Genomic DNA, 65,487 nt, shown 5'->3' with positions numbered 1-65,487 from the left:
TCGTTGCCAAATCTAATGGACTCTATCTGAATATTTCCCAACCACTTAGATGTCATTGATCAATCCATCAATCAATCATACTTATTGGGCGCTTACTGTGTGCAGAGCACTGAACTAAGCGCTTGGGAAGTACAAGTTGGCAACATATAGAGACAGTACAGGGCTCTGCACACAGTAAGTGCTCAATAAATACGATTGATTGATTGATTGACCTTCTGACTCCCAAGCCAATACTTTATTCACTAGGCCATGAGTTCGTTGACACATTCCCTACTCAAAAAGAGCTTACAGTTTAGAGTGGACAATAGACATTCAAAAGGTACATAAGTGTTGTGGGGCTGAGGGTGGAGTGAATAGCAAGTGTTTGTAAGATAAAGATCCCAGTGTAGAGGTGTGGCAGAAGGGGGAAGGAGTAGGGGAAAAGGGGGCTTAATTGGGGAAGTCCTCTTGGAGGAGATGTAATTTGAATAGGGCTTTGAAGAGAGGAGATCTGCTGTAAATGAAAGGGGCAGGACTTTAAGGCCAAAGGAAATGACTCTGAGAGAATGGGAGGTAATTCCAGACACTGAAATGGAGGGTTTCATGGATTTGACCAAACAATCAAAGCTAAAGATTCATTCTGAAGAACAATGATTTGAGTTGGAGCCTTGAGGTTGAAGCAGACAATAGCGTTTTGTTGATCTCTCTCCTCAACTAAAGTCCCTCAATTCACTCCTGGGACTCCCATGGAAAATAAACATGAATTTAATTTGGTATCAGGTCAGAAATCAAGGTTTAAAAACAGTGCCTTGCATCCATGGGCTCTCTCCCCTCTAGACTGTAAGCTTGTTGTGGGCAAGCAATGTATCTGTCTGTTATACTGCTCCCTCTCAAGAGAAGCAGCATGGCACAGAGGAAAGAGCACGGGCTTTGGAGTCAGAGGTCATGGGTTCAAATCCCACCTCCGCCAACTGTCAGCTGGGTGACTTTGGGCAAGTCACTTAACTTCTCTGGGCCTCAGTTCTCTCATCTGTAAAATGGAGATTAAGACTGTGAGCCCCACGTGGGACAACCTGATCACCTTGTATCCCCCCAGCGCTTAGAACAGTACTTTGCACATAGTAAGTGCTTAACAAATGCCATCATCATCATCATCATCATCTCAAGCACTTGGTACAGTGCTCTGCATGCAGTAAGCCCTCAAGAAATAGGATTGACTGACTGGCTGACTCCCAGTGGTGTGACAGGATCCCAAGACTGGATACGTAGAGCACAAACCCTAGAATTAAACCAAGCCCTTTGAAATGAAGTGTACATCAGTGGACCTAAGTGAAGATAGTCTCCCATGTGAAGGAATTGATTATGAGTGTCCTCCTTCCGCAAATCCGCCAATCTAGCTCTCTTCCTCCCTTCAAAGCCCTACTGAGAGCTCGCCTCCTCTAGGATGCCTTCCCAGACTGAGCCCCGTCCTTCCTCTCCCCCTCCTCCCACTCCCCATCCCCCCACCCTACCTCCTTTCCCTCCCCACAGCACCTGTATATGTTTGTACATATTTATTACTCTATTTATTTTACTTGTACATATTTACTATTCTATTTATTTTATTTTGTTAATATGTTTTGTTTTGTTGTCTGTCTCCCTCTTCTAGACTGTGAGCCCGCTTTTGGGTAGGGACCATCTCTGTGTGTGGCCAACTTGTTTTTCCCAAACACTTAGTACAGTGCTCTCCACACAGTAAGTGCTCAATAAATGCAAATGATGGAATGAATGAATACTATTTGCCCTCTCTCATTCCTGCTAGGTCTGCTCCACTGGGGCACAGAGAGCATTGAGTAAGGTAGCAGGCACCATCACAAAGGAGATGCAAACGTTTTTCAAACACAGGGCCTTTTTAAGGCAAAACGGTGGGGAGTGTGTTGTGGAAGGGAGTGGGGGCAGGAGGAGGAAGAGGGATGGAGGAAACTGCGGTGGCAGTAGCCAACTCGGGGACAGGGATGTGCTGGCCTTCCTCCTTCCCTCTGAGCTTTGAATGTGCTAAGTCTCTGGCGATAGGGCAGCTAGGTTTTTCGCCACTCAGAGTTGACCTTCCCAGTAGGTGGGGTAGAGGCATCATCAGGGACGCCTCTGGGGCTACAGCTTCAGCGTCTGCCCACTCAGCCTCTTTGGGTTTCTTGAACTGTCCTGCAAAAACAGAGCTGGGAAGTGACCACATCTCATCTCCCGCTGGAGGCATGGAGTCAAGGCTGTGCAAGGAGAGAGTAGGGTGGTGATGGGCAGAGTGTGATGGACACCTATATTGTCCAGCCCCTCCCCACCACGGGAATAGCTTGCCAACCAGAGCAGGTCTTCTGGGCTTCCAGCCTACCTGCTCAGAACCGAGAGGTATTCAGAGTCTACCACAGGGCACAGATGAGATACAGTCTTATCAGAACAAATAACTCAGATAGAGGATTCCGAGATCTACAGCGCTGTGCTGGAACACATCTATTTAATTCAATTGTAAATGATTGATTTTCCGCAGCATGGCATCTAAAGATCTTCATTCATATCCCAGATGAACTTCAAAGGTAAATCTTTCATCTGCTCCTGAAAAACCTTGTCGAATCTCTCACTTTGAGACACAGTCAAGCAATTTTTCCAGTCCCCAATGATGCCTGGAAGGGAGGAGAAGAAATCTAGCATTTGTATGTAAGATAACCAAATGGGGAGAAGGGTGTTATATACTCATTTTTGGATAACGATAAAGAACCTGAGAAAGAAACTTTTAGTAGTGGATCAATTTTTTGGATTCCCAGTGGCTTTTAGGCTCAGTTTCCTTTATAATGATGGCATTTATTAATTGCTTACTATGTGCAGAGCACTGTTCTAAGTGCTTGGGAGGTTACAAGACGATCAGGTTGTCCCAAGTGGGGCTCACAGTCTTCATCCCCATTTTACAGATGAGGTAACTGAGGCTCAGAGAAGCTAAGTGACCTGTCCAGAGTCACATAGCCGACAAGTGGCGGAGCCTTGGATTTGAACCCATGACCTCTGACTCCAAAGCCCATGCTCTTTCCACTGACCCATGCGGCTTCTCTGCTTCCTTTAATAAATGGCCCACTAAATTTGAGGGTACACTAGTGGAGTATTTTGAAACCAGACATTTACAAATAAAAGACCACATTGTTGGTCTCCAGTGTCAAAGCAATTTTTCCTTCCAGTGGAATGGAAATCCCCTAGTTGGATGACCTATGCATTGTGATGAACCCATTTCTGAGTACTCCATCCTATTTTAATGTAAAAAGTGGTCAGTGTCCAAGTTTACCAAAGTCTTTCCCATCCTCATCACATATGCTCTTGGCTGAGCATCCCTTAAGCACTTAGATACTCAACTCAACCGCACACACTTATATACATAGCACTAGATTCTTACGATTTCCTCTACCTGTAGTTTATTTTAATGTTTGTCTCCCCCTGTAGCTTGTAAGGTCCTGGTGGGCAGGAATCATGTCTCCCAAACTCTATTGTATTGTACTCTCCCAGGTGCTTAGTTCAGCGCTCTGCTCACAGTAAGTGCCCAATAAATACCATGGACTGATTGACTGATGGAGAGAGCTGACTGCAGGGAATGTGTCTGATGTTGTATTGTAATAATAATAATAATAATAATATTTGTTAAGCTCTTACTGTGTGACAAGCACAGTTCTAAGAGCTGGGATAGATACAAGGTAATTAGCTTGTCCCATGTGCAGCTCACAGTCTTCATCCCCATTTTACAGATGAGGTAACTGAGGCACAGAGATGTCAAGTGATTTGCCAAAAGTCACACAGCTGACAAGTGACAGAGCCGGGATTAAAACTCACGACCTCGACTCCCAAGCCTTTGCTCTTTCCACTAAGCCATGCTGCTTCTCCCAGAGTTCTGAGTACGGTGCTTTGCACACAGTAAACGCTCAATAAATATAATCGAATGAATGAATGAACGAATTGAGGGTCTGAAAGCTAATGATCTGGAGTTTGTTTGATATGGAGAGGAATGAGTACCACAGGAGGTTTTTGAGGGGCGGGCAGACACATGCAGGATGGCGTTTTCGAAAAATGATCCAGGCAACAAAATGTAGTACAGACTGGAGAAGAGAGAGACTGCAGGCCAATAGATTGGCAAGGAGGCTGATACAATAGTCAAGTCAGTATATGACAAGTGCCTGAGCCAGAATGAAGACTGTTTGGATGGATTTATACTTCCCAAGCGCTTAGTCCGGTGCTCTGCACACAGGAAGCACTGAAGAAATACAATGGAATGAATGAATGAATAAGCACTGGAGGAGATACAAGACAATCCAAACTGTCCCAGTCCTTGTTCCATATGGGGTTCACAGTCTAAGAAGGAGAGAAAATAGGCATTTAATCCCCATTTTACAGATGAGAAAACTGAGGCACCAAGAAGTTAAGTGACCTGTCCAAGAGCACAGAGTAAGTGAAAATGGTTGAGCCGGGATTAGGACCCAAGCCTAGGACTCCCAGGCCTGTGCTCCTTCTATTAGGCTACACTGCCTCCCCTCTGAATCCAGCTAACCCAGGAACTTCCTTCTGGTGACAGCAACTTCGAACAAGCCCTGAAGTTATTGGTTTCCAGGCGGTGATACCTTTACGAAGAAAATCTTGTTCGTGCGTCCTTCCAAGTTCTCTAGCTATAGCGTCATAATTCGCTCTGGGATCGTTTTTCATGTTCTCGAAAGTTGCTTGTTTCACCACAGACTCCACATCTTCATCTGTCAGCTTCTTTCCCAGGAATTTGCTGATCTTTAGAACAGCATTTCTGAGGTCCTAAGAATTGAATTTACATGGACATCCATGAAGCACAAACAAGAGCTCACACAAATAAATACCCCCAACCCAGGAAATTTAAAGGGGGCCCCGTAGTGTAGGCTCAGAAGAGCTATGGGAACACAAAGTCTAGGTTTTAAGAGCTCTCCTAGACATGGCCCGAGGAATGAAATTCCTCTCCTTATCATCATTGCTATCATCATCATCATCCTGCTTTATGCTCTCTGGGAAATTACCAGAAGTGAGGAACACAGTCCTGGCTCTTGAGAATTTTACTATCTCTTGGAACAGGGTCATTTTTAGCTAGGTGAGGAGTAGGGCAAGGATTGACAATAAAACTCATGCTAGGATTAGAATTAGGGGGTTGGCTAAGGGTTGGGGCTATGGCATTGTTGAGGCTATTAGAGCTAGAGCAAATCAATCAATCAATCAACCGTATTTATTGAGCGCTTACTGTGTGCAGAGCACTGTACTAAGCGCTTGGGAAGTACAAGTTGGCAAATGATAGGGTTATGAGTTAGGAAGGAAAGGGGGTTGGATTGCTTGTCTACAGTAATCATCATTTTTGCCTCTATCAGTCCCTGAATGTATGACTTTTTAATGTTTTGAAATTATATCTCTATATCATAGATTATGTGTTTCTAGAAGGCAGAGTCTACATCATGCATTTTAGTACAGTGCTCTACGTGCAAAAGATTTTTTCATGGTATCTGTTAAGCACTTACTATGTGCCAGGCACTGTACTAAGTGCTGGAGTAGATGCGATTTATTCAGATTGGACACAGTCCATGTCCCACATGGGGCTCACAGTCTTACTGTTCAATTTACAGATAAGGTAATTGAGGCACAGAGAAGTTAAGTGACTCACCCAAGGGCACGCAGCAGACAAGTTGGGGAACAGGGATTACAACACAGGTTCTTCTGACCCCCAGGTCTCTATCCACTATCCTCTAGGCCACCTTGCTTCTCTAAATGCCATGGATGTAGATGCTCAATAAATACCATGGACACTTAAGTGTATTTAAGATTACTGAAGTCTATTTGAGGAAAATAGTGTAATGCAAATCTGTGAAAAATTAATTTAGATTATTTTAAATTCACGGCCATGGATTGCTATCTCAGGAACTAGCACATTGCATGAGCTCACATGTCTCTCTCACTTATCTTAGCATGCGCTTTGTCACCTCTCTCTTGTGAATCATGACCAGCGCTTGTAAAATTCTTGGTGATTTTAAAAGAAAAAGAATTGTGACTATGTAAAGAGAAATCATACACATTGAGGATGCCCTTCAATTGATCAATTAAAATCCAATTTATTGTGTGCAGGGCACTGTACTAAGCGCTTGGGCAGATACGTTATAACAGAGATAGTAGACATGTTACCTGCCCACAAGGAGCTTAGTCTAGAGGGAGTGGATTCCCTCCAATTCAAATTCAGCATCAATCTAGGGCATATTGGAGAGTGGGTCATGGAATTGGAATTAGAGTCCCTGCCCCATCATTTTACCTTCTTCATCTCCTCATAGGTCAAGAAGAGAATATTGAAGTTATTCTTGTGACTGTACCAGCCCTTGATATGGTCAAACCACAAATTGGCCAACACTGTTAAAAAGAGCAACACAATCCAGGGTTAGCTGATATTTTCCCAAATGTGTTTCTTCCTAGATGGCTTCTCAACCTAGAAAATGCATTATTTCCTTTCTCATGGATAAACTCAACTATATTACCATTGGTCTTATACACAGAAAGAGAAACAGCGTAGACATGAAGCACCACATACTTGTTGAATTCATGGGTCAGCTGATTTTGATTGGAAGAAATAGTTCCTGCTCCAACATCATGTAGTTGCTTTGTTCAAACACCCGCTGTCTTCGGATCTCAATTCCATGAGTTTGAGATCCTAGCTTCTATCTATCATATCCAGTCTTAATTACTCTATCAGCCTCCACCTTCAGACCTCCATGCCTCCTCTTCACTCTGTACTTCCCCATACTTCACTCTGCTGCCCCGATCATTATTCTCAAAAAGCATTCAGTCCACAATACCCATTTCTCTGCAAGACTCTCTTCGGGGTGCCCATTCACCTCTCCATCAAACAGAAACTCCTTACCATGGCTGTAAAGCACTCAATCAGCTCAGCCCCACTTACCTTCCCTGGCTGATTGCCTATCACAACCCAGGCCACACTCATCACTCCTCCAATGTCAACCGTCCCACTGCACCTCAAGTTCAACTACCTCGCTGCCGACCCCTTGCCCAAGTCCCACTTCTGACCTGGAACTCTTCCTCCCCTTCATATATGACAGAACGACACTCTCCCCACCTTCAGTGCCTTATTAAAATCACATCTGCTCCAGGAGGCCTTCCTCAACTGAGCCCTCATTTCCCCTACTCCCTGCTCCTCCTTCCTTGCCTATGCACTTAGGATCTGTACCATTTGAGTACTTGATATTCACCCCACCTTCAGCCCCACAGCACATATACACAACTGCGCAGCTCATTTTAATGTCTGTCTCCCCCTCTGAACTGTAAGCTCTTTGTCGGCAAGAAATGTGTCTACCAGAAAAGAGCCCAGTCCTGGGAGTCAGAGGACCTGGATTCTAATCCTAGCTCTGCCACATATCTGCTGTGAGACCCTGAGCAAGGACCATAATTATTGTAAGTACCATATTATTACATTAATTATTATTATAAACCAGGACAACAGTATTGATAGAAGGGATCCTGGCCTAGTGGGAAGTGTGCCTCAGTTTTCACATCTGCAATACGGGAATAAGACACCTACCCCTTCATTTCTCCTAGATTGTGAATCCTGTTTGGGATTATCTTCTATCTACACTAGTGCTTGGCAAATAGCATTTAATGAATACCACTATTGATTAATGGTCTAATAGGCCTAATGTAGGCCTGAGCCAACTACGTAGACTTGGTTTTAAAGTTTGTTGCACCTTTTGACTGCTATTCTCTCAAATTGGCTAATGCCTGGTCCCTACATGTATTTCTATCTGTGCAACTGTTCTCTCTTGGGCAAGACACTTCATTTCTCTGTGCTTCGGTTACCTCATCTGTAAAATGGGGATTAAGAATGTGAGCTCCATGTGCAACAGGGACTGTGTCCTGCCTAATTATCTTGTATTTACCCCGGTGTTTAGAACAGTGCCTGGCACATAGTAAGTGCTTGGGAGAGTACGATACAACACAGTGGGTAGACACAGTCCCCGTCCACAACGAGCTTACAGTCTAGGGTGGGAAGACAGTCACTAATATAAATAAATAAATGATGGATATGGACATTAGTGCTGTGAGGCTGAGAGAGGGGTGAAAAAGGGAGCAAATCCAAGGGAGGTTACCCTCTTTCAGTAGCCTCCTGTCTTTGTTAATGGTCTACAGGCCTCTTTCCACTCTTGAGAAAGGTGTTAATTTTTATACAGGAATTGGATCAATGACCTCCTCCACTGCGATTTCATCCATCCTAAGATGGAGACAATGAGTACTACACTCATTGTAGACAATGAGTACTACACCAGGTACATCAGGTCTGAAAGTAGAATGGTTAGGTTTTAATTGCAAACTTTTGTTTGTTTTATTTTGTTTGTGTTATTTATAGTCTTCCTGAGAAAGCACTATTGGCTCCTCACTATTAGCTTCAAATTTCTCCATCACCTTGCCCCTTCTTACCTCACCTCCCTTCTCTCCTTCTACACCTGAGCCCACACACTTCGCTCCTCTGGTGCTAACCTTCTCACCGGGCCTCGATCTCTCTTGTCTCACCACTGACCCCTGGCCCATGTCCTGCCTCTGGCCTGGAATGCCCACCCTCCTCGAATCTGCCAAACAATCATTCTTCCCCACTTCGAAGCCCTACTGAAACCACACCTCCTCCAAGAGGCCTTCCCAGACTAAGCTTCCTTTCCTCAGCTCTCCCTCCTCTGCATCACCTCAATTAGCTCCCTTTGCTCTTCACTCCCCTCCCTGCCCCACAGCACTTATGTATGTATCTATAAGTCTATTTATGTTGATGCCTGTTTACTTGTTTTCATGTTTGTCTCCCCTCCTCTAAGACTGTAAGCCCACTGTGGGCAGGGATTGTCTTTCTTTATTGCTATATTGTACTTTCCAAGTGCTTAGTACAGTGCTCAGTACACAGTACCACTCAATAAATACGATTGAATGAATGAATGAATGAAAAAGGAAACTACTTGGTGTTCAAGTTACAGTTCCATGCTTCAAAGGAATCCAATGTAAACCAAATGAAATGTCTGATTAGAGATGCAAACCAATATAAAGCCAACAGGGGCCCTCAGGATCACTGCTTTTGAACTAATATGAAGCCCAATTCACTCCCCTTGGATCCTGTGATCCCTACAGTTCTCTGCCTTATGGATTGGCTGCCAGTCAATCAGTGATACTTTTTGAGGGCTTCTTGTGTTCAGGCCACTGCACTAAGCAATTGGGAGAGAACAATACAACAGAGTTGGTAGACAAATTCCCTGTCCATGGGAAGTTTACAATCTAGAGGGGGTGATAGTAAAATAAATTGAGGTTCCATACGTAAGTGCTGTGGGACTGATGGTGGGGAGAACATCAAGTTCCTAAAAGGCTCAAATCTAAGTGCAAGGCCAATTCAGAAGGGAGAAGTAGTAAGGGAAATGAGGGCTTAATCGGGGAAGGCCTCTTGGAGGAGATGGCAGCATGGCTCAGTGGAAAGAGCGCAGGCTTTGGAGTCAGAGGTCATGGGTTCAAATCCCAGCTTCGTCAATTGTCAGCTGTGTGACTTTGGGCAAGTCACTTAACTTCCCTGGGCCTCAGTTACCTCATCTGAAAAATGGGGATTAAAACTGTGAGCCCCGCGTGGGACAATCTGATCACCTTGTAACCTCCCCAGTGCTTAGAACAGTGCTTTGCACATAGTAAGCGCTTAACAAAAACCATCATTACTATTATTTAGAGAAGCAGCGTGGTTCAGTGGAAAGAGCCCGGGCTTTGGAGTCAGGGGTCATACATATATATATATATATATATATATATATATACATATAGTGAATATAGTAAAATTGATGACTCTTCATTCTCAACATACATCCTCAAGTCAGATCATTTGCTCAGCTAGTCCTAATGACCAGGCCACATTGAAAGAGGACAGAATGGCTATTATTCAGCAAACTGCAACAGCAATTTGGCAAAAAGCCTTTGCTTGAGATCTCCAAGCACTTACCAGATCCTGCCTTGACTCCTGCATCAGCCTCTTCACTGACCTCTCTGCTGCCTGTCTTCCCCTCTCCAGTCCATAATTCACTCTGCTGCCCAGATCGTTTTCTTAAAAAAAAGCTCAGTCCACATCCCCCCTCTCCTAATAAACCTCCAGCGGCTGCTCATCCAGCCCTGCGTCAAACAGAAACTCATTACCGTAGGCTAGAATTCATTCAATTCATTCAGATTTGCTGAGTGCTTACTGTGTGCACAGCACTGTACTAAGCACTTGGGAAGTACAAATCGGCAACATAGAGAAACAGTCCCTAGGCAACAAAGGGCTCACAGTCTAGAAAGTATCCACTAGTTATAAGTCACTCAATCCGTTCTCCCACTCCTGCCTTGCTTCTCTGATCTTCTACTAAAACTCAACCTCCATTTCACTAGTATATCAACTTAATCACTGTACCCTGATCTCAGCTTTACTGCCATCAACACATTGCCCAAGTTTCTCCTTGGGCCTGGAAATCCCTCACCCCTTCATATCTGGCAGTCCACCACTCTCCCCAACTTCAATTTCTTGTTCAAATTGTATGTCCTCCAAGATGCCTTCCCAGACTAAGGCCTCATTTCCCCTATCCACCCTCTCCTATGTGTCGATTCTGAACTGTGTAACCCTTAAGCGCTTTTAGATTACCCCAACCTCACACCACTTAATGCAAATATTTTTAGACTCTACTGATTCCCTTATTCCTAATCTATTTTAATGTCTTCCTCCCCCTGTAGACTTTAAGCTCCTTGTATCTAACTATTCTATTATACTGTACTTTTCCAAGCTCTTAGTAAGGTGCCCCACAAATTTCACTCACTGATGGATGCAGCCTAGGCAATTATATGATGAAAACAAAGAGGTCTCTTGTCAAAACATGGAGGCCTATGTACTTTCCCAAGGTCCTGGGAAGGTGTCCAGTAAATATCACTGATTGAAAGGATGCGGCCTCGCTGATTACATTTTGAAGACAAAGAGCTCTCTTTTCCAAAAATGGAAGCTTATGTCTTTGAAGGAAAATGAACTGATCATTACCATCTCCTGCTAAAAATCTCTCCATGAAATCCTCCATTGTGTCTGATGTCTGTAGTTTTGTCAAGAGTTTTGAGAAATGATAAAATGAGGTCATAACATCCTTAGGGTTTCGGTACACGTATATAACCTGTAAATTAAAAGACACCATTTTAGATGTGAAATATCATTATCATACTTATGGTATACCATCATCATTATCATTATTTAGACTGTGAGCCCACTGTTGGGTAGGGACTGTCTCTATATGTTGCCAACTTGTGCTTCCCAAGTGCTTAGTACAGTGCTTTGCACACAGTAATCGCTCAATAAATACGATTGATTGATTGATCAATGGGATTTCTTAAGGATATTATTGATCTAATTTTTCTTGATTATATCTATTTTTTTGATCATATTCATATTATTTTATGAATCATGAGATGCTTACAATGCATCTTATTCTCCTCTACTCAAGTTCTTCTCTGGTTGGGATTTTTCTAATCTAATTAAAGAAATAAACAAGCTTTACCATCCTCCCTGTCTCACAGACCCATAACCTTGGCATTGTCCTTAACTCAAGTCTCTCACAAACTGCATATTCAGTTTGACATCAGATTAATCAATTTATTAAGTGCTTACTTGTGTGTGTGTGTGCGTGTGTGTGTGTGTGTGTGTGTGTGTGTGTGTGTGTGTGTGTGTGTGTAGAACTGTACTAAGAGGTTGGGAGAGTACAATATAATAAAGTTGGTAGACATGTTCCCTGCCCACAATAAGTTTACAATCTAGAGGGGGAGACAGATGATAATATAAATGTTATTTATAACATATAATTTATAGACATGTTCATAAATCCTGTAAGTCCTCTCCTCACATCTCTAGAATCCTGCCCTCCATTTCCGACCAAACTGTCTCCATCCTTTTCCAAGCACGTAGAGTATGGGCCTGGGAGTCAGAAGGTCATGGGTTCTAATCCTGCCTCTGCTGCTTGTCTGGTTTGTGACGTTGGGCAAGTCACTTCACTTTTCTTTGCCTCAGTTACCTCATCTGCAAAATCGGGATTAAGACTGTGATCCATATGTGGGACAGGGACTGCATCCAACCCGATTTATATGTATCCAACCCAGTGCTTAATACAGTGCCTTGCACAAGTAAGTGCTTAACAAATACCATTATTATTATTATTATTTTCCAACTTGACTACTTTATCGGCTTCCTCAATGACTTCCCCTCCTCCAGCCTACTCCTCACCCCTAACAGTAACTACTTCACTCTGCTGCCTGGATCATTTTTCAAAAATTCGTTCTGCTTATTCATTCAATGGCATTTCTTGAGCACTTAGTGTGTGCAAAGCACTGTATTATATCTCCCCACTCCTCAAAACCCTCCAGAGGTTGTCCATCCATCTCGGCATCAAACAGAAACTCCTCAACATCCCCTTTAAGGGACTCACAGCTCTCTACCTCTTTCTTATTCTTTTCTCCTCCCTTACTACAACTCCGAGAGCACATTTCTCCCCTTTAACACCAATCTACTCAATGTACCCCGATTTCATCTCTCTCCCCTCTGACCTCTGATCGAGTCCTCCCTCCTGCCTGCCTCCCCCTTCAACTCTGACAGACCACCATTCTCCCCACCTTCAAAGTCCTACTAAAATTGTTTCTTCTAAAAGAGGCGTCCTCTCACTAACCTCTCTTCTCCTCACCTTATTTTCCCACCCTTCTGCATAAACTATGTCCATGGGTCTGTACTCCTTAGACATTTTGCTACTCACTTCACCCCCAGCCCCAGAGTGCTTATGCACATATCCTTATATTCTGCTGCATCTCTTATTTGTAATTTATTTTAACGTACATTGTAAACTCCTTGAGGGGAAGGATAGTGTCTACTAATTCTATTGTACTGCATTCTCCCAAGTTCTTAGTGCTCTGTCCACAGTAAGCAAACAAAAACCATTGATTGATTGATTAATTAAAAACTCTCTCTATATATAGATAGATATAGATATAGATAGCTATAGATATTGATAGAGAGATATAGATCTCTCCATTTTTCGTGGTGACTGAAGTGAGAAAAGCATGGATAAATGAAATCATTTCATTAAAGGCAATAGTTTTGATTTCTTCCCCCTCAAATACTTTGCTAAAGCTGTTCACAAATAACGAAATCGACAGGCTTGAGTGGCTCCTTCCATTTCCTCTGTCCCCCTGGTGGGGTGAGAGGGCCAGGTGTCAGTAAGTGGGGTTATGGAAATAGTAATAATAGTGATGGTATTTGTTAAGTGCTTATTATGTGCCAAGCACTGTCCTAAGCAGTGGGGTACATACAAGATAGTCAGGTTGGACACAGTCCTGAGATTCTGGGGCTCAGAATCTCAATCTCCATTTAACAGTTGAGGTAATGAGGAACAGAGAAGTAAAGTGACTTGCCCACGGTCACACAGCAGACATATGGAGGAGCCAGGATGAGAATCCAGGTCTTTCTGACCCCCAGCCCTGTGTTCTGTCCACTAGGACACACTTCTTCAATAATAATGGTACTTGTTCATCATTTGTTCATTCAATCGCATTTATTGAGTGCTTACTCTGTGCAGAGCACTGTACTAAGCACTTGGAAAGTACAAGTCGGCAACATATAAAGACGGTCCCTACCCAACAGCGGGCTCAGAGTCAGAAGGGGGAGACAGACAACAAAACAAAATATGTGGACAGGTGTCAAGTTGTCAGAATAAATAGAAGTCAAGCTAGATGCACATCATGAACCAAATAAATAAGTGCTTACTATTTGCCAAGCACTATTCTAAGTGCTGGGGTAGACACAAGTTAATCAGGTTGAAAAGAGTCCCGGTCCCACATGGGGTCATACTCTTAATCCCATCCTATGCAGACATTAAGAAGTAAAAATGTTGCCTACTTTGACTTTTTGGCTCTGCACACCCTTGGGCAACAAATTGTAAGGCAGATGGGTGCTAAAGACTCGAGGGCTTGGCAGGAGGGTATAATTAGCCTTGCGCAGGTTGTACTCAAGCCATGGGGCTCTCTCTATGTTCTCCAGATTTTGCATTCCGTTCCGATGTTCATCAGATAAAATTAAATTCACTACCTGCTGAGTCCAAACAGTTCCTGTAAAAAGGAGAAAGAAATACCATTTTATTCCCCCCAAATAAGAAAATGATGGATTACACACTGTCTTCTCCAATCTATTTTCTCCAGATGTGAAAAAACAAAAGGAGTATCCAGTGTAGCTAAAGGTAAAACTAGCAATTGCTTCTCTTTTCCTTAAAGGGCCAGGAGGCCCAGTGCCTAGATCTTAGGGCCCATCACAGTGCTGCTGCTGTTGCTGCTGTTCAATCATATTTATTGAATGCTTACTGTGTGCAGAGCACTGTACTAAGCACTTGGGAAGTCCAAATTGGCAACATGTAGAGATGGTCCCTACCCAAAAGCGGGCTCACAGTCTAGAAGGGGGAGACAGACAACAAAACAAAAGAGGTTGTGGGGTCAAACAGTAATAATAATAATAATAATGGCATTTGTTAAGCACTTACTAGGTGCGAAGCGCTGTTCTAAGCTCTGGTTGCGGGGGGGATAGAAGGTGATCGGGTTGGCCCACGTGGGGCTCAGAGTCTTAATCCCCATTTTACAGGTGTGGTAACTGAGGCACAGAGAAGTGAAGTGACTTGCCCAAAGTCACACAGCTGACAAGTGGTGGAGCCGGGATTAGAACCCATGACCTCTGGTTCCCAAGCCTGTGCTCTTTCCACTGAGCCATGCTGCTTCTGGTATTTCATATGCACTTACTATGTGCAAAGCACCGTTCTAAGTGCTGGAGAGGATACAAGGAGATCAGATTGTCCCATGTGGGGCTCACAATCTTCATCCCCATTCTACAGATGAGGTAACTGAGGCACAGAGGTGTTAAGTGACTTGCCCAAAGGCAAACAGCTGGCAATTGGTGGAGCTGGGATTGGAACCCATGACCTCTGACTCCCAAGCCCGTGCTCTTTCCATTGAGCCAAGCAGCTCCTTGGAATTCTTATGAAGGATGTATTTACTTACTTCTTGCCTTCAAGTAAGAAATTCAACCAATATCCCAGAGGAAGACCCAGATCAAATACCCTCAGAAGCCAAAACAGAGGGATTGGATCCGAGCCACTCAGTAGGAATAGGGGCTCAGGCAGACTCAAGGAAAGAGGAGACAAGCAAAAATGCAGAGGAAAAATGTAGGAAGAACCAATTCTGGACCGTTTACTCTTGTTTACTTTGCCATCGGTGGACAAAATGCGGAAAGAAAATCAATGTGGTCCTAACTGTGGGTTTTCTCCTCCAGGATTGATAGATGATTTCTCCTGGTGCTATCAATTGGAATGACTTCCTTAGAAAAGAGAATCTGAAAGAGCAATAAGACCAACTTCAAGTATGGGAGAGAACAGATCCAGTAACACCATAAGGAGCATTTACATGCAGAATAGGGAGCGATCTTTATATACACATAGTAGGAGAGCAGCTTTGTTCTGATCATCATCATCAATTGTATTTATTGAACACTTACTGTGTGCAGAGCACTGTACTAAGCACTTGGGAAGTACAAGTTGGCAACATATAGAGACAGTCCCTACCCAACAGTGGGCTCACAGTCTAAAAGGGGGAGACAGAGAACAAAACCAAACATACTAACAAAAAATAAATAAATAGAATAGATCTGTACAAGTAAAATAAATAGAGTAATAAATATGTACAAACATATATACATATATACAGGTGCTGTCGGGAAGGGAAGGAAGTAAGATGGGGGGATGGAGAGGGGGACGAGGGGGAGAGGAAGGAAGGGGCTCAGTCTGGGAAGGCCTCCTGGAGGAGGTGAGCTCTCAGTAGGGCCTTGAAGGGAGGAAGAGAGCTAGCTTGGCGGATGGGCAGAGGGAGGGCATTCCGGGCCCGGGGGATGACGTGGGCCGGGGGTCGATGGCCGGACAGGCGAGAACGAGGCACGGTGAGGAGATTAGCGGCAGAGGAGCGGAGGGTGCAGGCTGGGCTGGAGAAGGAGAGAAGGGAGGTGAGGCAGGACGGGGGGAGGTGATGGACAGCCTTGAAGTTGAGAGTGAGGAGTTTTTGCCTGCTGCGTAGGTTGATTGGTAGCCACTGGAGATTTTTGAGGAGGGGAGTAACATGCCCAGAGCGTTTCTGCACAGAGACGATCCAGGCAGCAGTGTGAAGTATAGATTGAAGTGGGGAGAGACAGGAGGATGGGAGATCGGAGAGGAGGCTGATGCAGTAATCCACTCGGGATAGGATGAGAGATTGAATGAGTAGGGTAGCAGTTTGGATGGAAAGGAAAGGGCAGATCTTGGTGATGTTGCGGATGCGAGACCGGCAGAATTTGGTGACGGATTGGAGGTGAGGGGTGAAGGAGAGAGCGGAGTCGAGGATGACACCAAAGTTGTGGGCTTGTGAGACCAGAAGGATGGTAGTGCCATCAACAGTGATGGGAAAGTCAGGGAGAGGGCAGGGATTGGGAGAGAAGACAAGGAGTTCAGTCTTTGACATGTTGAGTTTTGGAAGGCAGGCAGACATCCAGATGGTGATGTCCTGAAGGCAGGAGGAGATACGAGCCTGGAGGGAGGGAGAGCGAGCAGGGGCAGAGAGATGTAGATTTGGGTGTCATCAGTGTAGAGACGATAGTTGAAGCTGTGGGAGCGAATGAGTTCACCAAGTGTGTGAGTGTAGATAGAGAACAGAAGGGGACTGAAAACTGACCCTTAAGGAACCCTTACAGGAAGGGGATGGGAGGGGGAGGAGGAGCCCGCAAAAGAGACTGAGAGTGAACGGTCGGAGAGATAAGAGGAGAACCAGGAGAGGACAGAGTCTGTGAAGCCAAGTTTGGATAGCGTGTTGAGGAGAAGGAGGTGATCCACAGTGTCAAAGGCAGCTGAGAGGTCATGGAGGATTAGGATAGAGTAAGAGCCGTTGGATTTGGCAAGCAGGAGGTCATTGGTGACCTTTGAGAGGTCTGCTCTGTCAGGCACTGTACTAAACTCTGGGATAGATACAAGATACTCAGGTTGAACGCAGACTCTGTCCCACATAGGGCTCGCTGTCTTAATCCCCATTTTCCAGATGAGGTAACTGAGGCCCAGAGAAGTGAAGCGACTTGCCCAAAGTCACAGAGCAGAGACATGGCACAGCCAGGATTCGAATCTGCACACAGTAAGCACCCAATAAATACGATTGAATGAATGAATGGATCCAGGTCCTTCTGACTCCCAAGCCCATGTTCTATGCCACATTTCTTATTTGCTTATTTGTTCTGGGAGGATTTAGGTCTAGAGGAGGAGACAGACATTAAAAATGAGCCTCAAGCCTTTCAAAGGAGACTGATCCATTCCTGGGACAGTTGCCAGCTGGCTGACGTTCATGGCCCAGGCCCCTCTCCCGAGGGAACATTACTAGCCGGTCCTAGAATTTACCACACTTCACCTAGTGTCTCTACACAATTGGCAGTTTAGCAGTGTGGCTTAGTGGACAGAGCCAGGAGTCAGAAGGAACTGGGTTCTAGTCCCAGCTCCAACGTACGTCTGCTATGGGACCTTGGGCAAGTCACTTCACTGGACCTCAGTTACTTCATCTGCAAAATGGGGATTAAGACTGTGAACCCCATGTGGGACAGGGACCCACCTGACTAACTTGCACTTACCCCGGCACTCAGAACAGTGCTTGATACATAGTAAGCATTTAACAAGTACTGTCATTATTATTACCCCTAGCACTATAATCGTTAATATTAAGGACAGTGATGTGCCCTATATGCTAAATTACTGCAAACAGGAATTGCATTTTATTGTCTAATCCCTTAAACTCCAGGACCTCTTACATGATAAATGAAGCGAGTACTCTACAGGAGCAGCTTGGCTTAGTGGCAAAAGGACGGGCTTGTGAGTCAGAGGTCGTGAGTTCTAATTCTGCCTTTCCCACTTGCATTCATGCATTCAATTGAATTTATTGAGCACTTACTGTGTGCAGAGCACTGTACTAAGCGCTTGGGAAGTACAAGTCGGCCGCATATAGAGACAGTCCGTACCCAACAACGGGCTCACACTTGTCAGCTGTGTGACTTTGGGCAAGTCACTTCACCTCTCTGTGCCTCAGGGACCTCATTTCTAAAATGGGGATTAAGACTGTGAGCCCTATGTGGGACAAACTGATTACCTTGTCTCTACCCCAGCACTTAGATCAGTGGTTGGCACATAGTAAGTGCTTAACAGATACGATCATTTTTTTTTTTCTCATTAGGCTCTGAGACAGGCTGCCTTCAGGTAGGCCTATTCAGGGGAAACTCCACACAGGTTCAAAAGCTCATGAAAAATAAAAACACCTGGCTTTGAAAAAAATGGATCAGAGACATTCCCTTTACCCACCTGATTTTGGATAGGTGGCTATAAAGATATCATTGTCTCTGATTTCGAAGTCCTCCATGATTTCTAGAAACTCTGGATTAACCATTGAACGCATGAAGTTAAAGTCTTTAAACCTCAGCACATATAAGTCCCTCCTCTGCTCTGCAGTCTGTTCTTCAGCCATGATGCAATGCTCTACAAAGAAGAACAAGTAGTTACTTCATAAATTTCAATTAGAGTTGTCAGCTTCCACCCCTTTCCCTCAACTAGAGTTCTGAGAAGGACAAGGAGAGCAATATTCATTCAATCGTATGCATTGAGCGCTTACTGTGTGCAGAGCACAGTACCAAGCGCTTGGGCAGTACAAGTTGGCAACATATAAAAACGGTCCCTACCCAACAGCGGGCTCACAGTCTAGAGGGGGAAGACAGACAATAAACCAAAACATATTAACAAAATAAAATAAATAGAATAAATATGTACAAGTAAAATAAATAAATAAAGTAATAAATACTTACAAACATATATACATATATACAGATGCTGTGGGGAGGGGAAGGAGGTAAGGCGGGGGGATGGGGAGGGGGAGACAGAACAGTGGCCCATAGTAAGTGCTTAATAATAATACTAATGGCATTTATTACCAGTCAATACCCATTTTACAGATGAGGGGACTGAGGCCCAGAGAAGTTAAGTGTACATATTTACTATTCTATTGATTTTGTCAATATGTTTTGCTTTGTTGCCTGTCTCTCCCTTCTAGACTGTGAGCCCGCCGCTGGGGAGGGACCGTCTCCATATGTTGCCAACCTGCACTTCCCAAGCACCCAGTACAGTGATCTGCACACAGTAAGCGCTCAAAAAATACGATTGAACGAATCTTCCCTCCTTCATTTACTTATTCATCAGCTCCTCCCAAACAGGGGTTTATTTATGCTCAAGTCCTAACTGAGAAGCCTAAAAATTGATCCCCGGAATAGAGGAACAGTCAGGTCTGCTTATGGTGTATTTACCCCAGCATTTAGTGCAGTGCTTGACATCTAATAAGCATTTAACAGATGACACAATTATCATTATTATTACTGAATTCCTGTACTGGTCATTTTTTTGTCATATCCTTTCACTGGGCCTACCCAGGCCCAACGCGGCATTCCTCAAAGAGATTCTTTGAGCCTTGGAAAGATCACAGGTCCTCCGGTGGGGATTGGTAGTATACCAGCATTTCACTGACAGAAACCTCCCTCTGAGCAGCAAGTCCTGAGACAACTGAAGCAGCCTGGCCTGGTGGATAGAGCGTGGGCCTGGGAGTTCTCCCAGTTCTCCCATTTGTGGGCAAGGAATGCGTCTGTTTATTGTCATCTTGTACTCTCCCAAGCGCTCAGTACAGTGTTTGCACACAGTAAACACTCAACAAATATGTTCAAATGAATGAATGTTGGGTGACTTTGGATAAGTCACTTGACTTCTCTGTATCTCAGTTAGCTCACCTGGGATTAAGACTGTGAACCCCATGTGGGACGGGGACTGGGTTCAACCCCATTATCTTGTATCTACCCTAACAGTACAGTGCCTGGCACATAGTAAACAATACCAAAAAAAAAAAAAAAACGAAGTGGGCTAGGAAGTGACTTAACCGAGAACATCAAGCCGAATCGGCCCCTTCCCCAGTGGGGATGTGGTCTTCTGGGAGTCGGAGATTGGTGGGAGAGAGGGGAAGCAACCTTCTGGCCAGGCCCAACTCTAAGGTCTTGTTACCTCATCTGTAAAATGGGGATTAAGACTGTGAGCCAGATGTGGGACAGTGACTGTGTCCAACCTGATTCGCTCATATCTCCCAGAGCTAAGTTCAGTGCCTGGCACATAGTAAGTGTGTAACCAATACCACAATTCTTATTATTACTCTTAATAGGGGGACAAAGGTACAGATGCCCAGGCTGTGCTAAGAAGGGAATGAGTTCCACCCTGTTCCTGCCACTAAAAGCAAAGATACCAACACCCAGAGGCTGGGGGTGGCAAAGGACAAAGATGAAAAGGAGGGCAAGGAGAGTACGTGGTCGGGGGGGAAGGCCCACACAGGGAAGAAGAGAGCAGCAGCAGTAGTAGCAGAAATCAGCTGGCGCGTGCTCATATGGTGGATATCCAGGTATTTGTCTGGTGGCCTGGCTTACTGGTGGCCTGACTCTCTAGTGGCCTAAAGGTCTGGGGTGTCCAAAGTAGCTGCGTGTGTCCTAATGGAAAGAGCACAGACCTGGGAGCTGGAGGACTGGGGTTCTAATCGCTTCTCTAACCGCTAATCCCTTGTCTAATCGCTTGTCTAACCCCCCCCCACCCCAGGCCGAGCGGCCTCCTCATGGCGGCGGCGAGGTCAGCGACGGGCGGCGAGGCAGGCGCTGCTCCGACCGCCACCGACTCGCCGCCGGGACGATGGTGAAGTACTACCAGAGGGGGACCGGGGTCGGGAGTCAGACGGTGACCAGGGCCAGGAGGCTGAGGACAAGCAGCAGCAGGAGGAGCAGCAGCAGCAGCAGCAGCAGCAGCCACCCGCGTGTCTCTCTGCCCAGAAGGCCAGGTGCCCGCTCTACAACCAGAACCAACACACTGAGGCAAAGGCCGCGGGACGGCCCAGCCCGCACCCTCCGCTCCTCTGCCGCTAATCTCCTCACCGTGCCTCGTTCTCGCCTGTCCCGCCGCCGACCCCCGGCCCACGTCTTCCCCCGGGCCTGGAATGCCCTCCCTCTGCCCATCCGCCAAGCTAGCTCTCTTCCTCCCTTCAAGGCCCTTCTGAGAGCTCACCTCCTCCGGGAGGCCTTCCCAGACTGAGCCCCTTCCTTCCTCTCCCCCTCGCCCCTCTCTCCATCCCCCTCATCTTACCTCCTTCCCTTCCCCACTGCACCTGTATATATGTATATATGTTTGTACAGATTTATTACTCAATTTATTTATGTATTTTACTTGTACATATCTATTCTATTTATTTGATTTTGTTAGTATGGTTTTGTTCTCTGTCTCCCCCATTTTAGACTGTGAGCCCACTGTTGGGTAGGGACTGTATCCATATGTTGCCAACTTGTACTTCCCAAGCACTTAGTACAGTGCTCTGCACACAGTAAGTGCTCAATAAATACAACATTGATTGATTGATTGTCTGTTGTGTGACCTTGGTCAAGTCACTTCACTTGTCTGTTCCTCAGTTACCTCATCTGTAAGACGGCGATTAATAATAATAATAATGATAGCATTTATTAAGCGCTTATTATGTGCAAAGCACTATTCTAAGTGCTGGAAGCACTACTCTAATTGGTGGGCACTGCTCTAAGCTCTGGATTAAGACTTTGAGCCCAATATGGGACTGGGCCGGCATCCAACCCAATTACCTTATATCTAGCGCAGCACTCAGTACAGTGCCTGCGACGTAGTAAATGCTTAACAAATACCACAGTTATTATTATTTGGACTCTGCTCAGTTTTTTCAGAATTTCCACTGGATTGGCTGAACTGACTGCTGCCAATGGTCAGATTCTCCAGACAGAAAGGAGCCTGTTTTCAACTTCAATGGCACCGCTAGAACCTGGCTCCAAATCCAGGACCAGCCCTGCCCTGCTCTGGGCTATGACCTACATCCAGCAAGTTTCCAGTCGAAGGCCAGCCATGGTTGGTTGAATGAGAAATTGTCGAAAAACAGAGTTTCCAAAAAATGCAAATCAACTCACTAAGACATTCAATCCATTAAGCATCTGGGCTAACAGGAGATCCCTAACCAGTGGGATTTCACATTTGGTGGTCCCACAGGCAGCTGAAAGGCAGAGATTTTTGAAAGTGTAGTCTTGATTCAAATCAAGGATCCAATTTACCTGCATCAAGTAACTTCCTCTCCCTTGCACTCCTCCTAGAGTGCTCCAGGTCCCCCCTGCAGCCATACTTGATGAGCACATGGGATAATTTTAATGTTTTTCCCTTCCGTGATGGAAGCTGAAGTCAGCAGAGTACAAAGGGTAGAGAACGGGTTAGGGCAGGTGAAAAAAATCCCGAACTGTGAGACTCCAACCCTTATCCTGAATCCTTGAAAGGGGTCCAAGATAAAGAGAAGCCAGACCTGATCAGATTTACCAAAAAAAGTCTATAATTATAATGCAAGTCTATACACCACTGTACATACACACGTACACAAAATTGCCTAAAGTGTGTTGATTACTTCATCTGCCTCCTTGCTGATCTCCCCGTCCAGTCTCTCCCCAATTAGAAGTAGCACGGCTTAGTGGAAGGAGCTCGGGCTTGGGAGTCAGAGAACGTGGGTTCCAATTCCGGCTCCGCCACTTGTCTGATGTGTGACTTTGGGCAAGTCACTTCACTTCTCTGTGCTTCAGTTACCTGATATGCAAAATGGGGATTAAGACTGTGTGCCCAACGTTGGACAACCTGACTACCTTGTATCTACCCCAGTACTTAGAACAGTGTTTGGCACATAATAAGCGCTTAACAAGCACCATAATAACTATAACTTCACTCTGTTGCGTAGGTCATTTATCAACAAATTCACTCAGTCCCTGTCTCCTCACTCCTCAAGAACCTCCAATGTCTGCCCATCCACATCCTTGACTCCTCTCTCTCGTTCACCCCTCACATCCAATCCATCACCAAAACCTGCCGGTCTCACCTCCGCAACATCGCCAAGATCCGCCCTTTCCTCTCCATCCAAACCGCTACCCTGCTGGTTCAATCTCTCATCCCATCCCGACTGGATTACTGCATCAGCCTCCTCTCTGATCTCCCATCCTCCCATCTCTCCCCACTTCAATCCATACTTCACGCTGCTGCCCGGATTATCTTTGTGCAGAAACGCTCAGGGCATGTTACTCCTCTCCTCAAAAATCTCCAGTGACTACCAATCAACCTACACATTGGGCAAAAACTCCTCGCTCTCAGCTTCAAGGCTCTCCAGCACCTTGTCCCCTCCTACCTCACCTCCCTTCTTTCTTCTACAGCCCAGCCCGCACCCTCCACTCCTCTGCTGCTAACCTCCTCACTGTGCCTCGTTCTTGCCTGTCCCACCATCGACCCCCGACCCACATCCTACCCCTGGGCTGGAATGCCCTCCCTCTGCACATCAGGCAAGCTAGCTCTCTTCCTCCCTTCAAAGCCCTACTGAGAGCTCACCTCCTCCAGGAGGTCTTCCCAGACTGAGCCCCCTCCTTCCTCTCCCCCTCCTTCCCCTCCCCATCCCCCTGCCCTACCTCCTTCCCCTCCCCACAGCACCTGTATATATGTTTGTACATATTAATTACTCATTTATTTTACTTGTACATATTTACTATTCTATTTATTTTATTTTCTTAATATGGTTTGTTTTGTCGTCTGTCTCCCCCTTCTAGACTGTGAGCCTGCTGTTGGGTAGGGACTGTGTCTATATGTTGTCAACTTGTACTTCCCAAGCGCTTAGTACAGTGCTCTGCACACAATAAGTGCTCAATAAAGATGATTGAATGAATGAATGAAAGCACAAACTCCTTACCACTGGCTTTTAAGCACTCAGCCGGCTTGCCCCATCCTACCTCACCTCACTAATCTCCTGCTCCAGCCCAGCCCACACACTTTGCTCCTCTAGAGCCAACGTACTCACTGGGCTCTGATCTCATCTATCTTCCCGCCGACTACCTCTTTCCTCCATCCTCCCCCAGCCAGGAACTCCCTCCGCCTCCATATAAACCAGACCACCACTCTCCCCACCTTCAAAGCCTTCTTAAGTTCACATCACCTCCAGGAGGCCTTCCCTGACTAAGCCCTCTTTTCCCTAGCTCACTCTCCCTTCCGCATCATTTATGTCCTTGGATCTGTGACCTATGGACATCTGATATTTGCCCCATCCTCAACCCCACAGCATCTAAGTACATATCTTTGAATTACTCGTTATAAATTACTTATTCATATTAATGTCTGTCTTCCCCTCTAGACTTTTAGCTCATTATTGGGCAGGGACCATGCCTGTTAGTTTTGTTGTATTGTTCTCTCCTTAGAGCTTAGCACTTGTAGTAATTGCTCAATAAATACCATTACTTGATGGATTGATTGTGTGCATCTCTCTGTTTCTATCTTTCACACACACACACCAATCTATATAGTGGACCCCGACTCCCAAGGAATGCCCAAAAATGAAAAAGCTTGATAATGATACCACTTACAACCCCTTGTTTCCTTTTCAGAAGTTGAAGTGGATGGTCAAATCGAGAGAAAATAAAGCCATTTGAGACCATGGATGGGAGAACCCTCACCCACACTCAGGAATCTTGGGATCTTTCCTTTAACATTCTCACCTCTATGAGCGGTACTCTTAGCAGATGGAGTATTGTTTTTTCTCTTTGTCTTCCACAAGGTGAAACTGAGCCTGTTTCCCTTCCTCTGAACCCAACAAAAACCTGTCCTGGCTGATTTCAGGGCCTGGTTCATAACACCATATGTTGCCAACTTGTACTTCCCAAGCGCTTAGTACAGTGATCTGCACACAGTAAGTGCTCAATAAATACAATTTAATGAATGAATGAATGAATGAATGAATGAACACTGGCTGCCAAGTTTCTTAATGTGCATTTACTGGAATATTAATACATCCAATCCCCAAACTCGTTCTCAGAAAAATCGGCCAAATAATTCGAGGAGAAATGAACAAGGGAGATAAGTCTGTAGAGGTATTACTGGATGAAACGTTAAGGCTTTTAATAATAATAATAATAATAATGCTATTTATTAAGTGCTTACTATGTGGAAAGCACCATTCTAAGCACTGAGGAGGTTACAAGGTGATCAGGTTGTCCCACGTGGGCCTCACAGTCTTAATCCCCATATTACAGTTGAGGGAACTGAGGCACAGAGAAGTTAAGTGACTTGCCCAAAGTCACACAGCTGACAAGGGGTGGAGCGGGGATTGGAACCCATGACCTGTGACTCCAAAGCCCATACTCTTTCCACTGAGCCACACTGCTTCCCTGCGGCTTTACTGAAAAAGCAGAGAATTGAAGTACCTGGTTCTAAATACCTGTCAAACCCAAACCTTTTTTGACAATTGTTCTCATGAATTGCTTCAATTCTCTGCTTCGAGTTGTGGAGATATGACCAGTATGAGACTGTGAGCCTCATGTGGGAAATGGACTGTGTCAAATTCCAGCTTTGCTAATTGTCAGCTATGTGACTTTGGGCAAGTCACTTAACTTCTCTGTGCCTCAGTTACTTCATCTGTAAAATGGGGATTAAGACTGTGAGCCCAACATGGGACAACCTGATCACCTTGTATTCTCCCCAGCAATTAGAACAGTGCTTTGCACATAGTAAGCATCATTATTATTATTATTACTATTATTATTATTATCTGATTTTGTATCCACCCCAGCACTTAGAACAGTCTTGACACATAGTAAGCACTTAAGTACCATCATTATTAGAAGAAACCTTCTCAGACTTGTCTTGGGGAAAGGAAAACAAAATTCAAAACCTCTGGACAGGAAAAAAAATCATTGCTGATATTGAACCTGCCAGTCAATTGCTCTTGTGCTGAAGCACACATAGTTCCCTAAGATAAATTAGGGTGTTTAGAAATGATTACCTTTTTGTGCTGGCTTTACTGCTTGGCAACCCGACTGCTACTTGTACTCATTCACCTGCAATATGTAAGACAGATATAATTCTCAAAGCAGCCAATACAGCAGATGCCGAAGAGTCCCTTGTTTCTTCCTAAGGGGACTGTGGAAACTGGTCAGGCCCTTTTTATACTCCTGCCCTCCCAGCACTTATCAGTGTGATATCCTGAAATGGGTATTGTCTTTGAAAAGATGAGTCCTCTGAATCTGAAGGCAAATATTGACTCTTGCCTGGTGTCATGGCGGGGCCTCTCTTCTTGCCTTCACAAGAGTGGTAGCACTACTCAGTGCCTCCTGACAATACTGTACCCTGGAGGTGGAAGGGATTTTCTTGTTTCTCAGAGTGGCGATCCCACCACCCCAAAATCCCAAAACCCGGGAGTCAAAGCTGCTTAGTCAACTACCTGGACACCTGTAAATTAATCAATCAATTAATCAGTGGTATTTCTTGAGCACTTACTGTGTGCAAAGCATTCATTCATTCATTCAAACATATCTATTGAGCACTTACTGTGTGCAGAGCACTGTACTAAGCGCTTGGGAAGTCCAAGTTGGCAACATATAGAGACGTTCCCTACCCAACAGTGGGCTCACAGTCTACAAGGTTGAGACAGAGAACAAAACAAAACATATTAACATAATAAAATAGATAGAATAAATGTGTACAAGTAAAATAAATAAATAGAGTAATAAATACGTACAAACATATATACCTACAGGTGCTGTGGGGAAGGGAAGGAGGTAAGGCGGGGGGATGGAGAGGGGGAGGAGGGGGAGAGGAAGGAGGGGGCTCAGTCTGGGAAGGCCTCCTGGAGAAGGTGAGCTCTCAGTAGGGCCCTGAAGGGAGGAAGAGAGCTAGCTTGGTGGATATACGGAGGGAGGACATTCCAGGCCAGGGGGATGACGTGGGCCGGGGGTCGACGACGGGACAGGCGAGAACAAGGCACGGTGAGGAGATTAGCAGCAGAGGAGCGGAGGGTGTGGGCTGGGCTGGAGAAGGAGAGAAGGGAGGTGAGGTAGGAGGGGGCGAGGTGATGGACAGCCTTGAAGCCGAGGGTGAGGAGTTTTTGCCTGACGCATAGGTTGAATGGTAGGCTTATGTATATGTTTGCTAGTTCAGTAAAGCACTGTAGTAAATGCTTAGAAGAGTACAATCAATGTGTTTTCTGCCCACAACAAACTTCGTCTAGAGACTGCCATGGTGGCTTCTTCTATAGCCACTGAGGGAAAAGGAGCACTGAGCGGGGAGATTCCTTTTTTGAGTCAGCAAGGAAGGTCCAGATTTTCTTTCAGAAATAGAGAAATCAGAGCTTTCTACTGACCTCCTGGAATGCTGCCTGAAAGGACTCAGCTAGTTTTCAGAATCCATGCCTTATCAGGCCAACCCTGCTAGCCTGAAGCAACTACCTTCAGTCTGGCTAGGGGTGCAGCAGTGGGGTAGGTTACCCCAGATTTATGGGTTGCAATGGTACAGTGACCAAATGCCTCATTTCACCGCTTTGTCCATTTTCCCAGAAAGTCCTGTTTGGAGGGGACAAATAGCTATCCTGTATTTGAAGGACATAAGTCCTGACTCTCAATAAGAATGCATTTATTCATTCAATGGCATTTATTGAGTGCTTACTGTATGCAGAGCAGTGTACTAAACACTTGGGAGAGTACAATCTAACTGTGTCCCTTCCCACAATGAATTTACAGTCTAGAGAAGCAGCAAAGCATAGTGAGAAGCAGCATGGCATAGTGGATAGAGCATGGGCCTGGGAGTTAGAAGTCATGGATTCTAATCCCGACTCAGCCACTGGTCTGCTATTGGACTTTAGGCAAGTCACTTCAGTTCTCTGTACCTCAGTCACCTCCTCTGTAAAATGGAGATTGAGACTGTGAGCCCCACGTGGGACGGGGACTATGTCCAACCCGATTTGCTTGTATCCACCTCAGCTGTTAGTACAATGCCTGGCACATAATAAGTTCTTAATAAATACCATAATTATTCTTATTATTAGAGGGGGAGAAAGACATTAATATAAATAAATAAATTGCAGACATGTACGTAAGCACTGTGGTGCTGGGAGGAGGGATGAATAAAGGGATCAAGTCAGGGCCACACAAAAGGGAGTGGGAGAAGAGGAAAGCAGGGCTTAGTCAGGGAAGACCTCTTGGAGGAGCTGCAGATTCAATAAGGCTTTGAAAGCAGGGAAAGTAATTGCCTGTCTGCTATGAGCTGGGAGGGCATTCCAGGACAGGGGAGGGTTGGCAGTGCTTTAGATTCATTCATTCATTCATTCAATCGTATTTATTGAGCGCTTACTGTGCGCTGAGCACTGTACTGAGTGCTTGGAAAGTACAATTCGGCAACAGATAAAGACAATCCTACCCAACAACGGGCTCACAGTCTACAAGGGGGAGACAGACAACAAAACAAAACAAGTAGACAGGTGTCAATACCATCAGAACAAAGAGAATTGTAGATATATACACATCATTAATAAAATAGAGTGATAAATATGGACAAATATACACAAGTGTTGTGGGGGAGGGGAAGGGGGTAGAGCAGAGGGAGGGAGTAGGGGTGATGGAGAGGGGAGGAGGAGAAGAGGAAAAGTGGGGCTCAGTCTGGGAAGGCCTCCTGAAGGAGGTGAGCTCTCAGTAGGGCTTTAAAGAGGGGAAGAGAGCTAGTTGGGTGGATGTGAGGAGAGAGGGCATTCCAGGCCAGAGGGAGGACGTGGGCCAGGGGTCGATGGCCGGACAGGCGAGAATGAGGCACAGTGAGGAGGTTAGCAGCAGAGGAGCGGAGTGTTCAGGCTGGACTGTAGAAGGAGGGAAGGGAGGTGAGGTAGGAGGGGGCAAGGTGATGGAGAGCTTTGAAGACAATAGTGAGAAGTTTTTGCTTCATGGTTAATAGGCAACCACTGGAGATTTTGGAGGAGGGGAGTGACATGCCCGGAGCATTTCTGTTCTAGTGCCGGCTTTGCCACTCGTCTGCTCTGTGACCTTGGCCAAGTCACACTTCTCTGTACCTCAATCACCTCATCTGTAAAATGGGGATTAAGACTGTGAGCCCCAAGTGGGAAAAGGACTGTGTCCAACCTGATTAGATTGTGCCTACCCCAGTGCCAAGCACAGCATATGGCACACAGTGCTTAACAAACTCCACAGAAAAAAAAACAAAAATAAAAAACAACCAAAAAGCTTGGAAAGCTCTCTAGTGGTCCAAACAGTTCCCCCGTCCACCTGAGATTGTTAAGATTAAAAGGAAAATGGCAGTATCAGGAGTGATCAACTCGCTATTCATGTGGTTTGATGAGCCCCCGGTGCTTAAGAACTACCAAAGATGCACCAAATCAGAGTTTCACTGGAGAGGGAATTTTAGAAGAGTGGTGATTTATTTCTCCAAAGGACATCTGATTGTGAAAAGGAATGAGATGAGGAGAGTAACCAGACTGGAGAGGGACCAATCCAGCAAGGAGAAGGATGGAGCGTAGCCTGACAGCCGAAGGGCGATTCGGACACTGACGTTGATGGGATTGCATTTTTCATCGTGGATCTTCTGCGGGCAGAGTTCCTGTGGCTCTCGCAGCCCTGGGGAAACCAGTTTGACAGATATGATCGAGCGCCGAGCCCGTGGGCTGTGACCAGCTGGCAGATGCAGGCATCGCTCTGGGGCACCCCTCACAACCTCTACACGTGGCATTTGCATCAGGCAAAGCAGAACAGCCAATAACCCACGTCGGGCTCTGAGGCAGCCTGTCAATAATCGTGAGTTGATTTTGGGGGTCAGCAGAGAATGGAGCCTGGCAGTAAGTCTGAAAATGTCTGCTGCCCAGACCAGGGAAATCCTCCATCAATCAATCGCATTTATTGAATGCTTACTATGTGCTGAGCACTGTATTGAGCACTTGGGAGAGTACAATGCAACAGAATTAGCAAACAATTTCCCTGCCCATAATGTGCATACAGTCTAGAGGGGGACACAGACATTTATATGAATAATACAACCAAGGGCTTTCCTAGAATGGCAATCAATCGAATTTATTGAGTGCTTACTGTGGGCAGAGCACTATATTAAGTTTTTCGAGAAGTTCAATTGAATTGGGTAGACATGTTCCCCACCCACAATGAGCTTACAGTCTAGAATGTCAAATAAAATGGGACTCAGCATATTTCTCTGATCTTCCCTAAAAGAGCAGAAGTGAATGCCACTTCAGATTGAACATTCAGAGCAAACCGAATCAGAGCCACTACATCCCTCAGCCCCTCAGAACTTACATACATGTCCTTACACTGTGCCACGTCCTCTATCTGTAATTTATTTTAATGTCTGTCTAGACTGTAAGCTCCCTGCAGGCAGGGATTGGGTCTAGCCAATTCTAGTGTACTTCTCCAAATGTTTACTACAGTGCTCCGCACACAGGAAGAGCTCACTAAGTATCCCTGATTTACTGACTGACTGATAGACTGAGGAAATGTAGGAACAATGAAGCTTAGATCAAATTGGAGTGCTCCAAAGGCAGAGCAATGTCCTTCCTTCTAGGTTTCCAAGAGCTCTGCACCTATCCAGAAGGTGAATAAACTTCTTAAAGTAGGTTCATTAACATCACCCTGCAAGCCTGCCAGATTCAAAAAGCAGGGCGGTATTATCAATCTTGAAAGCCTGGGATGAGTTCTGTCAGTATTAAGAAAATGCTCACAGTGCCTGACACATAGAAAGCGCTTAACAAATACCATAAAAAAATATACAGCTTCACTCAGTGGGACATCAAAGAAAATAGGCAATATTGCAATGCCCATGGGGCAATTTATTCATTCATTCTTTCAATTGTCTTTATTGAGCACTTACTGTGTGCAGAGCACTGTACTAAACGCTTGGGAAGTACAAGTTGGAAACATATAGAGATGATCCCTACCCAACAGCAGGCTCACAGTCGAGAAGGGGGAGACAGACGACAAAACGAAATATATTAACAAAATAAAATAGAATAGTAAATATGTACAAGTAAAATAAATAGAGTAATAAATATGTACAAAGATATATACAGGTGCTGTGGGGAGGGAAAGGAGGTAAGGCGGCGGGGGGGAAGGGAAGGGGGAGAAGGAGGGGAGGAAGGAGGGGGCTTAGTCTGGGCACTATTGAGTGCCCTGCTTTAAACCTCTTCCTGTTGTAGTCTAGTGAAGGGAGCAAGTTAGGGTGATATAGAAAGGAGTGAGAAAAGAGGAAAGGAGGACTTAGTCAGGGAAGGATGAACAGTATATCTGTCTCCCCTGCTAGATTGTAATCACCTTGAAGGCCGGGAACATGCCTACTAACTCTGTTACACTGTACTCTCCCAAATGCTTAGGACTGTGTTCTGCACACAGTAAGCACACAATAAATACCATTCCTTGATTGACTAAGAGTAAACCCACTGAAGCAAATGTTAGCGTAGTGGATAGGCATGGGCCTGGCAGTCCGAAGGTCATGGGTTCTAATCCTGACTCCGCCACCTTGCTGTGTGACCTTGGGCAAGTTACTTCATTTCTCTGGGCCTCAGTCTGCAAAATGGGGAGTAAGACTGTGAGCCCCAAGTGGGACAACCTGACAACCTTGTATCTACCCCAGTGCTCAGAACAGTGTCTGGCACATAATAAGTGCTTTACAAATATCATAGTTATTATTATTAAACAGTTCATTCAGTCTTTGAGAAACTCAGAATCAACATTCTAACACCGTCTCCAAGAATAGGAAAATAATCTTTCGATACTTTTGCACAATTAGGGCCTTGGGTGTTTGGCTACAATGTGACCCTCCATCCAGTATGACTGCCAAAGTGAGATTAAAAAAATACACTGATGTTGAAAGAATAATAATGGTAATGATAATATTTATTAAGTGCTTACTATGTGCCAAACACTTTACCCAGCACTGTTGTATATACAAAATAATCAGGTTGGACACAGTCCCTGTCCCAGAGGAATCTCAGCCAAAGTCAGAGGGATGTCGGCAGGAAATGCATCTGCTATATTTTTTATGGTATTTGTTTAAGCACTTACTATGTGCCAGGAACTGTACTACCCCAGTAGATCCATGATAACCAGGTTGGACACAGTCCCCGTCCCATGTGGGACTCACAGTCTTTAATCCCCATTTTACATGTGAGGGAACTGAGGCCCAGATAAGTGAAGTGACCTGCCCAAGGTCACAGCAGACAAATGGCCGGGCCAGTATTAGAACCCAGGCCCTTCTGAGTACCATCATCATCATCAATCGTATTTATTGAGCGCTTACTGTGTGCAGAGCACTGTACTAAGAGCTTGGGAAGTACCAGGCCCACACTCTATCCACTGGGCAATGCTGCTTATGTTGTCTTCTCCCAAGTGTTTAGTACAGTTCCCTGCTTGCAGTAAGCGTTCGAGAAATATGATTGATCGACGAAGACTGAATCTCGTTGTTGCAGGTGAGACCCAGAGAATTTAAGTGACTTGCCCGAGGTCACAGAGCAGGTTAAGTGGCACAGCCGGGATTAGAATCCAAGTCCTCGGATTCCCAGGCCCGGGTTCTTTCCACAGGGTCACGATGTTTAAGTGATCTTTTCCTTCCAAAAGTGGCATTGGATTCAGCCAGCAAGAGCCCTCTGGGGAGAAATGTCTTGCCAAGCCACCCTGCCCAGCTGGTTAACGGAGCCAATTCTGGGACCTGAAATCCTAATGCCAGGTGCTCTGAAATGCTTTGAACCGTGCTACATTTGAAAATTGCGGCCAAATTAAATTTAGCCTTTTGAGAAAACACACAATATGCTCATTCAGAGCTAATTCTCATGGTAGGCAGTTTTTAAGGTTCTAACGTTTTGAATTCCATTCTCTGGGGCTCTGTCTGCTTAACATTTGCCCGTATTTCATACTAAAGGCATTTTGAATTATGCAGACCAAAAAAATAAGCAACAGATCAAAAACTAAATGTGTGCTCTGCACCGTGGAAATGTTGATTCAAGTGCTTTGTAATAATCTGACCAAGCAGGTCTTTTCCAAATCTAATCACACTCACAGAAAGATAAATCATTTTGGAAGTATAAATGTACACATAGCTGAAGAAATGTTGATTTGGTATAAGTTTACTGTTCTCTGATGCTCAAACACCAAGGTTAAGAATATAAGAACATAAGTGACTCTGCCTTGGGGCAGATCACTGGTCTGAATACACTGGTCCAAGTCACCCAGTGTCCTGCTTCTGAGAATGGTATAAATGCTCAGAGGTAGTGGTGTGGCCTGACGCGAGCCTGGGAGCCGGAGGACCTGGGTTCCAATTCCAGCTCCGCCACTTATCTGCTGTGTGACCTTGGGCTTAAGTTCTCTATGCCTCAATCACCTGGAAAGAGCTCGGGCTTGGGAGTCAGAGATCATGGGTTCAAATCCCGGCTCTGCCAATTGTCAGCTGTGTGACTTTGGACAAGTCACTTATATGATAATCAGGAATGAGGCACGCACCAGGAGCAAGTGTAGAGTGATTCCTTTAGAGATTTGTAAAGCACAGTATCAGTGACCTTGGGCAAGTTGCTTAACTTTTCTGCATATCAGTTACTTCTTTTTTAAAATGGGGATTGAAACTGTGAGCCCCACGTGGGACAGGGTCTGTGTACAACCCGTTTTGCTTGTATCCATCCTATCTCTTAATAATAATGATGGAATTTGTTAAGCACTTACTATGTTTCAAGCACTGTTCTAAGTGCTGGAGTACTGTTCTAAGCACTGGAGAACTGTTCTAGTACAGTTCCTGGCACATAGTAAGCACTTAACAATTACAATAATTATTAAGTAGGATACTAGCTACTGACAGACCAGCCTGGGGCAGGGGTTTGGAGGAGCAGCAATCAAGAGAGGAATTGCTCTCCTTGAGTAAAGGTTTTGGGAGAATTGGGAGACAGGGAGAATTGGGAGACATGGAGAATGGAAAACAGTGATGGGCACAGGTGGTAAATGCATTTGTGCAGCCAAGGACAATGATAGGGTACAGTGACAAGGTTAGCATTACAGTAGCAGAGTGTGCAGGCTGGGTTGTAGTAGGAGAGTAGCATTCATTCATTTGTTCATTCAATTGCATTTATTGAGCACTTACTGTGTGCAGAACACTGTACTAAGTGCTTGGGAAGTACAAGTTGGCAACATATAGAGATGGTCCCTTCCCAACACAGTGTAGAATAGGGAGACAGACAACAAAACAAAACATGTGGATAGGTGTAGCAAGGTGAGGTTAGAGGGGGCAAGGTGATTGACTGATTTAAAGCCAATAGTGAGGAGATTTTTTTTGTTTGATGCAGAGGTGGATGGGCAACTACTGCAGTTTCTTCATAAGTGGGGAAACATGGCCTGAATATTTCTGTAGGAAAATGATCTGGGCAGCAAAGGAAAGTATAGACTGGAGTGGGGTGGGGAGAGACAGGATGCAGAAAGATCAGCAAAGAAACTGATACAATAATAAAGGTGGGGTAGGATAAGTGATTGGATTAATGTGATAGCAGTTTGGATGGGGGGGACGGGGCAGATCTTAGCAATGTTGTGAAGGTGGAACCAACAGGATTTGGTGATGGAATGAATATGTGAATTGAATGAGAGGAGTCGAGGAAGGCTTTTGAGACAGGAAGGATGGTAGCGCTGTCTACAGTGATGGGAAAGTTGGGGGTGAACAGGGTTTGGGTGGAAAGCTAAGAAGTTCTGTTTTAGACCTTAAATTTGAGGTGATGGGAGGACAGCCAAGATTCCATAGGCTATCATGGTCACACAAGCCTAAATCCCCAAAGTATGCAGTATTTAGGTGCCCAGAATGGAAAAACAAAGAGTCACCACATTTTGGGTTGAATTTGAGACCTAAGGGATCAAAATATGGCAATATGGGATTCTTCATTTTTCATTCCCCTCTTGATTGTGCCTGCTTCGCCCCCATCATTCTCACTAACTGACTTGTTGCTCATATTCTCCCTCTTATCTGAAATTCTCTCCCCCTTCACATCCAACAGATCATTTCTCCTCCCCAAATCTCCCAAAACTCTCCAAAGCCACTACAGCCCTTCTAAGCACTTTCGCTCCCATTATCCCTATAGCACTTGTGTACAATTTATATTCTCCCTAGCTCTTCCTAGGTGTAATTCATTACAGTGTGTGTCGCCTCTTCAAACCTTTAGCAACTTGAGAGCAGGGACCGGGTCTTTTAATTCTATTGTACTCACCCAAGTGCTCTGTACAGTGCTCCGCATGCAGCAGGCGCTCAACAAATGTTATTGGTTGATTGACATTAACACTGCAGCAGAGCAGACAGGGCAGGTCCTCACTCTCACAGGACTGACTGCCAGAGAAGGAAAACTGTCAGAGACCATGTCCCTAACCTGTTCTCTGTCCTGGATGGAGTCTTTGGGCCTGAAATAAATCTAGAGAAAAAGCTTTTTGAGACTGAGGGGCAGATGGTATTCGAGACAGTGGAAACTGAAGACCGTGAGGAGGGGAAGGTGTAACGAAGGAAGCCACACCACAAGCCTGACCCCACTTAGTACAGTGCTCTGCAAACTAAGTGCTCAATAAATACGATTGAATGAATGCTCTAGACTGTGAGTTCATTATGGGCAGGGACTGTGTCTCTGTGTTGTTTAATTGTACTCTCCCAAGCACTTAGTACAGTCCTTTGCACACAGTAAGAGCTCAATAAATATGAATGAATGAATTTTCAGCTGGATCATAGTAGCTTCCAACCCAGAACTTTCTATCCAGAAATATGAAGCATTTCGTGGTACCCGTCAGCCTGATTTTCAGAAATCAGATCAAATATAAAAATCAACCTGAAATATACTAGCAAAACAGTTGTCAGGAGGGCACAACTTGTGACTTTCTGTTTCCTGCCTGTCAACATATAAGGTGCCATGTACTCTCCATATCCAGTTAGGATCGTGTACCCCTCCCTAGTGCCCTGGCATTTTTTTAAAGATCCTTAAGAATGGTTTAGGAACAGTCCTAGTGCAGTCTTCCTGGAGATGTTTCTGTGAGTCTTGCTTACTTTGGGGAAGAGTGCTGACTGTTCACTGACCACTCACATTCATTCATTCATATTTATTGAGCGCTTACCGTGTGCAGAGCAAAGTACTAAGTGCTTGGAAAGTACAATACAGCAATGAAGAGAGACAATCCCTGCCCACAACATGTCCACAGTCTAGAGGGGGAAAGGCAGGCATCAATACAAGTAAACAGGCATCAATGTAGATAAATAGAATTATATATACTATGTATATTATATACATTCTATATACATAAGTACTGTGGGGAGGGGAGAGAAGGGAAGAGCAAAGGGATTGAGTCCAGGTGACGTGGAAGGGAGGGGGAGCTGAGGAAAAGGGGGCTTAACCTGGGAAGGCCTCTTGGAGGAGGTGTGCCTCCAGTAGGGCTTTGAAGGGGGGAAGAATGATTACTTGGCAGATTTGAGGAGGGAGGGCATTCCAGAGGGAGGACTTGGGCCAGGGGTCGGTGGTGAGACAGGAGAGATGGAGGCACAGTGAGAAGGTTAACACCAGAGGAGTAGTGTGTGTGGGCTGGGATGTCCCAAGCGCTTAGTACAGTGCTCTGCACACAGTAAGTACTCAATAAATATAAGTAAATGAATGACTGAATGTAGAAAGAGAGAAGGGAGGTGAGGTAGCAGGGGGTAAGGTGATGGAGAGCTTTAAAGCCAATAGTGAGGAGCTTTTGTTTGATGCAGAGGTAGATAGGCAACCACTGGAGATTTTTGTGGAGGGGGTTGACATGCCCTGAACGTTTCTCCAGCGCTTAGAACTGTGCTTCGCACATAGTGAGCGCTTAACAAATACCATCATCATCATTTTATAGAGAGATAATCCGGGCAGCATAGTGAAGTAGGAACTGAAGTGGGGAGAGGCAGGAGGTTGGGAGGTCAGAAAGGAAGCTGATGCAATAATCCAGTCGGGATAGGATGAGTGATTGTACCAGCAAGGTAGCGGTTTGAATGGAGAGGAAAGGGCGGATCTTGGCGATGTGGTGGAGGTGAGACCGGCAGGTTTTGGTGATTGATTGGAGGTGTGGGGTGAATGAGAGAGCGGAGTCGAGGATGACACCAAGGTTGCGGGCTTGTGAGACGGGAAGGATGGTTGTGCCGTCTACAGTGATGGGAAATAACAGTGATGGTATTTGTTAAGCGTTTACAATGTGCAAAAGGCACTGAGCCGGGCCCGGGCCGGGGAGCTCTAGGGCAGCCTCAGCCACGATTGAGAAACGCATCCCGAGTGACTGGCGGGACGTGGTGGGCGGGGAGGGGCGGGGCGGTCCATGGCCCTGGCAACGGGGCGCGCATCCTAGCAACGCCCCGCCTCCCAGCCCGGCCGCGGTTGCCATGGAGACGAGGCTGCTAGGACGCGCAGTTGGACGAAACCAAGGCGACGGATCGATCGCTCGCCGGCCTCCCGGGCCGGACCGCCCCCCAGAAGCGATGGAGGAACCGGGCCCCCTCAGTCCGGCCCCCGAGGATCCCTCCAAAGCCTATGCCGAGGTAGAGCCCACTCTGGGTGATGCCCTGGCCGCCTCCGCGGGCCCTATGCGGGGGGGCAATTCCCCGTCGGCGTCCGAGTCCTCGGACGGGCCCATCCCACTCCGGGGCCGGAGCCCGAGCACCTCGGGGACCGTGGGGCAGGGCGGCCCCGAGACCCCCGCCCGGCCCAGCCCGACCCTCGGGTCTCTCCGTCGGCCAGGGGAGACAAGGCCTCAGCCTCGCCCCTCGACCCCCTGTCCCGGCCCTCCCTGGACAGCCCGGAACGGCTTTCAGGCCCGGGGGCGTCTAGTCCCGCCGCGGGACTCCAGGGTCGGGGGGCTCAGCCCGCCCGAACCGGCCCCGTGGGGGTGGCAGGGATCCGAGCTGGAGCCCAGCGGCCCAGCCCTGGCCGCCCACAACGCCAAGGCCTATCTGCTGAAGAGCGGTACCCCGTCCGGCCTGAACCTGTGAGTTATTATCATTATTATTATTAATGTTAATCGAATTTCTTGAGCGCTTTCTGTGTGCAAAGCACTGTACTGAGCGCTTGAGAGAGAAACGGGGGTGGGAAGATGGGGGTTGAAGGATGCGCAAGGGTGGGGGGCTTTTTCAGAGAGATCCAAGCGTGCAGGAGTCGGGGCTCCCTCACTACTGAGGTGATAATAATTTCCTATTGAAGGTGCATTATCATATGCCACCAAGTCATTTCCAACCCGTAGCGGCTCCATTCACTTAACATCACCAAGATCCGCCTTTTCCTCTCCATCCAAACCGCTACCTCGCTAGTTCAATCTCTCATCCTATCCCGACTGGATTACTACATCAGCCTCCTTTCTGATCTCCCATCCTCCTGTCTCTCTCCACTTCAGTCTATACTTCATTCTACTGTCCAGATTATCTTTGTACAGAAAAGCACTGGGCATGTCACTCCCCTCCTCAAAAATCTCCAGTGGTTGCCTGTCAACCCTTGAATCAAGCAGAAACTCCTCACTCTCGGCTTCAAGGCTCTCCATTACCTTGCCCCCTCCTACCCCACCTCTCCTCTCCTTCTACAGCCCAGCCCTCACCCTCCGCTTGTCTGCTGGTAACCTCCTCACTGGGCCTCGTTCTCTCCTGTCCCGCCATCGACCCCTGGGCCACGTCCTTCCCCTGGCCTGGAATGCCCTCCTTCCACACATCCGCCACACTAGCTCTCTTCCTCCCTTCAAAGTCCTACTGAGAGCTCACTTCCTCCAGGAGGCCTTCCCAGACTGAGCCCCCTTTTTCCTCTCCTCCTCCCCTCCCCATCGCCCCCTCACCCTACCTCCTTTCCCTCCCCACAGCACTTGTATATATTTGTGCGTATTTATTACTCTATTTTATTGTACGTATATACTACTCTATTTTATTAATGATGTGCTTATAGCTATAATCCTATTTGACTCCTGCCCACTAAATTCTGCTGCTTGAAAGCATCACCGATGTCCCGAGAATCCTGGGAGGGGAAAGTAAAGGCTCTGGAGTGAGCAAGAAGGACAGAGGTCAAGGCCTCAGGGGGAATAATAAGAATGAGCCCAACTCTCCTCCCCCAAAACTCCCAAGAACCCAGCAGTGCAATCTGAGGAACTGTGGAGGGGAGAGAAAACACTTCGAACAGAAAATCACTGTTCTGTGCCATTAGCCATTCTGCTCCTCCCAGTGTAGCTCCTTGAGCTGCAAAAGGGGCATACTTTGGGGTTCAGGATGAACAGGTCAGGGGCTGCACCCCTGCATCACCCCCTTCAACATCCTCAACTGCCATTTTGTGCTCTTGTAGTAACCCCGACAATGTGATGTTGCATGATATACTTGCGTTGACTGGGGACAGGGGAGTTTCACCCTTTATAAACTTACAGGAATTGAGTCTATCAACTCTCTTATATTGTACTCTTCCAAATGCTTAGTACAGTGCTCTGCACACAGTATGTTCTAAATAAATACAATTGTTTGATTGATAACAATAGTCTCCCCCTTGGGAGGGGAACGCTATGAAACAAGGCAGGTAGTATATCAGTCAGTAGTATTTATCCAACACTTACAGTGTGGAGAGTAGTGGGCTAAAATAAATTACAGATATATACAGAAGTGCTGTAGGCTGAAGGTGGGTTGATTAAAGAATAGAAATCCAAGTGCAGGTGTGATACAAAAGGGAGAGGGAGTAGAGGAAATGAGGACTTAGTCATGGAAGGCTTCTTGGAGGAGATGTGATTTTAGTACAGTGCTTTGCAAACAGTAAGTGCTCAGTAAATACTATTGATTAAGTATGAGCAAGAGCTATCAAATATGTCAGCCCTAAAGGAACAGAAGCCTCAAATAGAGTTATGCAGTAGAAGATCCGAAGCATCTGTTGGCATTGTCCCACAGGTTAAAGGTGAGGATAGGAACAGGGCTAGCCTCTCTTTGAAGTAAATCCCTCAAAGTTTCCAAGGAGAGAACTGTGGTCTCAGTCCTCTATCCTAAACCAGATCAGTAGTGCTGCTTTTAGAGGCCAGTGAACCAGGCCGTTCCCTGGGACACCCAATTGAAGGACCTGTTCTTTCCTTCCTTTTCTGTCCAAAAGGCAGAACCTGCAGGGGACAGGGAGTAGCAGCATTCTAGGACAAAGGCCCCAAGAGGATCCTGCTGTCTCCTGTTGTCTGTGTGCTCCAATGGCATACTTCTTAGTCGCCCAGGCAAACCTGAATTTCCCAGTGTAAAGAGTTGAACTTCTTAAACACTCCCTCTCCATACTGCAGCCCGGGTGGAACTCCAAATCAAAGCCTTCCAAGTTTATTGGCTACCTGAATTGGCTGAAACTGGGCAGGACCAGGCCCAGTTGTGATATTTAGGGCTGTGCAAAGCTGCTACTAGTCAAAACTCCCCTGTGCTGGGCTGCAGCGGCATGGGAGAGAGTCAAGGGCATAGACTCAAGTTTACTGCGCAGAGGGAGGCAATGGTAAACCATTTCCATATTTTGACCAAGAAAACTCTCTGGATCCACTACCAGAATGATTGCAGATGGAGGTGGGGTGTTCTGGGAGAGATGTGTCCATAGTGTCGCTATGGGTCGGAGACGACTTGACAACATAAGACATGACATCCTCTCTGATCTCCCATCCTCCTGTCTCTCCCCACTTCAATCTATACTTCACTCTGCTGCCCGGATCATCTCTGTGCAGAAATGCTCTGGGCATGTTACTCCCCTCCTCAAAAATCTCCAGTGACTACCAGTCAACCTACACATCAGGCAAAAACTCCTCACTCTTGGCTTCAAGGCTGTCCATCACCTCGCCCCCTCCTACCTCACCTCCCTTCTCTCCTTCTCCAGCCCAGCCTGCACCCTCCGCTCCTCTGCCGCTAACCTCCTCACTGTGCCTTGCTCTCGCCTGTCCTGCCGTCGACCCCCGGCCCACGTCCTCCCCCTGGCCTGGAATGCCCTCCCTCTGCACATCCGCCAAGCTAGCTCTCTTCCTCCCCTCAAAGCCCTACTGAGAGCTCACCTCCTCCAGGAGGCCTTCCCAGACTGAGCCCCATTTTTCCTCTCCTCCTCCCCATCTACCCCCTCTGCCCTACCTCCTTCCCCTCCCCACAGCACCAGTATATATGTCTGTACAGATTTATTACTCTTTTGTACATATTTACTATTCTATTTATTTTATTTTGTTAATATGTTTTGTTTTGTTGTCTGTCTCCCCCTTCTAGACTGTGAGCCCGCTGTTGGGTAGGGACTGTCTCTATATGTTGCCAACTTGTACTTCCCAAGCACTTGGTACAGTGCTCTGCACACAGTAAGTGCTCAATAAATACAACTGAATGAATGAATGAACAAGACAAGACAAAGCTATAACCTATCACAAATTCCATTATGTTTCACATAATTTAAATATTCTTTATGTGCTTGTGTCTGTACCCTTTAAGCACTCGATAGACACCCCATCCTCAGTCCCACAGTACCCGTAATTTATTTTAATGTCTATCACCCCATCTATGCACTAAGCTTCTGGTGGACAGGGAATGTGTCTACCAACTGTATTGTACTCTCCCAAGCACTTAGACAATTATTTTCCCCCCTTCAAAGCCTTAATCTTCTCCAAGAGTACTTCCCTAAGTTCCCCTTTCCTCTTCTCCCACTCCCTCTGTGTCACCCCAACTTGATCCCTTTGTTCATCTCCCCTCCCAGCTCTACAGCACTTATGAACGTATCTCCCCACCTCTAGACAGTAAGCTCGTTGTGGGCAGGGAATGTGTCTGTTTATTGTTGTATTGTACTCTCCCAAGCTCTTAGTACAGTGCTCTGCACACAGTAAACGCTCAATAAATACAATTGAATGAACTTTGTAAGAGCTCGATAAATGCCACTGGTTGATTGATATACTACATGTATTTTTTCATTTCTCTCTAGACTGTAAGTTCACTGCGGACAGGGAACGGGTTTGCCAACTTTGTAACATTGTACTCTCCCAAGAGCTCAGTACCACACTCAGCGTGCAATAAGCCCTCAATAAATACAACTGATTGATTGACTGAGGGTGAGACAGACATCAATATAAATAATAATAATAATAATGGCATTTATTAAGCACTTATTATGTGCAAAGCACTATTCTAAGCACCGGGGAGGTTACAAGGTGATCAGGTTGTCCCACAGGGGGCTCACAGTCTTAATCCCTATTTTACAGATGAGGTAATTGAGGCCCAGAGAAGTTAAGTAACTTGCCCAAAGTCACACAGCTGACAATTGGCAGAGCCGGGATTTGAACCCATGACCTCTGACTCCAAAGCCCATGCTCTTTCCACTGATCCATGCTGCTTCTCATAAATCGTGGATATGTACATAAGTGCTGTGGGCTAAGGAGGGGGTGAATAAAGCAGGCAAATCTAAGTGCAGAGGTGATGCAAAAGGGGTAGTAAAGGAAATAAGGACTTATTCAGGGAAGATCTCTTGGAGGAGCTGTGCTTTTAATAAGGCTTTGGAGGTAGGAAGAGTCAGATATGAAAAAGGAGGGATTTCCAAGCCAGAAGCAGAAAGTGAGTGAGGGATCAGCAACAAGATAGATGAGATTGAGGTGGGATCGAGTGGGACAAGGTGATGAAGTGCTTAAAAACCTATGGTAAGTCCTGGTTCTCCCCCTACCTCTCTGGCTGCTCATTCTCAGTCTCTTTCATGGGCTCCTCATCTGCCTCCCATCCCCTAACTGTGGAAACCCCTCAAGGTTCAGTTCTGGGTCCCATTATTCCCCCTCATCCCCCTCTCCATCCCCCCCATCTTACCTCCTTCCCTTCCCCACAGCACCTGTATATATGTGTATATGTTTGTACATATTTATTACTCTATTTATTTATTTATTTATTTTACTTGTACATATCTATTCTATTTATTTTATTTTGTTAGTATATTTGGTTTTGTTCTCTGTCTTGCCCTTCTAGACTGTGAGCCCACTGTTGGGTAGGGACTGTCTCTATATGTTGCCAATTTGTACTTCCCAAGCGCTTAGTCCAGTGCTCTGCACACAGTAAGTGCTCAATAAATACGATTGATTGATTGATTGATTATATTCCCCATCTATTTCCACTCCCTTGGAGAACTCATTCAGTCCCACGGCTTCAACCACCATCTCTACACGAATGATTCCCCAAACTACATCACCAGCCCTGATCTCCCTCCCTCTCCGCAGCTTCTCATTTCCTCCTACCTTAAAGACATCTCTACCTGGATGCCCCACTGACACCTCAGACTTAACATGTTCGAAACAGAAATCCCTGTGGATGGTGGTGTTGTCAACAGTGATAGGAATATGTCCGTGGGACATACTTCCGAGAAAATTGCAAGATTACAGAGAAGGAGAGAGGCCAGGACTAGAGAAGTTGATTTGTGAATCATTCATATAGAGATGGTACTTGAAACCGTGGGAGTGAATGAGTTCTTCAAGGGCGTGGGGATAGATGGAGAATAGACAGGGACCCATTACTGAGCTTGGATGGATCCCTATTATTATGGAATAGGAGGGAAAGGAGGAGCCAGTGAAAGAGACAAGAGAGAAGCAGCATGGCTCAATGGAAAGAGCCCGGGCTTTGGAGTCCGAGGTCATGGGTTCAAATCCCGGCTCCGCCAATTGTCAGCTGTGTGACTTTGGGCAAGTCACTTCACTTCTCTGGGCCTCAGTTACCTCACCTGTAAAATGGGGATTAAGACTGTGAGCCCCCTGTGGGACAACATGATCACTTTGTAACCTCCCCAGCGCTTAGAACAGTGCTTTGCACATAGTAAGTGCTTAATAAATGCCAATTAAAAAAAAAGAGACTGGGGAATTGTTAGGGAGGCTGGAAATATGAAAGCCAGAAGAGGACAGTGTAAATGAAACTAAGAATAAATATAGAATTTCCAAGGGAAGGGGGTGGTCCAGAGTGGTGAAGGCTTTTGAAAGGTCTAGGAGGATTAGGATGTTAGAGTTCATTGAATCTGACAAGTAGAAAGTCATGGATGACCTTTGTAGAGGGTGGTTTTGAGAAGCAGCGCAACATAGTGGAAAGAGCATGGGCTGGGGAATCAGAGGGTGTGGGTTCTAATCCCACCTCTGCCACTTGTTAGCTGTGTGACTTCGGGCAGGTCACTTCTCCAGGCCTCAGTTACCTCATCATTAAAATGGGGATGAAGACTGTGAGCCCCATGTGGGACAACCTGATTACCTTGTATCTAACCCCAGTGCTTAGAACAGTGCCTACACATAGTAAGCACTTAACAAATACCATAGCTATTATTATTAGTGGAGTGGAGGGGGAATAATAATGATGACATTTGTTAAGCACTTACTATGTGCAAAGCACTGTTCTAAGCTTTGGGGGGGATACAAGGTGATCAGGTTGTCCCATGTGGGGCTCACAGTCTTAATTCCCATTTTACAGATGAGGGAACTGAGGCTCAGAGAAGTGAAGTGACTTGCCCAAGGTCACACAGCAGACATGTGGTGGAGCTGGGATTAGAACGCATGACCCCTGGCTCCCGAGCACATGCTCTTTCCACTGAGTCACGCTGTGACAGAGGGCTGAGGAATGAGTTGGAGGAGAGGAAGTGGAGACAACAGCGTAAACAATTTTTTCAAGGAGTTTAGAAAGGAATGCTGATAGAGAGATGAAGGTGTAAATGGGATCAAGTGAAGGGATTTTTAAGATAGGGTATACATGGGCATGCTTGAAAGCAGATGGGAAGGAGCCATTAGAGAATGAGTGATTGAAAATAGCAGACATGGAGAGAAGAAAGGAAGAGGCAAGTGTGGTGTGAAGGAATAGGAGTGGAGGGGCAGGTGGAGGGTGAGACTTCAAAAGAAGGTAACAGAGCTATTCTTGAGAGAGGGCAGGGAAGGACGAGACTGTAACTTAGGGGGCAGGAGGAGGGTGGGACTGGAGAGGTTCAGGGGAGAATCTAGGGAGTTCCCTCCTGATGGTTTCAATTTCCTTGATGAAGTAGATGGTCAGGTCATCTGGGGCAAGAGATGAGGGAAGCAGAGAAACAGGGAATTTAAGGAGGGAGTTATAAATCAGAAACAGTTGTAGTAGGCAATGGGCTCGGGCGTCAATAAGGGAAGAGAAGTATTATTGCTGGGCAGAGGAAAAGGACTGAGTCATAGCCGGTGAGGATAAGTTTAAGATGGCTGAGGTCAACTTGATGTCTGGATTTCTACCAGTACAGTAACCTGTTTCCGGGGGATTTCTCTTTGGGTAGGTATGATCATCTCTGTAAAATCCTGACAAAGATTTTGGATGAACGTCCAGAAAACGCTGTTGACATCATTGAAAATATCAGCCGAGATGTAAAGAGGGCTCATTTCCACAAGAAAATGGACACTCTCCAAAATGAGAATGAGGTGCTTTTAGCTTATGAAATGGCAGAGACACAAAAGGCCCTTTTCTCCCAGGCCAATTTGGAAGGCGATCAAGAGCTGGAAGATGAAATTGTAAGTCGTCCCTGTTATAAAGCAGCAGTTCATTGTTCTCTGAGCAGGATTTTCCACAGGACTCTTGAGTGTTGGCCAGGTCTGGCTGGGAAAGGAAATGACTCTCTTTTTTGGTCCTTTTGTCAGAGATCGTAGGTGGGGAATATGACCAGGCAAGGTTCCGGAACAGATGAGAGAACAATTCACTGCAGCCCTGGTGTGGAGCTCTAGGGTTGCCCCCGACCCTTCACCTGTCTGAAATTACCCCCAAAGACACTTATAAGAGAGCTCTGACTCCTCTAGACTTTAAGCTCGTGGTCAGGGAATGCGACTACCGACTCTGTTATATTGTACTGTGTCCCCACAGTCTTAAAAGCTTGGATGTTTTCCTTTGGAGGAAAGAGCAGTTTTTAGAGGTTCCCAAAGAATAAGTCCCAAAATGTACCCCTCACATCGTGAGGGCCATCCATTGACTCTTTAAGTAAGCATCCCAAAAGGCCAGGCAATCAGCTGGGATTCATCAAGGGAACATGTCTGCAAATTCTGTTGTATTGTACTCTCCCAAGTGCCTAGGACAGTTCTCTGCACATAATGAATGCTTAATAAATACCATTTGATTGATTGATTGATCTAGGCAGTTTGAAAGGGCTAATTGCTGGGGTTTAGAGAGGTGTTTCAGGCTAACAACAAGTCACCAGAGGAGGCAATTTAACTTCAGCAGACTATATTCCTAGGACCTAAATAACCCTCTTGTTTCAGTATAGAAATGAGCCAAAACAACAGTATTGGCCACCAGCTCTTTAAACAAAATCCTGATCCAAATGCCTAGCCCTAAACCAGAACCAGTCCCCTTCCCCATGACCTTTTACTACCCTGTATGTGGTCCTCATGGACCAACTAGTGGTATTTATTGAGTGCTTGCTTAGTGTTTGGGAGAGTTAGTTACGCGACCCCCCGAGCCCTCAACACGCTATCTGACCTTGGCTTCACAGACTCCGTCCTCTCCTGGTTCTCCTCTTATATCTCTGGTTGTTCATTCTTAGTCACTTTTGCAGGCTCCTCCTCCCCCTCCCATCCCCTTACTGTGGGGGTTCCCCAAGGTTCAGTGCTTGGTCCCCTTCTGTTCTAGATCTACACGCACTCCCTTGGTGACCTCATTTGCTCCCACGGCTTCAACTATCACCTCTACGCTGGTGACACCCAGATCTACATCTCTGCCCCTGCTCTCTCCCCCTCCCTCCAGGCTCGCATCTCCTCCTGTCTTCAGGACATCTCCATCTGGATGTCTGCCTGCCACCTAAAGCTCAACATGTCCAAGACTGAACTCCTTATCTTCCCTCCCAAACCCTGTCCTCTCCCTGACTTTCCCCTCTCTGTTGACGGCACTACCATCCTTCCCGTCTCACAAGCCCGCAAACTTGGGGTCATCCTCGACTCCGCTCTCTCATTCACCCCTCACATCCAAGCCGTCACCAAAACCTGCCGGTCTCAGCTCCACAGCATTGCCAAGATCCGCCCTTTCCTCTCCATCCAAACTGCTACCCTGCTCGTTCAAGCTCTCATCCTATCCTGTCTGGACTACTGCATCAGCCTTCTCTCTGATCTCCCATGCCCTTGTCTCTCCCCACTTCAATCCATACTTCATGCTGCTGCCCGGATTGTCTTTGTCCAGAAACGCATGTTACTGGACAAAGCATGTTGAGGAGGGCATGTTACTCCCCTCCTCAAAAATCTCCGGTGGCTACCAATCAATCTGCGCATCAGGCAGAGACTCCTCACCCTGGGCTTCAAGGTTGTCCATCCCCTCGCCCCCTCCTACCTCACCTCCCTTCTCTCCTTCTCCAGCCCAGCCCGCACCCTCCGCTCCTCTGCCGCTGATCTCCTCACCGTACCTTGTTCTCGCCTGTCCCGCCATCGACCCCCGGCCCACGTCATCCCCCGGGCCTGGAATGCCCTCCCTCTGCCCATCCGCCAAGCTAGCTCTCTTCCTCCCTTCAAGGCCCTGCTGAGAGCTCACCTCCTCCAGGAGGCCTTCCCAGACTGAGCCCCTTCCTTCCTCTCCCGCTTGTCCCCCCTCCATCCCCCACCTTACCTCCTTCCCTTCCCCACAGCACCTGTATATATGTATATATGTTTGTACATATTTATTACTCTATTTATTTATTTATTTATTTTACCTGTATATATCTAGTCTATTTATTTTATTTTGTTAGTATGTTTGGTTTTGTTCTCTGTCTCCCCCTTTTAGACTGTGAGCCCACTGTTGGGTAGGGACTGTCTCTACATGTTGCCAACTTGTACTTACCAAGTGCTTAGTATAGTGCTCTGCACACAGTAAGCGCTCAATAAATACGATTGATTTATTGATTGATTGAGAGTAATAGTAATGATGGTTTTTGTTAAGCACTTACCGTATGCCAACCACTCTACTAAGCGCTGGGGTTGATACAAGATAATAGGGCTGGATACAGTCTCTGTCCACATGGCGCTCACAGTCTAAGTAGGAGGGAGTAAGATTTAATCCCCATTTTACAGATGAGGAAACTGAAGCAGAGAGAAATTAAGTGACTTATCCAAGGTCACACAGCAGACAATTGGCAGAGTGGGGATTAGAACCCAGGTCCTGACTCCCAGTCCCGTGCTTTTTCCACTAGGCAACGCTGCTTGTTTGTTTATGGTACTTGTTAAGTACTTACTCTGTGCCAAACACTGTTCTAAGTGCTGGGGTAGGTACAAGACAGGTCAGACACAGTCCCTGTCCCGCATGGGGCTCATGGTCTTAAATGAGAGGGAGAACAGATATTGAATCCCCATATAAAAGTTGAGGAAACTGAGGCACAGGGAAGTTAAGTGATTTGCCCAAGGTCACACGGCTAGCAATTGGCAAAGCAGTTGGCTGAGCTGGGATTAGAACCCAGGTCCTGGGACTCCCAAGCTTGTGCTCTTTCCACTAGGCCATTCTGCTTCTCGGGTAAAATACAAAAAAGTTGGTAGCAGCGTGGCTCAGTGGAAAGAGTACGGGCCTTGGAGTCAGAGGTCATGGGTTCAAATCCCAGCTCCACCAATTGTCAGCTGTGTGACTTTGGGCAAGTCACTTAACTTCTCTGGGCCTCAGTTCCCTCATCTGTAAAATGGGGATTAAGACTGTGAGCCCCACGTGGGTTAACCTGATCACCTTGTATCCCCCCAGCGCTTAGAACAATGCTTTGCACATAGTAAGCGCTTAACAAATGCCATCATTATTATTATTATTATTATTTAATCCTTGCCCACAGTGGGTTTAAAGCCTTACAATGGATGGATCTCCTTTAATTCATAAGTGTTGTGGTTCAAGGCCTCCCTACTGCAAACAGTCCTTCCTGGAGAAGCCCTCTCTGGATTAACACTGCCCGCTCCGAAAAAGGAGAGAGATTTCTCCAGCCTCCTGTTTCCCCCAGGGTTGCTCAGCTCAACTGCCGTAAAAATGGCTTTTCCTGCTTTTGTGTTAGTTAGATCCTTCCCCATTTTCCTTAACTTTCTCTCTGATTGGCTCTTCTCCTGAAGGTCCTCTAAGGTACCTGACTGGCTCCTTCCTGACTTCATTGTATGGGGGCTAGCTAGAATGACCAGTCACAACTGGCTTAGGCATTTTAGGCCCTTACATCACGGCTCCCTGATGATCCTTCCTGTCCCACAAGCCCATAATCTTGGTGTCATCCTTGACTCCGCTCTTTCATTCACCCCACATATCCAATCCGTCACCAAAACCTGTTGGTCTCACCTTCACAACATGGCCAAGATCCACCCTTTCCTCTCCATTCAAACCGCTACCTTGTTAGTACAAATCACTCATCCTACCCACCTGGATTACTGCATCAGCCTCCTTTCTTACCTTCCATCTCCTGCCTCTCCCCACTCCAGTTCATATTTCACTCCACTGTGCAGATCATCTTTCTACAGAAACATTCAGGGCAAGCCAACCCCTCCTCAAAAATCTCCAGTGGTTGCCTTTCCACCTCTGTATCAAATAAAAACTCCTCACTATTGGCTTTAAAGCTCTCCATCACCTTGCTCCCTCCTACCTCATCTCCGTTCTCTCCTTCTACATCCCAGCCCACACACTCTGCTCCTCTGGTGCTGATCTTCTCACTGTGCCTCCATCTCACCTGTCTCGCCGCCGACCCCTGGCCCAAGTCCTACCTCTGGCCTGGAAAGCCCTCCCTCCTCAAATCTACCAAACGGTCACTCTTCTGCCCTTCAAAGCCCTTCTGAATAATAATAATAATAACGGCATTTATTAAGCGCTTTCTATGTGCAAAGCACTGTTCTGAAGGTGCACCTCCTCCAAGAGGCTTTCCCAGACTAAGCCCTCTTTTCCTTAGCTCCCCCTCCCTTCCGCATCACCTCTACTCGCTCCCTTTGCTCTTCCCCTCCTCTCCCTGCCGCACAGCTCTTATGTATATATGCATAAATCTGAAATTCTGTTTATTTATATGGATGCCTGTTTACTTATATTGATATCTGTCTCCCTCCCCACCTCCACATCTATACTGTGAGCCCATTGAGCGCAGGGATTGTATCTCTGCTATATCGTATTTTCCAAGCACTTAGTACGTTCTGCACACAGTAAGTGCACAATAAACACTATTGAATGAATGAATGAAGGCATCCCTTTATCCCTGTGTGGCGTGTTCAGTAGGGGTAGGGGATGTGACATAAATGGTCACTATTGATCCCTCGGCCCTAGCCTTTCTTTCCTCAGGGCTGCCTCCAGTTGGTGACATCCTCAGAGCTACAAGGAGTGTGGTGGAGATCTATGACTCTGCCCTAGCTGTCTCGAAGCTTTCCAACCCTGCTCCTCAAGAGTGAGAGGAAGGGGCACCCCCTTACATCTCCAAGACACTTACAGCATCTGGGAAATCTGCATCCCCCTGGGAAGGGTCTTTGCCCTGGGCATAAATGGTGGGAAGGGGCACCAGAAAACACAACCGCAGGAGTGCCTCGCTTATCTTATCTGTAAAATGGGGATTAAGACTGTGAGCCCCATGTGGGACATAGACTATGCGAGACCTGACTAGCTTGTATCTCTACCTTAGCATTTAGTATAGCACCTGGCACATTGTAAGTGCTTAACAAATACTATATTAAGGGGTTAAGATGCCGGGTGGGGAGGGCAGGAGCAGTGAGAAACTGAAGAGGACCTCTGTGTTTCCAGAGCGAGATCTCAGATGTCCTGCACATTTCCCCAGAACAGGAGGTAATAATAATAATAATGGCATTTATTAAGCTCTTACTATGTGCAAAGCACTGTTCTCAGCACTGGGGGGATACAAGGTGATCAGGTTGTCCCACGTGGGGCTCACAGTCTTCATCCCCATTTTACAGACGAGGTAACTGAGGCCCAGAGAAGTGAAGTGACTTGCCCAAAGTCACACAGCTGACAAGTGGTGGAGCCGCGATTTGAACCCATGACCTCTGACTCCAAATCCTGTGCTCTTTTCCACTGAGCCACGGTATTTCTACAGTAGAAACAGCAGCCTATCTTATAGCTGCAACTACTCCCCCTGGTCGGGAGTAGGGATCCTTCAGAGCACTGAGAGATTTGGGTGGGAAGAAGTGTCCTCAACCTTTCCCCAACTCTGTGCCCAAAAGACTGCCACAAAAGGCAGAGAAGATGTTGCTTTCATTGGCCAATGGTCATTATTATTATTATTATATTAATTAAGTAGGCCAGGCACTCTACTAAGCGCCAAGGTAGATACAAGCTAATCAGGTGGGTTACAGTCTATGAGCCACATGGGGCTTATAGTCTTAATCCCCATTTTACAGTTGAGGTTACTGAGGCCCAGAGAAGCTAAGTGAATTGCCCAAGGTCACACGTCAGATAAGTGGCAGAGCCAGTATTAGAACCCGGGTCCTTCTGCCTCCGAGGCCCATGCTCTTTCCACTAGGCCACAGCGCTCCTCTTTTTTTTTTTTACTTTTCCTCTTCTATTGTATTTGATAAACCCTCACTATGCGTCAAACACTGTTCTAAGTGCGGGGGTAGATACAAGTTAATCAGATCAGACAGAGTCCCTGTACCACATGGGGCTCACAGTCTAAGAAGAAGGGAGAAGAGACACTGAATCCCCATTTTACAGATGAGAAAAGTGAGGTATGGAGAGGTTAAGTGACTTGACCAGTGTCACACAGCAGGCAACTGGCAGAGGTGGGATTAGAACCCAGGTCCTCTGGCTTCCAGGTCGATGTTCTTCCCATTAGGGAACACTGCTCCCCATTTTTTTACTTTTCCTCTTTCTATGAAAGAGGTGGGGGTGGGGGGTGTGACATAAATGGTCACTATTGATATTGACATTGTCCTTCCTCTTCTTCCCCAGAAAAGACCCTGGGAGTTGCGGGGAGCTGTGAGGCCATTAACAAACTTTGCAAACTCACTAATGACCCCTGGGCACAGGCTCCATGGCACAATCAGGGACAACCCTCGAGCCAGAGTTTGGGTTTCAGTATTATCTACCATCCTCACCCAGACTTTTCTCTCTCAAGGCAGAAAGTCCTCTCCCAAACATAATGGAAGCGGCCTTCTACTTTGAACAAGCAGGAGTTGGTCTGAGTACCGACGAGACTTACCGCATATTTCTTGCCCTCAAACAACTCACCGACGCCCGACCGATCCAAACCTGCCGGTTCTGGGGCAAGATCTTGGGCCTGGAGAGGAATTACATTGTGGCTGAAGTGGAATTCCGGGAAGGGGAAGAGGAAGAGGAAACAGACGAGGAGGGCATGATGGTCCAGGCAGAAGGAGAGGCCAGAGAAGAGTTAGAGGAAAATGCGGAACAGCAAGATGACCATTTGCCAAAGCCCGCCTACAAGCCTCCCCAGCCGATTCCCAAAGAAGAAAACAGAACTGGTGCCAACAAATATACCTATTTTGTTTGCAACGAGCCAGGAAAACCCTGGATAAAGTTACCGCCCGTGATACCGGCCCAAATCGTGGTGGCGAGAAAAATCAAGAAATATTTCACTGGACGGTTGGATGCGCCCATCAGGAGCTACCCTCCTTTTCCAGGGAACGAGAAACATTACCTGAGGGCACAAATTGCCCGGATTTCGGCGGGAACCCACGTCAGCCCCCTGGGCTTCTACCAGTTTGGGGAAGAAGAAGCAGAAGAGGAAGAAGAGGAAGGAGGTAGACGAGATTCCTATGAGGCGAATCCTGATTTCGAAGGCTTTCCAGCGGTTGAGCTGGTGGACTCCCTCTCCAACTGGGTGCATCACGTACAACACATTCTCCCCCAGGTATCCACCCACTCGGGAACCTCTCTCCATCTGAGAGACCAGACTTTGGGAGATGGGGTTGCAGGTAGCCAGTCTGTTCATTTTCTCTTCCCTTTTTGGTCTACAGTTCCCTATTTCTCTTCTTCTGCCATGCCTGGCACAAGGGATCTGGAAGTTCTGGGCACAGTAATAATTACGGTATTTGTTAAGCACTTACTATGCACAAAGAACTCTTCTAAGGGCCAGTAGCATCACACTAACCCATCTGGGGCTGTTTATACTGCTTCCTCCCCAGTCCAAGATCAGGGGCTATTGATTCTGAGCTCTGATACCATCCCAAGGTAGGTGTGAGGAGAGGACAGTTTAGGGAGCAGAAATGCTAGGGCAACAGCATCCCTTTCCTCTTCCGGAACAAGGCTACCAAATTGTGCTTACCCAAGGTTCAGGGTCCCCCAGAAGACATAATAATAATAATGATGGTATTTGTTAAGCACTTATTTTGACCAGGCACTGTACTGAGTACTGAGGTGGATACAAGCAAATCAAGGTGGAGACCGTCATTTCCCATGAAGGGCTCACAGCCTCAATCCCCATTATACAGATGAGGTAATTGAGGCAGAGAGAAGTGAAGTAACTTCCCCATGGCCACATAGAAGCAGACAAGTAGTGGAGGAGGGATTAGAACCCAAAACCTTCTGACTCTCAGTCCCATGCTCTATCCACTACACCATGCTGCTTCTTTTGCTACTAGTGGGTTGAAGAGACACACAGTGGGTTGTGCTACTCTAAGGAAGGGAAGCCCCAAAGAAAAATTTCCCTTTCCAACTAGTGACCCATTTCACCCACCCCTTAAACCACTCTGCTTCCCATTTCTCTCCAATTTCCCCTTCATTTTTCCTTCTTCTTGTTTCTCCCTTCTCTCCTTTTCTCCCAGTTCCTCATGACGTCCTTCTAATTACATTTCCTCCTGAAAATCTGACCATATTTAAACAAAAATATTGGGAAAGGAATGGAACTTTCTGAGATCCACCTACTTGCTCAGCAGAGATCTGATTTGGGGGTTCAAAATGGTGGGTTCTGAGATGGCCAGATCCTCTTCTGATTTTGAATTCTCTGGGATTGGGCGGGAGAGAGCTTTGCTAAATCCACAGGCAATACTCCCAATTTCTGGCTGAGCTCCTTCAGTGCAGATTATATTATATTATCTGCACTATGTTACTGACTTAAACTTCCCAAGTGCTTAGTACAGTGCTCTGCACAAAGTAAGCGCTCAATAAATACGATTGAATTATCTGCTTGGAGCCAGCAAGCAAATAAGGTCATAAAAAACACTGTTTGATCTCAATTATATGAATATATATAGGGTTGTGAATTAGTGAGAGAATGTCTTTGTAAACCTAGCTCCTGCTTGCTTTACTTCACTCTGCAATACTGAGTCTTGAAGGTTCTCATTTGCTCTTGGACCCTTGACCCATCACCTAGGGACGCTGTGTTTGGTTTCACCCCTCCCAGAAGATGGAAGAAGAGGAGGAGGAGGAAGAAGAAGAGGAAGAAAGTGAAAAGGAGGAAAAAAGGGAAGAGCCAGAAGACATAGAGCAAGAAGTGGGGCCTCCACTACTGACTCCACTCTCTGAGGATTCAGGTAGGTATACTCACGTAAATGCAGAGATCAACACAAAAAATACATGTGTAGACACACACACACACACACACAGATGAATAAATACACAGACCCATATATGCACCTGCAAATTCATCATTCATTCAATCTACACTCCTCTATCTACACTCACTCCCTTGGTGAACTCATTCGCTCCCATAGCTTCAACTATCATCTCTATGCTGATGATACACAAATCTACATCTCTGCCCCTGCTCTCTCTCCCTCCCTCCAGGCTCATATCTTCTCCTGCCTTCAGGACATCTCCATCTGGATATCTGCCCGCCATCTAAAACTCAACATGTCCAAGACTGAACTCCTAATCTTCCCTCCCAAACCCTGCCCTCTCCCTGACATTTTCATCACTGTTGACGTCACTACCATCCTTCCGGTCTCACAAGCCCACAATCTTGGTGTCATCCTCGACTCCGCTCTCTCGTTCACCCCTCACATCCAATCCATCACCAAAAGCTGCCGGTCTCACCTCCGCAACATCGCCAAGATCCACCCTTTCCTCTCCATCCAAACCACTACCCTGCTCGTTCAATCTCTCATCCTATCCCAACTGGATTACTGCATCAGCCTTTTCTCTGATCTCCCATCCTCCTGTCTCTCCCCACTTCAATCTATACTTCACGCCGCTGCCCGGATCACCTTTGTGCAGAAATGCTCTGGGCATGTTACTCCCCTCCTCAAAAAATCTCCAGTGGCTACCAATCAACCTACGCATCAGACAAAAACTCCTCATTCTCAGCTTCAAGGCTCTCCATCACCTCACCCCCTCCTTCTCCAGCCCAGCCCGCACCCTCCACTCCGCTGCCGCTAACCTCCTCACGGTGCCTCGTTCTCGCCTGTCCTGCCGTCGACCCCCGGCCCACGTCTTCCCCCGGGCCTGAAATGCCCTCCCTCCACACATCCGCCAAGCTAGCTCTCTTCCTCCCTTCAAAGCCCTACTGAGAGCTCACCTCCTCAGGAGGCCTTCCCAGACTGAGCCCCCTCCTTCCTCTCCTCCTCCTCCCCCTCCCCATCCCTCCGCCTTACCTCCTTCCCCTCCCCACAGCACCTGTATATATGTATATATGTTTGTACATATTTATTACTCTATTTTACTTTTACATATTTATTCTATTTTTTAAATTTTGTTAATGTTTTGTTTTGTTGTCTGCCTCCCCCTTCTAGACTGTGAGCCCGCTGTTGGGTAGGGACCGTCTCTATATGTTGACAACTTGTACTCCCCAGGTGCTTAGTACAGTGCTCTTCACAGAGTAAGCGCTCAATAAATACGACTGAATGGTTCAATCGTATTTATTGAGCGCTTACTCTGTGCAGAGCACTGTACTAAGTGCCTGGGAAGTACAAGTTGCTTGGTAAGTACAAGTACAAGTACAAATAACAGTAATCGTTATTGTTCTGGTATTTTTAAGCACTCACTATGTGCCAAGAACTGTATTAAGCACTGGGATAAATACAAGATAATGAGATCAAGTTCAGTCTTTGTCCCACATGGAGCTCACAGTCCAAGGGGGAGGGATTATTAAATCCCTCTTTTACAGATGAAGAAACTGAGACACAGAGAAGTTAAGGGAGTTGCCCATGGTCACACAACGAGCAAGTGGCAGGGGCAGGATTAGGACCCAGGTCTTCAGCAACCTCATGCAACCTCATAATTCCACATCCACTTGCACACTTCCAGATGGCCATTTCTTCCACCTTCAGAGTGCATTTTTCTGTGTTTCTTGGTCTCGGTTTACTGAGGAAGTGAGATCTGAAGCTCTTGCTTTCATTTAGCTTGATGAAGCGTGACATTTATTTCCTTGGATAACTTTGCTTTAGGATCCATTTAGTAAACGGATGGACAAAAGCTGTCCCATCTTAGAGCTGAAGCACCGGTTTCAAGAGGACCCAGAACAGTGTTTATAAGCCACCCTCCTCAGCCTGAGGAAGTTCTGGTTGGGAACAAGAGTCACTCCAACATGTTAGAGCACCCAGTTCCTCCCCTGACCCAGTAGAGAGCCCTGAGCTTCAGTGCTTAGAATAGTGCTTTGCACATAGTAAGCGCTTAATAAATGCCATCATTATTATTATTTATTCCAGGGAGGGCCTGATTAGCTCAGATCCTGCTGCTACTGGAGTGGGCTGAATGCTGAGATGCCTGGATCCCCCTCAGGCCCCAACCCCAACCTCCCCTTCCCACTGTCGGGGCCGCTTTCTGGAGCTGGAGAAATAATAATAATAATAATAATAATAATAATAATAATAATAATAATGGCATTTGTTAAGTACTTACTATGTGCAAAGCACTGTTCTAAGTGCTGGGGAGGCTACAAGGTGATCAGGTTGTCCCACAAGGGGCTCGCAATCTTAATCCCCATTTTACAGATGTGGGAACTGAGGCCCAGAGAAGTGACGTGACTTGGCCAAAGTCACACAGCTGACAATTGGCTTAGCTGGAATTTGAACCCATGACCTCTGACTCCAAAGCCTGTGCTCTTTCCACTGAACCACGCTGCTTTCCAGAACAGCTCAGCGACTTCAGAAAATCCAGCCGGCCACACCACGAGCTCAGCTGACTTTGGGTGGGGGCTGCCGGGCCCATTCACCAGCTCAGTGTGCTCTATCACTAAATATCTTCCATTTGGAATTTGAGGCACAGCTGCTGTTTGATAACTAATTTCAAGAAAAATAACTCTTTCAAGCCAAAATCCTCAACTAAGTACAGTATGGCAGAAAATATAATGACCCACTCTGTGTGGCTTAAGAGCGTGGGCTTGGGAGTCAGAAGATGTGGATTCTAATCCCAGCTCCACCATTAATCAGCTGTGTGACTTTGGGCAAGTCACTTAACTTCTCTGGGCCTCAGTTCCCTCATCTGTAAAATGGGGATGAAGACTGTGAGCCCCACCTGGGACAACCTGCTTACCTTGTATCTACCCCAGCGCTTAGAACAGTGCTCGGTACATAGTAAGTGCTTAACAAATACCATCATCATCATTATTATTATTATATAGCTACGCTCCCCTAATCCCTAACCCAATATGTTGTCATCCCACCCCAACTGGATGCCTGAAACAGCCTCCTTACTGATCTCTAGGCCTCCAGAGTCTCCTCCCTCTTCAATCAACTTTCCTAGAGCTACATACTCCCAAAACACAGATGGATCTCATTGCTTCTCTCATGAAACAAAGTCTCCTGTTCATCCTCATCTAGGCTCTTCATCAGCTAACTCCGGCTCTTCTTCCACTACTCCCCAGCTCATACGCTTCACTCCACAAAACCCATTTCCATCACCTGGCCGCCCTGAGGGTGGGACCAGTGGGGCCACCCCGCTTCGACCCACGTGACGCCATCAAGTCACTCTGTACATACATGCAATGTAACATAATGACATCATGCAGGACATTTTCCAGAAAAAGACTTCTCTGCCATCGCGGCTGCCATGGTCAGCCCAGGCGTCCCTGTGGCCACGCCGCCCCTGCCCTTCTGGACTCATCCTCATGGAAGCCCAACACTCCTAGCTTTTCTCTTTTAGACTGTGAGCCCACTGTTGGGTAGGGACTGTCTCTATCTGATGCCAATTTGTACTTCCCAAGCGCTTAGTACAGTGCTCTGCACATAGTAAGCGCTCAATAAATACGATTGATTGATTGATTGATTCTCGCCGGTGGCCAATCAATCCCACCCTTGCTCTCTGTAAAATGCCTCATTGCCCAGTTCAATCTCTCCCATATGCTAGTGTCCCACCAGAACTGTTGTTGATGATGATGATGATGATGACTTTGTTGATGATGAAGGTCCCATTAAGAAGCTACATGGCCCAATCAATCAATCGTATTTATTGAGCACTTACTGTGTGCAGAGCTTGGGAAGTACAAGTTGGCAACATATAGAGACAGTCCCTACCCGACAGTGGGCTCACAGTCTAAAAGAGGGAGACAGAGAACAAAACCAAACATACTAACAAAATAAAATAAGTAGAATATCTATGTAAATAAGTAGAATAGATATGTAATAAGTAGAATAGAGCACCTGGGTTCTAGTCCTGGCCCCACCACTTGTCTGCTGTGTGAACTTGGACAAGTCATTTCACTTCTCTGTGCCTCACTTACTCCATCTGTAAACTCGGGATTAAGACTGTGAGCCCCGTGGACTTTGTCCAACCGAATTAGCTTGTATCCACCCCAGCGCTTAGAACAGTTCGTGACACATAGTAAGCGCTTAATACTGTCATTATCTTCATTATTATTGCAGGGGAACGGGAACAGGAAACAGGAGAGACTTACTAGATTTAGGGAGTGAGAAGGAGTAGGGCCAGTGTAACTCCCAGACAGGGGATGGCTCAAGAATCAGAGCAGTTTTCTCTTGGAGGACTCTGTGTGGCCTAGGTGTGAGAACCGAACTAGAAGTCAAGATGTAAGACTGAGCGGAGAAGCTATTTGATTCAGTTTACTTGTCTTTGGAATGAGAACCATTCCCCAAATGTCTGCTGGAGCCTTCAGTAGCACATCTGAGAGCTCACCTCCTCCAAGAGGCCTTCCCAGACTGAGCCCCCTTTTCCCTCTCCCCCTCCCCATCCCCCTCGCCCTACCTCCTTCCCCTCCCCACAGCACCTGTATATGTTTGTACCGATTTATTACTCTACTTATTTTACTTGTACATATTTACTATTCCATTTATTTTGTTAATGATGTGCATCTAGCTTTGATTCTATTTGTTCTGATGACTTGACACCCATCCACACGTTTTGTTTTGTTGTCTGTCTCCCCCTTCTAGACTGTGAGCCCGTTGTTGGGTAGGGACCGTCTCTATATTTTGCCAACTTGTACTTCCCAAGCACTTAGTACAGTGCTCTGTACACAGTAAGCGCCCAATAAATACGATTGAATGAATGAGTGAATTAGCATATCATCCGCAGTTGACATCTGGGTGGCTTCTTACATCGTATTAAATGGCTGCTCTCTCTACCTCAACACTGTGATTCATCTCAGAGGTCATGGGTTCAAATCCCAGCTCCTCCGCTTGTCAGCTGTGAGGCTTTGGGCAAGTCACTTAACTTCTCTGTGCCTCAGTTACCTCATCTGTAAAATGGGGATTAAGATTGTGAGCCCCACATGGGACAACCTGATCACTTTGTATCCTCCCCAGTGCTTAGAGCAGTGCTTTGCACATAGTAAGCGCTTAACAAACACCAAAATTATTATCATTATTATTATCGCTGATGGCTTTTGATCCAGCCCAGGGCTGCTTTATGGGCAGTTGAATCCTATTGCACTTTCCCTGCTGCTGATTTCCAACCTGCTTCTGTTTCTGGGTTCCAGAGATCGAAGACATCCCTCCGTGGACAGCCCGCTTAGCGGCCAGCGTGATCCCTCAGTATGCCTTGGCTGTGCTGCGGTCCAACCTGTGGCCCGGAGCCTATGCTTTTTCCATTGGCAAGTGAGTGTGGTCAGAGCGGCCAGCCCAGTGTGGATTCCATGCAGGCCAGTTGCCCCGGAAGCGGGAAGTGAGGGAATTGGGGACCGCTCTAGACGGTTCAGGCAGGTCAGTGGGAAGCATCAAAATTGGACTCTGAGTTAGCTGGGCAGCCAATCAATCAGTGTTATTTATTGAGCTCTTACTATGTATAGAGCACTGTACTAATCAATCAATCAATCAATCATATTTATTGAGTGCTTACTATGTGCAGAGCACTGTACTAAGAGCTTGGGAAGTACAAATTGGCAACATATAGAGACAGTCCCTACCCAACACTGGGCTCACAGTCTAAAAGGGGGAAGTCTAAAAGCACTTGGAAGAGCAGAATACAGTTGGTAGACAAGATCCCTGCCCTAAAGGAGTGCAATCGCATCCGTTCACCACTCCACTCTCCTCTGGAAGCCCCGCCACGGGGGTCTACCTCAAACAAGCAGTTGATCAATCAATCACATTTATTGAGCACTTACTTTGTGTAAAGTAATGTACTAATTGCTTCGGAGAGTACAATATAAGAGTTTGATGGACACGTTCCCTGCCCAGCATGAGCTTACAGAGCTGTTACAGAGTGGGCTTCCTTCGGCTGTTCTTTGACATGCGGAAACGGGACCAGGGTGGAAGAGAGAAATGATATCATTTCTTTCCCTTATTCTCCCTTCCAAAGAATATATGCTCGCTGAGTATCTCTCCTGGTATTTCTGATGGCTTTACAAGTACGATGAAGTATTTGGTGGATGGCAGCAGCTCTCTGTCCGGCTGAATAGAGTGCTTCTTTGCCTCCTTCCAGCACTAATAATAATAATAATAATGGCATTTAGTAAGCACTTACTATGGGCAAAGCACTGTTCTAAGCACTGGGGAGGTTACAAGGTGATCAAGTTGTCCCACAGGGGGCTCACAGTCTTCATCCCCATTTTACAGATGAGGTCACTGAGGCCCAGAGAAGTGAAGCGACTTGACCAAAGTCACACAGCTGACAAGTGGCGGAGCCGGGATTTGAACCCGTGACCTCTGACTCCAAGCCCGGGCTCTTTCCACTGAGCCACGCTGCTTCTTGTGATTAAATCAATCAGTAATATTATTGAGTGCTTACTGTGTGCAGAACAATGGCTATATACTTGGGAGAGTATAATACAGCAAAGCTGGCGGGCACGTTCCCTAACCACAAGAGTTTACAGTTTAGAGGAGGCGACAGACATGGCCTAGTGGACAGAGCAAGGGCCTGGGATCCAGAAAGACCTGGGTTCTAATCCTGCTCTGCCACTTGTCTGATGTGTGACCCTGGGCAAGTCGCTTCACTTCCCCGGGCCTCAGTTCCTTCATCTGTAAAATGGAGATTAAGACTGGGAGCCCCATGTGGGACTTGGACTGTGTCCATCCTGATTTGCTGGTGTCCACCCCAGCACTTTGTAAGTCACATAGTGAGCACTTAATAAATACGACAATCATTATTGTTAAGTAAATAAATTACAGATACATACGTGAGAGTTGTGGGGCTGAGGGTGGAATGAATATCAAGTGCTTAGAGGCTAGGATCCAAATGCGTAGGTGACACAGAAGGGAGGAGTGGGGGAAAAGAGGGCTTTAATCGGGGAAGGCTGCCCATTAGCAAGCTTCAGGGAGAACAGTGAAATAGAGCAGCTCCTTCCCATGGTTTCCCCAGCAGCAGAAGCCCCTATTATTCTGCTTGAGTGACGAGGTTTCCCAGTAATAACGATAATTATATATGTGGCATTTGTTAAGCACTTTCTATGTACCAAGAGCAGGTGCAGACTTAGGCTAATCAGATCGGGCACAGTCCCTGTCCCCACATGGGGCTCATAGTCTAAGGAGGAGAGAGGACAGGTATTTAATTCCCATTTGACAGATGAGGAAGCTAAGGCACGGGGAAATTAAGTGATGGCCCAAGGTCCAACAGCAGGCAAATAGCAGAGCCGGGACTTGAACTTATGGATCCCGACTTACTTCCAGGCCTTTTCTCTTTCCATTAGGCCACACCCTTGAACCCCCACCCGCTAGCTGGCCTCCATTCGGGGAATGGCCCCAAAGACCCTCAGATGAAAAGAGGGGGGCAGAGAGACAAGGAATGTGTCATATTGTTACATAATAATAATAATGGCATTTATTAATTGCTTACTATGTGCAAAGCACTGTTCTAAGCGCTGGGGAGGTTACAAGGTGATGAGGTTGTCCCACGTGGGGCTCACAGTCTTAATCCCCATTTTACAGATGAGGGAACTGAGGCACAGAGAAGTGAAGTGACTTGCCCAAAGTCACACAGCTGACAAGCGGCGGAGCGGGATTTGAAACCGTGACCTCTGACTCTTTCCACCGAGCCACGCTGCTTCTCAGTCATTCAGGAGAGTGCTGTGCCCAAAGTACGCACTCAATAAATAGGACTGACTGACTGACAGAGAAGGCAGGAACAGGATTGGTTGCATGGGATGAGTGTTGCCCAGCTTCCATGTGTGGTGCATAGCTTCCCAGACATGTTTTGGCACTGGAGGCAAAGTTAATGGCATTACCCTCCTGGTTCCTACCCCATGGGTGGGCACCTAGAGCATCTATGAATCCAAGCAGAGCCATAGGTTCCCAACCTACATGCCGCTGTTCTACAATATCCAGATGTTGCCACTTAGACCCTTTGCTACAATCTTGTCCTTTCTTCTTTCGCTGTGCCGGGGGTTGCCAGACACTATTTGCGCATTCCCCTCACTTTGGCTTTTCAAAGTTCTGGCTGAAAAGCCATTGTTGTTGTCTTATGCTATTGAGTCGTGTCAGACCCATAGCGACGCCATGGATACATCTCTCCCAGAACACCCCAACTCCATCTGCAGTTGTTCTGGTAGTGGATCCATAGAGTTTTCTGGTAAAAATACGGAATTTGTTTACCATTGCCTCCTTATACGCAGTAAACCCGAGTCCCCGCCCTCAACTGTCTCCCATGCCGCTACTGCACACAGCACAGGGGAGTTTTGACTTGTAGCAGATGACTTTCCACTCGCTAGCCACTGCCCAAGCTAAGAATGGAATGGGTCTTTTAGACTGTGAGCCCACTGTTGGGCAGGGACTGTCTCTATATGTTGCCAATTTGTTCTTCCCAAGCGCTTAGTACAGTGCTCTGCACACAGTAAATGCTCAATAAATACGATTGATGTTGATGATGAATGGAATGGGTAGGCCTCTGCTTGACTCTCCGTCCCATAGTTGAGACTGCTAGAGTACTGGAAACTCCAGGTATGACCCTGAGAGGTGTGAAAAGCTATACCCAATCATTAATCTAGGGAATATTTCGGGAATTCGGAGATCAGGTGCAAGTCCCAAGATGCTAGAGTATCCCAGCAATTCCCCCCAAATTGGTCCCAGTGGGATTTTTCAACGTTTTTTGGCATGTTGCGGCCTAGGAGACTTTGAGGGCACTGAGGTCAGTCTGGCCCAGCAGACGCTGCCCTGTTTGGACTGTTTCCGGGTTGCGGAGGGGGTTCCTTGGAGAAATTGGCTATATTTTCCGACAGCTCTCGATGACTTCATTTGTCCCTTCGCAGGAAGTTTGAGAATCTCTATCTGGGCTGGGGCCACAAGTACAGCCCGGGGAACTACACGCCCCCACTTCCGCCCCCGGTTCTGCAGGAGTACCCGAGCGGGCCTGAGATCACTGAGAGCAGCGATCCCACTGCAGAAGAAGAGCAAGCTATCCGAGAGGCCCGAGAAACAGCCTTGGTTGCGGCAGAGGAAAGGGAAGATGTGGAGGAAGAAGACGAGGATGAAGAAGATGATGATTACGAATAGTCGAAGAGTACAAGGCTGCTTGTACTCTTTTAGACTGTGAGCCCACTGTTGGGTAGGGACTGTCTCTATATGTTGCCAATTTGTACTTCCCAAGCGCTTAGTACAGTGCTCTGCACATAGTAAGTGCTCAATAAGTACGATTGATGATGATGATGATGCTTGGGGCTTAGAAAGTACCTGGAAGCGCTCCTAGACAATTAATCGATTAATGGTATTTAGGGAGCACTTACTGTGTGCAGAGCACTTGGGAAAGTACCACACATCAGAGTTGATAGACATGAGAAGCAGCATGTCATAGTAGATAGACCACAGACCTGGATGTCACAACATTGTGGGTTCTCATCCTGGAGGGCGGTACTTGTTTGCTGTGTGACCTTGGGCAAGTCACTTCACTTCTCTGTGCCTCAGTTACCTCATCTGTAAAACGGGGATTGAGACAATGAGCCCCACATAAGACAGGGGCTGGGACCAATCTGATTTGCTTGTATCCATTTCAGAGCTTAGTACAGTGCCTGGCACATAGTAAGTGCTTAGCAAATACCATTGTTATTATTATCATTATCAATCAATCAATCATTTATTGAGCGCTTACTGTGTGCAGAGCACTGTAGCTCACAAGGAGCTTATAGTCTAAACAGGGGGACTGTCATGGAAGTAACTCTGTGAGCCCACTCTTCTAGACTGTGAGCCCACTGTTGGGTAGGGACCGTCTCTATATGTTGCCAACTTGTACTTCCCAAGTGCTGAGTACAGTGCTGTGCACACAGTAAGCACTCAATAAATATGATTGATTGATTGATATGTACATAAGTGCAATGGGGCTGAATAGCAAGTGCTTAAAGAGTACAAATCCAAGGCAAGGGTGGCGCAGAAGAGAGAGAGAGTAGGGGAAATGAAGGCTTAGTGGGGGAAGGTCTCTTGTGGGAAGTGTGATTTTAAGAAGGCTTTGAACGTGGGGAGAGTTGAGATATGAAGCCTGAAGGTGTTCCAAGCCAGTGGGAGGATGTGGACAAGGGCTGAATTTTGCTTTATTAGTATTCTCTGCTGATGTGAATAATTATGATGTGATTAGAATAATTCAGAGACCACCGGAGTTACACTAAGGAGGCTTACCAGCCCTTCAGATTTTCCACCTGTGATCAAGTCCCATCCAGGAACTTGGTCAGGAAAACCGGTTTCTTTGTGGTGGAAGGCTTGGCTTTAAGTCAACATGGCAGGGTTGCTATTAAGTTTGAGGCACAGTCACCTCAGCAGAAGATCTGGCCACGACACCCACCGATGCCTCAGAAAGAGGCCTTGTGATGAGAAGCAGCAAGCAATAGTAGCGCTCGTCTACAGGGTTGCAAATCAAAAGGCCAAGGGGTGAGGGGCGGGGGATGAGGAATAATAATAATTGTGGTGTAAGTTAAGTATTTACTCTGTACCAGGCACTGTAGTAAGCGCTGGGGTGGATATAAGCAAATTGGGTTGGAGACAATCCCTGTTCTGCATAGGGCTCACACTCTTTATCCCCATTTTCTAGGTGAGGTAACTGAGGCACAGAGAAGTTAAGTGACTCACCCAAGGCCACACAGCAGACAAGCTGCAGAGCCGGAATCAAAACCCAGGCCTGTGCTTTCTCAACTTCACATGTGGAACTGGCATTTAATCGGAGCAGAACGTGCCTTGTCCCACTTTTGTAGCCCCATTCCCCATGGTCAGGAAGCAGCAGCTGGCTCTGGCTTGATTCAGTGGGATGACAAGTCAAAATGCTGCTTCCACAATCTCCCCATTATAAGGGCAAGGATAAGGCCAAGCCACATCTTCCTTAACCCTACAAAACAAAGAGAAGCAGTGTGGTCTAT

At 46.5% G+C, this 65,487-nt stretch overlaps 2 protein-coding genes across 3 annotated transcripts; one reads left to right on the top strand and one right to left on the bottom strand.

Moving 5' to 3' along the window:
- Positions 1-2,430: 2,430 nt before the first annotated feature.
- On the bottom strand, positions 2,431-26,138 carry LOC119921727 (amine sulfotransferase-like). Of its 2 annotated transcripts, none has more exons than XM_038741783.1 (7): positions 26,017-26,138; positions 18,447-18,620; positions 13,949-14,157; positions 11,060-11,186; positions 6,293-6,387; positions 4,605-4,785; positions 2,431-2,633 (listed from the first exon to the last, which is right to left on the bottom strand). In XM_038741783.1, the coding sequence occupies exons 2-7, from the start codon at positions 18,607-18,609 to the stop codon at positions 2,509-2,511; spliced, it is 900 nt and encodes a 299-aa protein (XP_038597711.1). In that variant the 5' UTR covers positions 18,610-18,620; positions 26,017-26,138; the 3' UTR covers positions 2,431-2,508. The 2 variants fall into 2 exon arrangements, with proteins under 2 accessions (XP_038597711.1, XP_038597716.1); XM_038741788.1 differs by lacking the exon at positions 26,017-26,138 and adding an exon at positions 22,277-22,339.
- Positions 26,139-37,406: 11,268 nt separating this feature from the next.
- RSPH4A (radial spoke head component 4A) lies at positions 37,407-63,720 on the top strand. Its single transcript, XM_038771612.1, has 6 exons — positions 37,407-38,008; positions 45,259-45,490; positions 51,994-52,746; positions 54,208-54,367; positions 59,701-59,818; positions 63,400-63,720. The coding sequence occupies exons 1-6, from the start codon at positions 37,407-37,409 to the stop codon at positions 63,641-63,643; spliced, it is 2,109 nt and encodes a 702-aa protein (XP_038627540.1). The 3' UTR covers positions 63,644-63,720.
- Positions 63,721-65,487: the final 1,767 nt, after the last annotated feature.

The sequence above is a fragment of the Tachyglossus aculeatus genome, chromosome 2 (assembly GCF_015852505.1).
Source record: "Tachyglossus aculeatus isolate mTacAcu1 chromosome 2, mTacAcu1.pri, whole genome shotgun sequence".
NCBI lineage: Eukaryota > Metazoa > Chordata > Mammalia > Monotremata > Tachyglossidae > Tachyglossus > Tachyglossus aculeatus.
Note: the sequence above shows the minus strand (reverse complement) of the source record. Positions and strands in the feature narration are given on the sequence as shown.

Excerpts from the sequence above, each read along its gene's own strand:
- LOC119921727 (XM_038741783.1), bottom strand. The coding sequence starts at position 18,609 with ATGGCTGAAGAACAGACTGCAGAGCAGAGGAGGGACTTATATGTGCTG. Across the intron at positions 14,158-18,446 it reads AGCCACCTATCCAAAATCAG|GAACTGTTTGGACTCAGCAG; the intron begins GTGGGTAAAGGG and ends TCCTTTTTACAG. Across the intron at positions 4,786-6,292 it reads CCTATGAGGAGATGAAGAAG|GACCTCAGAAATGCTGTTCT; the intron begins GTAAAATGATGG and ends TTCAATTCTTAG.
- RSPH4A (XM_038771612.1), top strand. The coding sequence starts at position 37,407 with ATGGAGACGAGGCTGCTAGGACGCGCAGTTGGACGAAACCAAGGCGAC. Across the intron at positions 38,009-45,258 it reads ACCCCGTCCGGCCTGAACCT|GTATGATCATCTCTGTAAAA; the intron begins GTGAGTTATTAT and ends CTCTTTGGGTAG. Across the intron at positions 59,819-63,399 it reads TATGCTTTTTCCATTGGCAA|GAAGTTTGAGAATCTCTATC; the intron begins GTGAGTGTGGTC and ends GTCCCTTCGCAG.